The sequence below is a fragment of the Phalacrocorax carbo genome, chromosome 1, assembly GCF_963921805.1.
Source record: "Phalacrocorax carbo chromosome 1, bPhaCar2.1, whole genome shotgun sequence".
Taxonomy (NCBI): Eukaryota; Metazoa; Chordata; class Aves; order Suliformes; family Phalacrocoracidae; genus Phalacrocorax; species Phalacrocorax carbo.
In genome coordinates this window covers 130,301,216-130,373,304 of record NC_087513.1, presented here as the reverse complement: position 1 = coordinate 130,373,304, position 72,089 = coordinate 130,301,216, and the positions used below count along the sequence as shown (strand labels likewise).

Sequence of the window (72,089 nt, the reverse complement as noted above, 5' to 3'; positions counted from 1 at the left end):
GAAATATAGTACATGCCCTTAATTTAGTCTCTATAAAGCTCTCATGTTACTGCTTAATGTAATCAATTACTGAGTAATCTAAACTGCGCCCACAAAATGAGCATAAATAGGCATCAAAGCTAGGACAATGCAAGCGGTGTTGTTAATTCCCAACCATCTATTGTAATCCTGTATTCATTGGAGAGATTTCTCTCCTGGTAAAATTTAAAAGCTTTTTACACAAATGACTGCTTTCCTTTGATGAGGAACAACAGGGAACGTCTTTTTAGCAGTAAAATTATACAAAACATACTATGCATATATGTACACAAGCAGAACAGAACAAACCATATTTATATAGATTCTGGATTCACTTTCTTTAGTGAATAAATATTGTGGGGTTTAGGTAAAGCCCATATACAAAAGTACATGACACAGTTTCCTGGTTTCAGCTGGGATAGAGTTAATTTTCTTCCTAGTATCTGGTCTAGTGCTGTGCTTTGGATTTGGGATAAGAATAACATTGATAACACACTGATGCTTTAGTTGTTGCTAAGTAGTGCTTACACTAAGTCAAGGACTTTTTCAGCTTCCCTTTGCTCTGCTGGGTGCACAGGGAGTTGGGAGGGGAGGGGGCACAGCCAGGACAGCTGACCCCAACTGACTAAAGGGATATTCCATACCATATGACATCATGCTCAGTAAATTAACTGTGGGGAGTTGGCAGGGGGGCAGCCATCACTGCTCGGGGTGAGCAATTGCATTGTGCATCACTTGTTTTGTATATTCCTTTATCGTCATCATCATCATTATTATTATTATTTTCTCTTCCTCTGCTGTCCTATTAAACTGTCTTTATCTCAACCCACAGGTTTTCCTTTTGTTTTTCCCATTCTCTCCCCCATCCCACAGGGTGGGGGGAGGGTGAGCGAGCAGCTGTGTGGTGCTTAGTTGCTAACTGGGGTTAAACCACGACATATATCCACATTATACACATTCCTTCAGTACAGAAAACCCCCTTAAGAATTATTTAGAACTGCACTTTGAATTAATTACAAAATAAGCCACATCCACTCTTGCAGATGAAAAACAGCAAAGGGGAAATGAATTGCATTATTCCAGGGCAAGGTACGGCAAGCAGTCTGGGAGCCCTCCATTTGCTCTGGGGAAAGGAGGGAACCGGTGATGTTGGGAAGACTACACGACCACACTCGGGCTCCCTTGCTCCCTATTCCTTCACTCTCTCCAGTCTTCTCCTTCCCGTGCTGCCGCAGAGCTTTCCAAATGAAGAAGCTGTTTCCATGACACCAAACCCTTAATTTGAAGCATACATATAAACAGCCTAGGATTGTGATCACAATGCACCATTTCTTTTTTTTTTTTTTTTTTTTTGGTTCTGCTTTGGACGGAGACAGGCAATCCTTTTGAAACCCAACATAAAAATTACTGGTTATAATCTGCAAGCAGTTTCACCTTTACTGTTATACAAATAATCTTGATTTTGTTCTCTATTAAATTTCTTGTCATGTTTAATAAACCTAAGAAGCAGACTAGTTCATTTATCAGACTGCATTGTGTTTGTGCTTTGTACTTGTAGCCAGATCCATCTCCCTGGTGCTTTTTTCCTTTTGGTGGGGTCTTAGCTCATCACATTCTTTCTCCTTGCTGTTTACTTTTCCTTGAAAGCTCTTTTGTGGTCGCTCTTTTCTTTTCTCCAGAAAGCTGTTTTATAGTCTTCTGTCATGGCAAACATACAGTAAGGAACTACAAATGTAAATATTATCTTCTTTTATTTATCTAAATATTTATCTATTTATCTAAAAGATAAATAACATAATATTATTCTTGCATATAAAAGCTGTAGGGAAATACCTGCCACATTAAGAAAGACATAATCTTGAACCGAGTAATGAACAGCACTACCGTCAATGGAACATGCTCAAAAAGGCCACTTCACTTTTTAATTCCGTAATTGTGTCTACTTAATCACACATATTTGCTTTGTTTCTCAAAGAAAGAATTCAGTCAAAATATCCTCCGGTTGAAATACTGTAATTGTTTGACTCTCCACAGAATGGAAGTAGAAAGTAAAGATGGCAGGAGGATGAAGGTTGTGTGCATCCAGAGCATCCCCTCTCTCACCCAACTACTGCTACAAGTGAACCGCAGTGGCAGAAGCACCATGCAATAGCAGTTAAGTATTATTCATACCTTCAGCTTCATTAACAAGCCCAAGACACCTACAGCACATACACCCACACACATGCTAAGTCAACAGCAAGGGAAAGTATGCATTTGCTGAACACGTCATTTCCCATTGCTCAGAGCCTGCGAGGTAGCCGCCCATGGGGTGCAGTGCCCTCAGCTCGCTTCTCAAATACAGCAGCTCGAGTCCCACTGCTGTGGGGTAGGAATTATGCTGTAGTCGCAATTCGCATGGCATTCCTAAGTATGCAGTGGGGACGCAGGGAAAATGACAAGGTGGTACATTTCCATCTGGCATGCTCACTATGGAGTAGCAGCACCTTTGGGCCAGATGTTTCACTCTCCTGGAAGACATGAAGCAACAAAGAGCAAAAACATTGGGAGCAGCATTTTAATATGGAGGCCTGGAGACTGCTCCCAAAATCAGCATGTGAAAGACAGGGCTAAATACATCAAGTGACTCAGTGTAAGAGGAAAATCGGCACTGTCCCTTTTCCTGTCCCCAGATTATCATAGAATGATAGAATCATTTAGGTGGAAAAAGAACTTTAAGATCATCGAGTCCAACAGTAAACCTAACATCCCAAAATTCCTATGTGCAAAAGAAAGGAGCAAACTGCATGGCTTTATGGGACGAGACAACCACTGCCGTATTTTCAAGCAGAGTGTTGTATTAGGGTACAGGATGCAGGAGGAATGTAGAATTGGAGCAATAAATTATTTTATTGATACTTTTTCCCTGCCCATGGGGGCTTCTTTACAATACAAACCTTTCCCCCAAAATCAGCCTGTTCCAAAGGCCAAGGAAGGCAGCAAGACTCCCTGCACTGATGACACCAGGCATCCCACCAGTGGGGCATTCCTGCATGATACGGGCAGGTTACTGTACCACCACCAAGGGCACATGCACAGAGCCTCACAGGAAGCTACAAGATGAGTAAAGCCTGAAATCCCCTAAACAGCAGAAAACACTCTGTATGTAGAAATACAAAACACGAGCAACCAGCAAAGCCTAGCGGATGGCACCCAAAGCTGAAGGGGACAAGTCTGCTGGGTGACCACCAGAGTACCTTCATGCCTGTGCTACTCCCTTCTTCCATGTGGCTACTTCAGCCAGGCACGATCTCCCCTCCAACCTAGTCACCAACAAGTGACAACAGCGGACAGTGTTCTCCAGTCCCAGCACTGCCACGGTGAGCCTGGCACTTGCCACCAAGGGGCATCTCTAATTTGCTAACTGCTTTCCTAACACAGCACCTGCTTCCCTCTCAAAGTGAGGTCCCTTCAACCCCAGGAAAAAAAGGCTCACCAGGGTAGAGATGGTCTTGGAATGGCAGCAGTGGACTGTCAGCCCCATCTCACCATCCCCTCACACAAGGGGCTGTATGGTCCCCAGAGGCTGTTGTAGAAGATGGTTGGTTATGTACAATCTGGTGAGTCTTCATCAGCAGTCATCCTCTCCAGGAAGTTCATGCCAAGCTAAAGGCTGGTGGAGCCACTGAGCCAGTAAACATCAGTTTCTAAACCTGGCCAGCTTTGGGACACAATCACAAGTATTTCTGGGCATTGCTACTCTATATATATTGACAACTGCTAAATTATTTAGCCACCTCTTTGTGGGAAGGCTAAAAGGAGACGAAGTAGGTTGCAGTATTTAGGTGCTCGTGTGAGGCCACAGAAGAGCCAGGCTCAAGCCTGCTCCACTACAGGTTTCCTCTGCAAATCTCAAGCAAGTTTTTCCATCATCTGTCAGAGACGGACAACAGGAGGGCCACCCATCAGGGATGGGATGAACACATATGTGGGAGCACACATGAGCCTGAAGCAGCAGCTACTAAGTGACATTAAAACCTTAAGAGAAGCAGAGTATTTGGGGTTTGCAGCATCCCCTGCCTTACAAAAGAGCTACCTTACTATCGGGAAAACCTCAAGCAACAAGAATATCAAGCCTGGAGGTGCAAGTGCAACCCATGCCCTGCTGGGGAGTCTGGGCCCTGGGGCACGTGCTTCAGGCTTCTTCAGCACTTGTGAAGAACAGGGCAGTCGCCAAGGATAGTTTGGTATGGGACAAGGAAAGGAGGCAATGATGCACTTGAAACTCAGCCGTAGGAAAGACACAGGGTGACTAAGGAAGGACAGAGTTACTTGCTGGATTGCACAGACAGGACAACACCAGAGATAAGTGATTTGAACTGCAGAAAAGGCCTTTTCAATTGTGGGGTAGGGCTTATACCATTAGGATGCTGCCATTCTGTGTGTTATTCTGAGGGCTATTCGCGCATCTCTATCTTTTAGTTGAATGATATTTTTTCCCTTTAATAAACTTGCTTATTAAGTCTCACTATCACACCAAAGGAGTAATTTGGATTTAATTTCTCTCTCTCTGTGTGCTTTCTGTAGGCATCGCTCCTTTTACTTTTTCCCCCCTATCTGCCAGTCTTTTGAATTCTTTGTCTTTTGTGTGAGTCTTGTAGGGCAAGGATCATACCTGCTTCTATTTTTGGAAACCACCCACAGGGAATAAATTATGGTAATTAAGTCCAGCAGAATTAGATTGCAGTGACTGCCAGACATGGAATAGTCACTGTCAGATATCCTCAGAACATAATAATCTGTTTTTTGCCCTCAAGAAAGAAACAAGGAAGATGCACCAAGTCAGTATTATCAAAGTGCCTCTGTCTCTAATCTCTGGAAAAGTACATGGTGAATGCTGCCTACAACCAGAGCATCACGGAGAGAGTGCCAGGCATTTGAGCTTTACCACAGAAAGGATATAATAACATTAGTGACTGCTGAATTTAAAATTGAATTCTACTAAAGTTCCCATTTGAAGCTACACTTATTTCTTTGCTGAAGGCTTCAGGCGTGGGGGGTAAAAGAACGGAAAAAAGCTTTGAATGCAATTTTCATTTTACACATTTCTGATATCTGAAATGTTTCAAAAAGATTAATGCTCTTCATTTGGCCTCAGACCAAGGGGTGGCTTATCTAATATTATGTTTATGAAAAATTTGAAAAGATGAAAACACTATTTCCCATATATTCCAACTAAAATCTGCCCATTTATGTAACAGGAGAAAAAGTTGAGTGTCCTAACATCAAAATAAGTGTGTGGTGTAGGCCTCCCAGAGGAAGAAAACTAGATTCCCATGTGAAGGTGCTCAGTTCAGTAATTTTAAGGTGAAGGATGCTGAAGCTGAAGTAGGCGTACATTTGACTCAGACACTTCAGGCTGCATTGGTGTGATGCTCTAGAGGTATGGCAGTTCAAGAAGACTTTAAGTTAAGGTGCAGACTGAATTGCCCTAACTTGCTCTTGCCTGCTTTAAGCGCTTTTCCTCTACTGGTGCCTCTAAATGTTCAAAGATGGCCTGTGAGGAGGTAGAAAAAGGGTGATTGTGCCCTTTTCTTGCTGCTTCTTGGTGTGTTAAAGACAGCTTCAAGAGTTGGGAGTTTGGCTTGTTTGTTTTCTGCTGGGTTTTTGTATCAAGAATCCAGGTTTTGTTTCTTGTATGAGTGGCAGTCATTTGTAACCAGGGATGTAAGAGTCCCCTCAACTCCCCAGGAGCCTGGCTTTCAGAGCACACTGTCACCCAGCACCCAGAGCAGGTCTAGGCATCTGCATATATGAAAATTAGATTATTCTGATTATGTTTTGCCTTTTTGTCTAACTGATGCAACCACAATAAGGTAGATTAACATATCCATACTTATCTTGCTGTAAAAAAGTATCAGTGTAAATTGCAGAGCTTCACAGACTTTTACAATAGTGGGTCTGTTTCTGTGGCCTCTTGTCCCAGGTGGATGCTTCTGAGTTAAGGAACTGGTATCCCTCGAAGGGCTTTTCTTTCCAGTAACAAGCCACTCTGCCATTGTAAGAGGAAACTGGAATACTGCAAATACTTTTCTCCGTGCTGAGAATCACAACACACAGGTGACATGATTGATGAAGCATCAGGAGAACAGAAGGGAATAGACATTTTGGGCACATACCAGATCTTCCTTTAGGCTGTTGCACTGTGAGCCTGTCTAGGGTGGCTTTTCTTCCTTCCCAGCAGCAGATGATCCCAGAGCAGCAGAGCTCCTCTGCGATGCAGTGCTCTGAATGAACCCAGGGTGGAGCGGTAACCACCTGGAGCCCTCCCAGCTGAAAGAACCTGCCAATATCTGCCTAAAACCTGAACACTTTTAAATAAACATCAGAATCGATAGGGAGATGCATCCCTTATTATTCAGGATTTACATTCTCTTGCATTCATGCTGCAAATATTTTATTGTGATCAACCTCTTTGAGAAGGACTCAGATTTCCATAATGGCTGAAATAAAAAGAGAGGATTTTGGGCAACACCTAACTCTGTTGAAATCAGAGGCCTGAGGCCCACAGTCTCCAAAAGGTGAGAATCTTCCCCTGTGAATCTGTGACTGATTGCAGATATTGATGTCTCTTCAACCACACATAATAACCTTCAGTAAGGAAGCATTTCAGGACATTAACTGCAGTACTTAGTCTCCTGTATCACCTCCTTTAAAGGACATACACTGAGAAGGAAGCAATAAAGAGGTTCAGACAAATTGGCCCTTTCCCCCATACCTTTTCTTCCTTCCTCAGGCTGCCCCTATGGAAGAGAGAAATTTTGCATTGACGGCTGACAACCCTCTGATGGTTGAGCCTTTGGTCATCTACTCCTTACCCTCTCTTAAGGAGAAGCTAGTTTTTTGGCACCTGTGTAAGATGATGTAGATGTTTGTTTCAAGATTTCTTGGATGAAATAATAGCCCCTGATGTTTTCTTTCCTTATTCCAACATGCTTTCAGAATAGCTTTGTGTACACCTGGTGAAGCGACATGTACAGCCAAGCAGTTTGGATAGCTTTGGCCAGCAGCCCTCTCTTCATCACTACTTAGCATGAGGAAGTCTCCATGATATCTACAAGATATCTATCACAAAGATTTTTACCTTATTTGTTACTGTCAGGATTGGTGAGTAGTTTGGAGGAAAGCAGCCAAGGCTGCATAATCCGATAAAAACTCCCCCATTTAACAACAACTCTTTACCAATCACAGATTCCTGTATCACTCAGTTCATACCATCTTAATCTATCTTCTGGTTCCATACCACCCCAGCTAAAAAAGCCCATATAGGATATGAACAATGTATATAGGCAACCAACACATCTTACTGTAACGCCACCGTTTGCACGTGTTTGGAGATACGAAGCTGCAAGAAACACAACATACAATGATAAGAAAGCAGCACTGTTCCCGCACTTGCACACAAACACCCTCCCTTCAGAAGCAGGAATCCCTGAGATGCCCTGAGACGTGTGAGGAACCCACAGCTCAGGCTCTGTAAGAAAACAGTGGGGAAAATCTGTTTCTCCGAGAAGCTGATACAGTGTCACTCCCATACGGAGCTATTGAGTGGCAGTTACGTATCTGGTGAGCAGCACCAACTGCATTTTTACACTATGAAACCATATGTCTTTTTAACTAAAAAAACAGGTTGCCTGCTTGAGGCTATTTATATCCATGTTTCCTATGCAAATTTTAATAGCCAAACAGCAAACCACTATAGATAAAGAGATTTATAATAGAAATGCTAACAGACCTCTCACTATAACACCCTAAACTGTGGCATTATAGCAACCTGCGTAGATGTTTTTACACCTGCAGAATTTCAGTCCTAGCCCAGCTCTTGGGACTGCTGTATTCTACTTTTCAAACAAATGTAACAATTATCTGGATACTGAAGGAAAAACCTGGACAAGTTATATGAATGTTTTAATTAAAGCACGTCTTGACAAAAGATCAAGAAGAGAATAGTGAGGTAACATCCATTAAAAAAATGTGGAGACAGCTCTGATATATTTTCCAGTCATAGAAAAGGTAATTGGATGAAGTGAAGGGGAAACAAATTCAATGTGGTAAATGTAATAGATATTTATTGCTACAAAGGATTAGCTGAAATTACCTTCAAGCATGAGCTTGATGTTAGATATGATAATTTGATAAGTAGAAACTGCCTTTCCCTTTCATATTATATCAACTTCTTTTATTATTATGTACCATAAAGGGGAAAAAAAAAAACCCACATTATGGATTTGCTGGCCTGTGAGATAACCTTGAAATTGTGCCACTGAATTTCTACATCTTTTTTTAGATCTCCAGGATGGGACCAAAATAGTGTTGAAAGTACGTGGAAGATTGAAGTGAGGAAGAATGTGGGTAAATACAGACTGTGACCTTTTCTTTGCACAAAGAAAGCCCCTGTGACCTCCGCTCATTGGGAGTCAAGGCACAAATGAAAATGCCTAAAGGGAGGAGAAAAAAATCATACCCAGAAAGACAGCAAAACTTTGTCAGCCATGAGCATTCTTTATCAAATGAGAACGTGTTACTTTACCTCTATATACATATTATGTGTATATAAATACGGGTGACATTCATTTCACATCCATGCTTGTTCCTCGCCACAGGTTGTAATGAAGTACATTGCATTTGCCGTTGTAAATAATGACTCATGTGCTATCTATAGTAAACTGGGCTGAGAGGGGTGGCACAATAACTTCAAATACGGAACAAATGTGTGGTTTTTATAATTTCTGTCTTCTTGTAACTATCCTCTTCTGCTCTCCTTCAGGCAAAAAAAATCGTAAGTAGCAGTTTTTCCTGAACAAGGAGTGTTATAAACAAGTGTTATAAACAAGGAGTGTTATAACGAGTCAAGAACCTATATTTTATCTGCAAAACAGGCCTGCTGACTTCTATAGCGTTACATAGTAATTGGATTATTTCTAGACTGCAAGTTGTGCAGAGGTGGGACCTGTGTCTGTCAGACTGTTCCCAGCCCAGAGGGCTTGCTACTACAATCTTAATAATAAATTATATACATAGTCCAAAGGGTGGGACCTTTTGCTTAAGCTGAAAAAACCCCACTGAACAAGCGTATGACACCATCAGACACTCTCACTCCAATTTGTTCTAACTCAGTATTGACATTTTCTCCATTATCCATCACATCCATGAGATTTTAATATAATTATTTCAGAACATTGCTAAGCTCTTGTCTGCTCTTGGAAATATACCAAAATAGCTACAATTATTCTGAGATGGTTTATTTCAATATAAATCCCAAAGCGGGCACTCTTATTCCAAAATAAGAGTTCCTATTTCCAATTTAATTTAATCTAGTTCTAAAATATTCTCCTGAGAGCTTATTCTGGAATAGTTATTTTGGTACATTTCCAAACGTAGGCAATCCCAAAGTCAGGGATTGGAGACTGCAGTTTGTTGAAGAGAAAACCCGGTTTCCACTTCCAAACAAGTTCAAACCAAATTAGCTTAAGAAATCCATCAATTTCAGAAATGCAAGCCCTTATACAAAAACCAGAGAGATCCTATTTTAATAATAGCAGCTGCTTAACTGTGCACATGTTGATATCAATTAATGTTTCACATGACAAGTCCTCATCAAAGGAGCCACTCACAAACCTCCACGACCCCCTTTTTTTCACCTAAACATCTACTGTCAAAGCAAAACCAGAAGAGCAAAAAATGAGAGTTGTAAACTAAACCAAGAAAATAATCTAGCTTGGGCAGCCTTCTGACCCTGAAAAAGAGAAATGCCAAAATCTCCACCAGCTCAGCCAAAAACTTCACATCAGCTGTTAATTTTACACAAAAGGGATTCAAATGCTGAACTGCTAAGCAGGATACATAATCTACAACAGACAAACTTTAAGAGAAGTAGACTGAAGCTAGTACGCCTATGTGGAAAAAAAAAGATATTTGTTGCTTTTGAAAACCAACTATACCTTTTACTACGGCAAAGCCTAAACTTTCTAATTTCTAGAATACAAAAAGGAACTTGGAGAAGATTTCGGTTGTTTATATTAGCAGAAAACTTTTGTGCTAACTTAACTTCTCATACAACCATCTAAAGTCTGTGGAAAGTCATAAGGTATTAAGCTAAATATTTGGTACTATTGCTCTAGGATTGCCACTATATTGCATACTTACAGGCATTTAAACAAGCAAGCAAAACAAAAAAAAATCATCAGAGCTTCCTAATTCACTAAATGTAGACATTTAATCCAACCAAGTTGTTTCTATTACATCTGTCTCACAGAGGTTACTAAGAGCCATGGTCTATCTTTTATAAATTTTGAAGACTGGCAACAACATACCGTTTTTGCTCATTTTCTACTCATCAGCCTAGTAAGAGAATTTAAGGCTTTCTTATTCTCTTTAGAGCCCTTTTTGCAGCCTGACCATGCCTAAAACATGCACAGTAGCATTAACCAACACTGCCAGCACCACCCCACAGAGCCAGAACACATCAGATCTATCTTGCACCCCATGGTCACCTTTGAAATTTGTCCCGGGCACCACTGACATCTGGAACCCCTGGGTTTGTGCCTGTGTTCTTCTCTGGGACTTCCCGAAGCCTACCCTAACCCAGTGGCCCTGCGGGGGCCTGCAAAGGCAGCAGTGCTGTCCTTGTGAGCCAGCCTTCTCGGCAGCCCAGCTTCGCCCTGGGTCATGCGTCACAGACAGCCAAGGCCTCAGAGTCGGGGAAGGAGTCTCCTGCTTTGAATGACGTCCCCTTGGCAAACCAAACATGTGGAAAGGAAAGGAGTATAAAGAGTAGCTTCAGGTCCCTTCCCAACCCCCAAAAACACATCAATGACACCTGCAGCTGCAGTGCTTCAGATCCACAAAGGTAACATGTCATGGTCTTGGTTCTCCCTCTTCCACAGGCAAGATTTGTTCCTTTTTCCTCCAGCTGCAAAGGAAGAGCAATGGTCATCCCCTTCCCTGTGATGCTGAGCTGTGTTTCACAGCCAGAAGAGAGCCCTCAGCATGTCCTGAGCTATACACGCCAGCTCTGTTTGAGACAGAGACCACAGAGTGAGAAATGGCAACAAAGGGTGTGGGTTGCCCCACGAGTCCCATGCGACCCCCTCTGATCAATCCCTTCCTTGGGATGTCACCACCCCTCCTTGGGATAACTTTAACCTGGAGTTACCACTACCTCGCTCTATGCTCCTTGCCTAAATGTCTCCGTAACATCACCACCACACCAAAGCTGTATGGGGTACAAAGAGTTGCAAAGTGAGCAAATATCTCCATCTAGCGTCCCTGAGTACTAAAGAGCATATTCTGCTCTTTTCCATCTTTTTTATTCCTTTCCAGCCAGCCTGATTCTTAGTGAGATGGAAGTTGGTGGATTTTTCTTCTCACCAAACGAGAGACTAAAAATTACCACTCCCCATCAGATGGGCATTGTGCAAGCTCTAAGCATGCAAACAGCTCAGCCAGTGCACTGCTAGTTACATTTCTGCAAGTCTAGTCTGAGCTTCCTCTTGAACAACAGCTGATTATTATTCCATCTCACATGGTCGATCTCTGTAAAGTTTCTTTCTTGGCTCCGTTCTGCTAATCTGACTACAAGGAATTAGCAAATTAGTTCTAGAGGTTAAATCAAAGGGGGTTTTATGTGGTCTTTGCCCTCTGTTTTGCATACAGTGCTTCCAGCTCACAACTGTCTCCTCAGTTTTTCTAGAAAAGCTCTCTGGCTACAGTAGCATGTTATTTGAGGGTGAAATGCATTAGCCTCTGTTTGCTCCAAATTTAATTCATCTATTTAAATAATTTAATACAGCAGCCATCAGTATGAAAGCTGGACAAATTGAATCCAAAGGATTTGAAGACTCATAGATTAAATAAACTACCTTCAAATACTGGCTCTCAAATTATCACTGTCCCTGGATTAATTCTACCTTAATTAGACCAAATAATCTTCTCAAACTGATTAAGTTAGTGAAATAAAGATGAAACAAACATAAAGCAAAAGGAATATAAACTGCCAGAAAGCATAAGCCATAATACAGAGCCTTAAACAATACACAGAAACTCATTCAGTTTAGGTTCTTATTAGAGTTCTATAAAATCACGAGTGGCATGAAGGAGATGAATAAGGAGTTTTGTTTCTCAAAATACAAGAACTAGGGGGGCATCACATGAAATCTTCAGTAAGGGCTTTAAAACAAACAAAAGCGAGGACTTTCTGACCGAGCAAATCACGAAATTGCCAAATTCATTGCCACAAAAAGCTGCAGATGCTGAAAGCATAAGTAGGATTTGACAAATTAACAGAAGAAAAGTCCACAAAGAGTTATTAAACACAAAGATCAGAAAATCTTTAAGCCATAAACTGCTGAGGGGTGGGAGAGCATATTGGGGAAATATCACTCAATACTTTCCCTGTTGTTACACCCTTTCCTTAATTATCAGCTACTGTCAGAAACAGGATACCAAGCTCAACGGGCCTTTGGTCTAGCATAATGGGACTATTCTTATAAACTGACAAGTCAGGAGTTGGATATACTTTAAAATGTTGACACTGGCTTCAGAGTCTTATACCAGAAGGTGACTAAAGAGCATCCAAGCTAAACTCAGCTAATGGAGTTTGGGATAACAATTAGTCTCTTAGGCTTATCTAACTTGCAAAAGTTGTTCATGTTGCAGCTCCAGTTAATTGTCAAATCCATTAAGCATCACTGTTGTAAATGCTAAGGCAGACATTTTTCTATGGCCATGGCTCATGATGACAGCTAGTCAGCATGAGACAACAGAAAAGACAACACTACTCTAGAAAAGGTCCCAGGCAAGCAGCTTCAGCAGCAGCAAGGAGGTTTAGGAAAAAAAAAAGTAATATCTTCAAAAAAGACCCCATAATTTGGGGACAGGATCCAAATGTTTTACAAAATCTGTCCCACCCAGGTAGCTAAAAAACACAGTCAACACTTCCTTGAAGCTTCTGGATAGTGCTTTGGAAGAAAGGATAGAAGAGCACATTGTCCTTGTCCCAGCTGGACTGTAATGAACAGCAACACTTAGAGTTCGGGGTCAGAAAGATGTTTGCCCAAGCCAGCCCTCAGAAATGAGAGGCAGAGCAGGTCACCACTCCAGAAGACAGTGTAGCCCCAGTACTAAATTCAGAGAGAGGAGGTAAGGAAATGGTCCGTTTTTATACCCTTGCAGTAAGTGGTGCAGACCCATACCCCGTCACTTAACAGGCACCACCACCTGGCAGACTGATCTTCCCCTCTTTGATCCCAATGCCAAAATTTCAGAGCAGTAGAACATAAGGCAGTTCAGTTTTAAGCCAGCTAGCCTAGATAACACTAGCAGGAGAGGTGCCGGGACTCCGAGAGCTGTCATAAACACCTGCTCTGCTTTTGCAGTCTGTACTGAATTCCTTCTTACCACGTACCTTGCCAGCTGTACCTGAGCTTGCTGAAGCACAGACTTAAAACCAGTTCCAGTGTGGACACATGAGTTGCAACCAGTTAACCTATTTCAGTCAAGGAGAAAAAGATGTTCAAGCCAGAGGTGCCTCTGAGAGGAAGCAATCTCTGCAGTGCTCCCTCAAACCACAAAATGGCCTGAGAACAAACGCAGTGGTTGATAATCAATATCGACATACCCCAGGTCTCCTATTAGAGCTGCATCATCACATCAGCTGTATTTTTCAGAAAAACTAGCACTTCAATTTTAGCAGCTAGAAAAATTTGCATATAATAGGAAAAAGCCCTAGGTCAATGCAACCTGCAGATCTGATTCAGCTCTCATTGTCTTCAACAGAAAGATCCCTAAATGCCCTTCCAGGACTGGAGTGCAGCCTTTCGAGTCTCCTGGAAACATAAAACCCAAAGGGACCGTTCATTTATTGAAGCTGCTCTCAGAGGCCAGGTGAGGACAGCCCCAGGCCTCCACAAAGCACGTGGAGAAAGAGTGATTACCAGGAACACCAGAGTGAGCTCACTGTCTTTTTTACCACATCAAGAGCCTTCAAAAGCCAGGCAGGCAGGTGTTCCTAAAGGTGCCATTGAGGCGCGCAACCTGATGGCTAGTATAGGGTAAGCACCTCACCACTCTGACTCATTTCACAGCAGCAGCAAAACAAGCTCTTTTTCCTAGTTTTCCCCTATTCTTCCTCCCTCAGTTCCTTCTGCAAGGTCCGCCCCCATCTCCTACCATGATCTCGCCATGGCAGGAACAGCCAAATACCTTAGGCCAGAGTCAGCAAAATGTAATGCCTACCCTGCTGAGTGTCCTGAGCCTGGTCTCTCTCTGCATCTTCCTTGGGGTAACAATTCTCAGCCATACTCACACACCTCCTCCACCAGACCAAGCACCACTCTTACTGGTACTGACCTCTACTCTTGAAACAGCCTTCAAAACCCTTGTCAAGGCTTCCCTCCACCAGTCACCGTCCTGACCCATATTCACAGAGCCTTAAAATGACAAAGCCTGGATCCCTGCCAGCTCAAATAATGCAGATCCAAATGACATTAAATCCCTCTCTTTTTTTCTCGCTGCATTTTCCATCCAGAGTGTTAAGACCCACAAAAGAAAACTCTGTCTCCCTGCATTTTTCTGTAATTTGCAATGCCACCCACCAAATAGTACAGTAGAAATAGTTCACCATATAGGCTTGGGATATGCATAAGCTGTGCTGTAAAGGTGCTAATAGATATATTTGAATTCAAAAGAGATCTGAGAGGCAGAAAATAATACCTTATTAGTATGCTACGTGTGTGAGCAAAGCAGCAGCCTGTTCTCTAAAATATGTGAACAAATAGTAGAATCAAAACATTCAGCCTCTCCTATAAGAACTCATTAAAATCAGTAATCTTTATCACTTTTCTCATTAGAATTATTAAATCCATTTATTTTCATATCACACCATTTTGGACCATTGTAAAAATATTACACATAGTAAGTCTGCATTTCTATATGTTCACAACCACTCATCTATTTCTGGGTGCAGCCTTAGGTATCAGCATCCCACTATTTCCGTACAACTTGCAGTTTGCCTAACATTTAGAGAAATGTGTTGACCCTGGATCAGCCTAGGAACTGGGCCCTCAAAACGAGCTGTTAGTTCATCTTCTGAATATGGGCTGAAATAACACAGCACAGGTTCATCTTCAGCTTGGTTACCTTTATTTCTGAGAACAGACATTTTCCTCAAATAAGCTTAATTTATGTGAACTCCTGTTTGTGTTTTCCACACGCTTGTGGTTTGCAGGTTGATTTCTCCCATTCCCTTTGCTCATTATATGAGCAACAGCTTAACAGGACATATCCAATTGTATGTATGACTGAGCCTCCATTTTGAGGGGGAAGGGACAGAAGTTCTCCACAGAGCTATGGGAGAACAACAACAGTGGAGCACACGACTTATGGTAAGGCAGGATCATAAGTAAAAAAATGAGACAAAACAAGAATACCCAAGCAACTAATCCAAATTTTATTATGGCTACTTAATGCGCTTTTGTTGGTCTACTCAGTATATCCATCACATTCATTACATTTATATCTCAGCTAGAGAATATGGAAATGATTCTCCAAGATACAATTTGAAAAAAAAGTGATAATTTCTTTTTAAATTTTAGTGCCTGAGGGGGAGAATAAATACTAGGCTATTTAAACTTAGTGAGAGTGTTTTCATTGACACAGGGAGGCATAGGATTCTAACCTGTTCTCTTTTCAAACTGAATTTCACCATTAGAAATGGATAAATGCATTGTGCCACCCACTGTCACAGCACGCTGTGGGGACCAGGGGCATGACTGAATTACAAAAAGCATTAGGCAGGTGCTGCCTCTAGATATTTTCCACCCCCATTCCATTCTCTAATGTACAAATGTGCCTGTTTGGTATGTGAAGCATGCCAATAGAGATCGTTTCCACAAGCAAGGAGTTACTCTTGCAGTAATTCTTCATGGTTAATCAGCTCTCAAGCAGCAAACCCAGACAAGATGAAGGTTGCTCCCATGGGCTTCTACAACATTTGTTGTACTTTCATTTGTACCTAAATAAGTAAAACAAAACAAAGAAAACTCCCTCAGGTATATTCCACTCTCTTGGCCAAATCCAACTCCATTTGGGCTGTTCATCATGTGATCCCTCAGGATCTTTAACAACATGAGTCAGGCTAAGAAATCTCTGCCGACCAGGATGGCTGGAAGACGCCTTCATGAGCACAGCATGCATGGCACGAGGCTGCCATGCAGCTCCAGGGCCTGCAGGAGGGCATGACTGACTGAGTGCCACTTCAGCCACATTTTGGACAGAGGGCAAACACACCACTAACACCACAATCTGACGCCGCTTTGCAGACCCGATCTTTCAGCCTAACATTGTCTTGAACAGCAAAGAGTTTCTGTCTATGTTGTATCCAGCACACTAGCTGCCTCAGGGATGCCAAAGCAAAAAGATAACAGAAAGGAAAAACATCTGTAACAAACACTTTCACTTCTGCAATCACAAAAGCTCTAGAGAATTCAGAGGTCTAAAGGTGAAGCTTCCAGTTTATCCTCATTTCCTGGGAGCAAGGTGGTGCTCCAGCAAAGCATACAGCACGCTTTACATGAAAGGCAGTCACACGCTAGCTGGATAATATGAAGCACACGAATCTGTGCAGTTCTCCAGGGAACAAACATCCATTCGCTTCTCGATATCCTTTTTGTAAGGATGACTCATTCATTAGTTAATGCTGAATCTGTCTTTCCTGATAGAAAAAAACACGACTCCATTTTTAAAATTGTGATTTAAAAAGCCACTGCTCTTTTGCGGGACATTTAAACCTTGCCTAATATTGTGCAAATCTCTAACATTTATATAATACTTGGTTCATCACTTCTTGAATTATTCACACAATAAAAAAATTTATTCTTTCTGTACTGGGTCCTCTGCATCACTGTTGGAGAGTATTCCACAAAGTATTAGTGTATATATATTCAAAACTCACTTGTGTAAAACCTGTAATGCAAAACATAAAACTCTCAAAACTTGTTCTTGTACATATATGTTTTCAAAGTTGAACTTTGAAAATCCCAGTAGAAATACAAAACACTGAGGACTTGCTTGGCATTTTTGCATTAGTACAGCTTCCAGGAAGATACAATATTTTCTGTTAATATTTTTCAGCTGAATCTTTATAGGCAACATTATTATTTTGTTGACATTGTGTATTGGTTATCACCTGTTCACAAAAGTTTCAATTTTGGATTTGTGATTTTTAATGTTCAACCTAGAAATTGTAGGGTTCCACCTGGCACAGGTCTCATGAAATAATTTGGCATTTTAGGGTTCTTCTTCGGTCCCTGGGTTTACAGCACAGGCAGCTTCACCATAGAGTTTAGGATCTCCTAAAAAAAAATCTCTCGAGTGAAAACTATTGCTGCTGGGGGAGCTTAGTGGGTAACAGACACACTAGGTGCTGTTAAACACTCAGTTCAGAGCATGCATTGGGCATAACTGGAACTGGAAATAATTAGATGAATATTTCAGTTCTGAACTGTGCCTGTTCCTCTAATGTTCTCTGTTGCAACTGTATTTGCTGCTAAGCGATATCAGTTTTAATACCCAGTTCCTAATTAGTGTTATCAAGCACCTCTCTCTCAATTCCATTATGCAGAACTGGATGAAATGTTAGGTCAAGTGTAACCCCCAGGTGAACTTATATTACAGTTTCCCTCCTGGTTTCTATATGCGTTCTTGATGTTCCACCTCAAGCAATAGCAAATACCTTACAAGCACTGAAATTTTTCAGCTGGGTCCCCAGGGCACCCCTAAACACAGCAGACATCACAAAACAACTGTCACCTCCCTGACTTGAGGAGGTATTTAGCTATGACAGTGCAGCTGATAAAAGTGAGTAGTCAGCCTATTAGCCAATAAATGCCACCTGGGTTAGCTGGGAAGGAAAGTTAGGTTTAAAAAAAAAAAAAGAAAAGCAAAAAGTACAAATCATCCTTTACTTAGCGTGCTTCCCATTCTTTCCTGCGTCTTTCCTGGCAAACACTTTGAAATTTAAAAAAAAAAAGAAAAAGAAAAAGAAAGTTCTCATTTCTGCTTCAACTTACATAAGAAGAAACTGGTAGTTCATGTTCACTGCAAATTATGAGCATGAAATATGTGACAACTTTACATATTTACGAGGCTTGGAGGAGGCATTCGGATCATCAGGAGCCTTAACCACATGGTTTTTAATATGCGTTTCTAACTCTCATGGATATGATGAAAAGTGTTTTACTGCTGGCTGAGCACTAATGGATTTGGAGCTGTTAGCTGCAGTCCACAGGCAGCCTGAAATGGTGAGCTAATGTGCATTTAATTTTCGTCGTTTGGTTTTAGCAAAACCAGGTTTAGTTATAACACTGTAGTGTCGGCACCAGCAATCTGGGGGTTGAACACTGGGAGAAAGGAGTGCAAGTGGTCAGTGAAACCCTCTGAGAAGGGGAAATTTAAAGAGAAGCAGCTGGAAAACAGAGGAGAAACAGGCAGGGAAAAGAAACAGAAAAAAGTTAGAGAAACAACAGCAATAAAAGGCAGTGGCAGAATAAGCCCCAAAAGGGAGTGTCTTAAATAAACATCCACAAGCCTTTTTGCTGGGGAGCTCTCTGAAAACATCCTATTAATATCAGTGAACTGAGATGCCAGTGTTCCTCATTTAGATCTCAGCCCTCAAATAAGGATTTAGGTACTGGATCATCTCCTGGAACAAGAGCAATTCTGAAATTATTCAGTTAGCCCTGGAAACACTTAGGACTGCATGGCCATTATATTTCAAAACAAAAGAGGAGGAAACAATTTTCAGGGAGGAAACTTAACATCAGCTACTTTGAAATTTTACTGCGGACTTTCACCTCTAAGTTTTGCGTGTAATAACAGGCTGGCAGGATGTCAGCACAGGAGCTAAAGGATGACAACCCTGAGTGTGTACCAAAAAACAGGACCATCTAAGGCTGACAGCAGAGTTGCTACCGGCCAGAAGAGAGTCCAAGGAAGCAAAAGGCTAAAAAGGTAAAAGGAGTAAGACTAGAGGATCCAAGCACTTCTGCAAACCAGGAACACAATCCCCTTCCTCAGCTCCAGCTGTGCACCTCAGGTGCATCCCAGCTCATAAGGGCCTGAAACCCAGACCCACATTCCCAGGGAAAGGAAGGATCCAGCAGAACACAAGCAGAAAAAGTGCCTCCCCATCTACCGCAGGGTAAAGGAAAAGCGAGTGTGTACTGTGTCCTAAGCTGAAGGCACAAACCAGCAACCAGGCTAACACCAGTTTGGCTGACTGGCACTAGCACAGGGCAGCATCCTGGCAGGTAGACCATGAATCAACCATAGCCTGAACAGCTCTTGGCATTGAAAAAATGGACCAAGCACAAAAAATAACTATAGTTTGTTTTCATCCTTATAAATTTTGTTACTAACGATTTCACATCAGTTCGAAAGGGCCTTCCATAGCTCTTAGCCTGCCAGAGCCTGAAGCAGGGTCAGCTATTAGCAGATGGTAGATATATTCCCCTAATCTTTAAGACTAACTATGTAATATCATTTTGTCACCACCAGCAACAAGGACTCTCCCAACAGGCAACCTCAGAGAGCCTGGGGGGTACTTTTAGACTTAAATAAAAATATCCCATTTTTACCACTGGTGAGAAACTGTTTTTCCTGTGGGAAAGTAGGCTGAAGAGAGAGGAAAATCCACCATCTCTGAGGGATTTGCAACAAGCACCAGTTTAAACTGAAATGTCAAAAGTACAAGTTTTTACCTGGAGTGTAGATTCAGAACCTGCTGGTAAATTAATATTTAACAGGAATCTGGGGACATTATAAGTATGCTGCACACCACAGGCTTTTTTGTAGTAAACAAGAGTCTAAATATCAGCTAAGGTTTAATTATGTGTTCATACACCTACTTGTAATGGGACATTTTTGCAATGCACCTGCATACCAAAGTACCATAGCAGTTTATGCCAGGTATATGCAGGGCCCACAAAATAGGTGTGCTGCCCTCCGTCACGCTCGAGTGGCTTCTCAGCTAGGTGAACAGCCCTACCTAAAGATGCATGCTGCTAGGGCAAAGCTGTCTCCATGCCAAATCAGCTCGTTTGGCTTGGGTACCGTGACGGTGTTTTGCAGTCAAAATAGCAGACAAATCCACCAGGATTAGTGGCTGGAGAGCAGGAGCTGAACTGAGAAACATGTTCCTCCTGCCAAATAAATGTAGCAAATGAGTCCTGGGGAATGGAAGTTGAGGGTGCTGTGCAAAAGAAATGTATATCACTGTCTCCTAAAATGAGGGCCCCAAAGGACAGGCTGTACCAATTAAATTAAATCAACCTCATAGCCGATATCACACAATTGCACAATCGTCTGTAGACAGTGTTATTTAAATTAAGAGCATTTTTTTCTCAGTTTAGATTAAGCCAGTTCATAGTAAATTTTTTAAAAGTTATTATAAACCATTGCTGAAGTGAAATCAGAGCCTTGACAGTACATCATTAGCTGAGTTCATGCAAGTCTTGAAAAAGCAGCTTCTCAGCAAGAAACATAAAGTTATGAGCAAGGGTTTTGTTTCTTGTGAGATTTATTATTACCACTATTATTTCTAAAATTCACTTCTAAAACATTGTAAGGCTTCACGTTAGTGTGGTTGGCTTTTTTTTTTTTTTGCTTGAGTGATGCAAAGTAGTTTGTCTGAATATTGAAAAGGTTTTTGCTGATAAAAGATAGAGAACTTACTTGCTCTTAAGCTTGGACTACTAAATGGTCACTGAAGATCTACCAGCTTCCAAGCACAGGTTTTTTAAATTAACTTATGAATTCGTATGACCAATCTTTAGATAGAATTTTTAAAACTTCTAGGAGATTTTTTTTTTGTTATTATAGGAGAAAGAAACTGTTCAACAGTGAAGCCAGAGAACGGGTTTGGTAGGTGAGACCGTCCATCAAAAGCAAGAACATTCAGAATTAGTGTTAAAGTGTTCAGTCAGGATAACACAGATTTACTGCAAAAAGTGAAAGTATACACACATCTGAGCTAAATTGCCTAGTGGGAATACCTATTGGAGTTTTCTTTCCCTGTAGTGGCGTTTTATTGTCACCTCATCTAAGGCAAGGTCCACTCTCAGAATATTTGCCAGCATAATCATCTCCTATGTATATATGGGAAAGGAGGGAGCAAGGAGGGGAAAGGAGGAGGAAACAAGGGAGAGGAGAAATGAGATCATATGGCACTTTTAGACTTGACAGCATAAATGTATTTCTGTTGGAAAAACACTTTTTCTAACCTTGTTTGTTTTATTCATATACCTGGTATAAATAACAATGGCAAATGTAACTTTTTGCTGCTAAAAAGCATATAAAGACTGCAGCTATATTACACAACTGTAAGCAGTGAAATTACTACTGCTCAGCTAGAGGTTATGTGAGATGTAGTGAATGCTTTTGCACATATCCTCAGTCCAGTTTAGTACAAAGTGCAGTGGCTTGGATTATTCCAACTCAGACAGTTTGAGATAGGATTGATATTGAGGTAGAAATCACCACCCACACACCCTGAACAGCTTCAATAAACAACTTTCAGTCTGAGAGCAAGCTAAGCAGTCACAGCTTCCACGCTGAAAACCTTTTGAAGCCTCTCAACTCAGGATTTTGCATTTGTGTGATGATACCATAAGAGGGCTGGGCAGTAAAACCATTGCACAACACTATATGTCTTCTAGCCTATGGCTATGACCTGAGCTCCGCGACCTAGGGCTCCACTTGCATGATTTTGTCAGGATTTATGGTCATTTCTCCATCCCTCTTATGAACAGGCAGAAATATCAGCCCCCAAACCACAGATCAGCAAAAATTCGGTCCTGCGCTTCTGACCCTACCAGACCTCAGCTCCCTGGCCATAGGACTTCTTTGAAGCCACACTGGTACCACTTCTGTTAGCAGCTCCAGTCTCTTAAACTGTCCTCTGGGGAGTCTTCCTCACCTAGAAAAGCTGATAATTTCAGCTGAGCATTCAGTAGCTTTCTATAAGCAAGCCACTGAGTGGGCAGGGAAGAGTGGAAGAAAGGATGTGTTATTGAGAAGACACAATGTTCTTCTCTGGCAAGTGGAAAGACTGGCACATCGTAACATTCAGGAATAATAAATGCACCTCTAGCACTTTCACTAGCTACCTGATCAATAGGTTTAACATACTGATATATTTTAAAAGTAACCACCAATCCAGATACACAGCTTGCGTAGGTCAGGACAAGGGCAATGGAGGAGAACTCTTTAAAACTATTTGATAAGAAATTTGATTGAAAACAGGAAGACTTGAAAAGCTGGTTACTATTTCTGACTTTTGCCACAGAAAAGCAAAATCTCAAATAAAAAAGAATGTATTTTCATAAAAATCACTGGCAAAGTAGAACTAGTGACTGTCATTTGAGCGACTCACGTTGCCTCTGCTGCAAGCCAAGCTCTATGGTCCAACTGCATGACCCAGCATGCCTGAAGACATCATTCCCCCTCACTTGTGAAAACCATTGCTTCTGCGTAACCTGGCTTACAGGGCAAAATGGGGGCATGAGGAAAATAAATGACAGCTTTCCTAAGGATTTGGCACAGCACTTCCAAAATCAAAGGCACAGGTTTTGGCTGGACTACCTCTCTCTTCAGTGAAAAGAAGTACCTATTTCTGCCAAAATGCCACTGAAATCTGAGTTATTATTTTATTATATCTTAATGGTTGAAAAGGTTGCCTCCTCAAATTTTGTGAATTACCTTCCTTGAACCATAGGAAACAATGATAGACTAATCTTTCTTCTTACATTAAAAAGGAGAAAATGTGGTGCTATATAACTTGACTAATTTTGCTAGACTTTCAAATCTAATAGTAGCATTCTTCATAATTGATTTAGTCTTCCTCAATTCCACTTAAATTAGCTTTCTGCTTTAATTAAATCGCAACATATTTTATGCCAGGAGAAAATTGGTTATTTTGAACTGCTGGTATAATTACAAAATATCACCACAATGCACAAGAGAATCCTGAGGTCTATAGTTATAAATAAGCTTAAGAGTTAATTTTATGCTTCTGTTTTCCCTACAATATTTACAGCATATTTGCATTGCTGATATGTTTTACACTGCTATGTTTTATAGTGTTTTGCAGACAGTGCTGCAATTCTCAGCATGCAATAATAGGAATTAAATATTTATGGTTGTGTATAACTTCAATTCTCTCTGTAGTCTTCAGAGTTCCTCTCAGAAGTCAGCATTTGTCAGCTCAGAGCCTGCACTGGCACCAGCAATGACTGTAGTGGCACCGCCTCATGCTGCAGCAAGGACTCTCTCTAGCCCCAGTTCATCCATAATTTCAGTCCGTTTCATCCCATCTTCTTCACAGCAAAAATATCGAAGTCAAAAATGTCACCCTACTTTTCAAGCCTGAAGAAGACAAGAGCTAAAATTTTGCTTTGATTTCTGTGGACCTCATGCACACCTTGGAGTGGGAGGTTTGATTCCACGTGGGACATTTGTAACTCATGCCTCTGATCAGGCCAAGACTTCAGACTTCTCTTCACCTGACGTTAGGTCACATAAAACACACAAGGAAGAGACATACAAGTGTTCTCCATGGCATTTGAGTCTCACTAGAGGCTGCAGTGAGGGGCTGAAGGAGCAGGTTTTTACGGGCAGCCGCTCTTTTTCCATCCAGAGCCACAACAGGACAGGACCAGATTAGCAGAGCCAAAGCTGCAGTAGACACACACAACAGCTGAGACAAGCCTTCGCCTACCACTGTCTTGCTCCCTCCTGGGCCTGGGAGCTGTAAAACCAGTCCTGGCAATGTTCCTGAACTTTAAGATCCTTTTCTAGTTAGTAGACAGAAAACCACTGAGAAATTTAGATGACATGGGACAAGAAAATGGAGAGGTAACTTCAAGGAGAGACATAATCTAGCTATGGGTCACTTCAAGTCCAGTCCCCAGCGATCACAGTTATTATGGAGGACCACTGCTCCTTTCCAGTCACCACAAGCCATGAAGCACTCCAGCAAGATACAGTGAACTCCAGGTGCACAGTAAAGAAAACCAAAACCCATAAAGGACCATGTGCCTCAAGAAGTGCTGAGAAAGATCAGGATCATCATCAGTGTGATTGGCACTGGCATTTGGGCTCACCGGCCTTGCCCTGTTAGTGGCAGGCCATCCCACATGTTTATTCTAGAAATTTAAAAATTAAGTAAGAATAAAAAATCAAGTAAGTGCTGTTAACTAATCTGTTAAAAATGTCTAGACCTTTTATTTCTTTCTCTGTTCCTTTATCTGACCATCTGTGCTGCTTTAAAAACAGGAACTCAAGTCGCTGTTATCTCCACCATACATGACTAAATGGACCTCCGTAAATCTGCAGGCCCCTCCCCACAACTTTTGCCCTCTGCTATGTAAGTGATGTTATTTTACGAAGTTATTTTAATGATAATATGATACTCTTACATTAGGCTTAATTTCCTTTCAACAGGGCCTCAAAAGAGGGAGCTCATTTACAGTGTTCAAAAGCACTTGTATTTCCATATTGCCTGAACTTTTCTAATAAGAATTCTTGCAAGACAGAGCGCAACATGAACTATCTTCACTTGTGAGCCTATAAACATTTGCATCTATTCCCTTATTGCTTTTTTTCCTTGTTGGATTTGTTGTTTTCTTCTCAACATAATCTGTTAGGGAACTGGTAAATCATTTACATCAGTACACATGCCATTTTCAACCTTGCACGTAACCATCTAAAGAAAAAAAAGAGGTCAAGAAAGCAAAATATTCCTGCACTGTATGTACCCTTCTATATTGTTCCTAAATATAATTTCCACTTTTATCTGGCAGAAGCTAGGAAGGGACAGCAATGATTTCTCTTTAAAATTACAAAAGCTTAACAAATTCTGAAACAAGATTTATGCCTCTAAATGCCTTTTTACTCAAAATACCCTGTGTGTCTGAGTAAGAGTAGAGTTACATGCCTTCTCGTTTGGACATCAGACTATTCCCTGAGTGCCCTTTCTGAAAGAACATCCAGTCTGTAACTCAGATACCCATTAAACAGAAGTGAGGAAATCCTGTTTATAACTGTGTGCATAGACATAGAAAATTGTCCCTCATGCATAATTGCATATGAAAATTTCCAATTTTTATACATGTGTGCTTGTATACATATATGTTTATATTTATATATAAACATAATAATATAAAGATAGTATTAATGACTCTCAGCTAGAATACTGCTACTGCTGGTAAATCATATAAGAAATCTCTCAAGGGATGGTGTCACTGCAGTGTAATTGGACAAGTGGAGTGGACAATTGCTATGGACAACTTGCTCTTCATGTGGACATTTATTGACAACGTAGCCCTTGGTAGGTCTCCACGGCAGATCTCTACCTATAGCTGCACCAACTCTTTACATGAAAACAGGTAAAGCCTTCAATCATGTGAGGACTCAGAGCACTAAATCATCTGAAAATATTTTATGAAAATATTAAATATTTTAATGAAGTATAACTGTGTGGTAACTGAACTGGTTCAGAAGGTGCTTGATGTAGTTATGTATGCATGACAGCTTTCTACTATGTCTATCTGGAGATCTCTCTCAATCCAAAATTAACTTGAGTTTTAATAAATATTGCTAAATGGAAACAGCTAATTAAAAGCAAAGGAAAACAGTAGTAATTTCTTAGCTTTTAGGTTCTACTACTATGGCCACAAACAAGTAGCAGAATTCAGTCTTCAGACTTAGATGTCACCCAGGACATGCTGATGTAACAGCTGAAGACAAAAGAAGTAAGGTGAAGAAAATAAATAAGCAAGTCATAATACATTACTGCTATACATATACACAACATACAAGAAAAAGAAATCACATTATCAAGAAGAACACATGGAGGAGACCTAGTGCTTTTCCTGAAAAATTGTCTAAACTCCCTGTAAATCTTATTTGGGAGCACATGAGGTTTTAAGGCCAATGTTTCTCACATATTGATAATGTGGGGCCATAGATTTTCTTCATTAAGTCAGAGCTATAATCCATAAGACTGACAACAAAACAATTCATGGTACTTTGTCCAATTTTCAGCTGATTATCATCCACTCCAAGCAAAGCTGCAGTAAGCAAAAAATTAACTGACTCATTAAAAAACAGACCAAACTGCTTTTCTATCAAAAACTAAAATGTCCTTCTTTGGGAACACACTGGCAAATTTAATCAAGAAACTTATTTGTCCGTGATTTACTCGGCATATGACTTATTTTGTATATTATTATTATTTACTTGAAGTAAGTCAATTTAAGCATTGCAATAATCAAGTCTTTACTTATTGAGCTCTATTGGGCTTGTACCCAAAAAATTCTAATATAGTTCGAGAGTCACAACTATTTTTAAAGACTTGTGCAAGTCTGTTCTGTACTTCCTATAGAAAGGACAACTTTGCTATAATCCTTATTAACATGAAGGAACTATTCAGGTTTAAAAAATTGTGCTGATTTATTTATACAGGTGATTCTACAACAATTGTTATGGCTTCAGTAATAAACAACTGTGCATGAAGCAAGGAGAGAAGGACCACTGCACGCTGGAATAGACACTGTAAGGACTTCTACCTCCAGTGACACTGTTGAGCTGGGTCAGGTCAGCTCCACTGCAGACCATGCACTTGACTGCGAGGGTGGTGACCAGACCAGTCGCTCATCCACAGTGTGGCCTATAATGTTTAATGTCTGGCCTTCTCTGCCTCACAGCTCCAATTGCTCCTCCAACCAGGCCAAGATCAGCATTCCTCACATAGCTGGAAGTGACCTTCCCTCCTGTGGGCAGAAGAGGTCGCCAGGATGGCCTGCGACACACAAGAGGTTCAAGTGCTCATCTCAGCTTAGGGCTTTTTCTGCAGCAGGTCCAGAGAGACTTTTGGTTTGAGGGTAGCAAACCTGCTACTTTGGCAGGCTTGCAGTGAGGAAGACCCTAAGCCACAAATCTCTAGCATCTGGGAGAGTATTCAGGGAAGTATCACTGTGTACTTTCTCTGACCTTCCTCTCTCACTCAAGTATCTGCTCCTGGACAAAAGGCAGGATACCTGTTTAGCTGGTCCCTGGTCTGACACAGTATGTCTTTTCTTACGTTAGGTAGGAGTACTGGCTACAATTTGATATCCTGAATTCAGAAAAAGAATGAGGCAACATCAGTTTTCCTAGGTCCCTTTTTTCCTTGAAGGAGAGCAAATAACTCACTATTTTTAAGAAGTCAATAAAGTCTGTCATGTCCCTGCAAGTAAATTAATTACATTTAGACTTTCCACTATACAAGTTTGAATATCTGATTGATTTTATGCTGAAGAATTTAGTTTAGGCAAGCAGTACCACTAAAGTCTCATGCATCAAAACAAGACAGACTTTCATTTGAGATCTCCTGAAAAACAGAGTGAAACTATATGTCTAAACTCTTCAAGTACACTTGGATTGCTCAATCTTGTCAGAAGACCTCCGAGAGCTACTTAGATCACCCAGGGAAGTGCAGCACAGAGTGAGGCTACGCTTCCATCTGTGTGGCCTCCTCTTTGCTATACAATTCTACAAGAATGATAAAAATTATCTCAGGAATGAAAGTACAGATTAAAAACTGGGGCGAAGATGTTCTCAGAACAAGAGCATTAATAGCAGAGCAGCAACTAGCAAAGTTTACAAACGGTACCATCAGAAAAAAGCAGTGCAGAGACTTTTCAGCTAGAAAATTTATTGGGGAAATAAGGTGTTCAGACCTCTGGCACGTCTGAATACCAGCCCTAGCCGTGCCAGTCACTCTAGAAGGCCACGAAGAACTACAGCTTCCATCCCAGTACCCAACCACAGGTGTCACTTATCCTGGAGAAGGAGTGCCCGAGAGATTTCTGCCCACTGAACACTAAATCTAAACAGCACATTTGCAAACTACAAAGAAGAAACTGGACTGGACCCAGCTTGTAGTAAACACATGCTTAAATCCCTGTGAAGACAAGCGCAGGTAATCCATTGGGAAGGGACAGACCTACGCAGGGAACGTCTTCATTGCTTGTGGGAGAATAGCTTTGAAACTTGGATTTGAACTATCATTCTGTTAGATGTCAGTGTGATTTAAAAGCAAAAAATTCAAAAAGGAAATCGCCTTATTATTACAAATTCTAATTAGATGGGAAATTGATAGACAACTTAATAATTTGTAGAGCTCAAATTGTGTTTTTTAGCATTCTCACAGTGACAGTCCAGCTACTTCCTTAGCTGACTGGTCTACAGTTAAATCTCACAATATGAATTAATTCTGAATTTTCAGATTAACTTTATCTTTTCTTACCAATGTTCTATCATTTGACTGGACTTTCTGACCCTGCTTATTAAGGAGAGAGTTTCACCTGAGTTTTAAATTATGACAGCATTCTTCCCTGGGACTATGTGCTGATAAACAATGATATGCAACTTCTGTAACCCTTTTTTTTAGATACTAACCAAAGCAATAACAATTTTATCTGAAGAGCACAAATATGTTTGAGGTAACCAACAAAGCCAGAACAACATTTTAACTTAAATATCTTACAGAGTAAACAGAATAAGAACGGGTTGACTGAAAAACACAGCAGTCAGTAAAGCAACCGTCATAATTTTAAATCACTCAGGAAAATCTGTTTTATCTGTGGCTGCTTTTAAGAGTGGAAATTAATTTAGCCAAATTTCAGAGGGGAATAAATGACCTTTTGCCAGAGCCAACATAGTAAAATCATAATTACTTTCTGACTCCTAGCATGATGGCAAAAACCAGAATCACACATGGCATGTGAGTGCAGGGTCCCATCAAACAGAGATCAAGGAAAGGAACTTGAATACAACCAGTGCTAGTCTCTTTCAGAGGTATATATAACTACTCTGATTTGGGCAAAAATAGAAAGCAGAGTAGGATGAATGTGCTAGCTCAAATCCACGATAAGGCGTGCTGCTGCATTTTGAATGAATTGCAAGTGGCAGGTCAGTTTTACCAAACAAGAAGGGAGTCACAAGCATTACATCTCAGGAAAGCATGGGTTATTATTGCCAGATCAATACATGATAAATAACAGTGTATCCCACACAGACAGCGTATCTTAAATCAGCCCTGCCAAACTACGCCTGTTGAAGCAGAGCTAAAATAGGCATTGAAATTTTTCATGCAGCTTGTACTTCAGGGTGAATCCATTCAACCCGAGGAGACATAAAGCAGGAGCGGATCACTTCAGAGAAACTGCTCTTATCTAGCAGCAGCATTCCTGCTTCCCCAGGGCTGAGGGCATTTTTAATGCATCTAACCAGCAGTGTCACTCAGCCGTCCCTTCCCACAGAACTGAATCCTAATTTGATGAGTACACGGAGCATAACATACAGAAGCGAATCACGACAGCTTTATACCCTGTGCCCTGCTCATCTCCCCAGACAACTCCACATTTGCTTTCAATGACTAGTTTCCAAACTTTTCTGACAAATGAGTCACTACCCATCCACCCATGTTTCTTTCAGCAGAAAAAAAAGAGCCTTGTGCAATTTCCATCTTGCCGAGGGATAGCAATACAGCTGTGAAAATGGCTCTTGCCATCAGGTCACTGCTCAAGGAGAACACAGGACCAGGGTACGGATCCATGCACCAGGCTCTCCCAGATCGCAGTGTCTGCAGACCACCACCCAGAAACCCACACCTCAAGTAGAGGGACAGGGCTGGCTCCCCAGGACCCACCGTGTCAGGTTTTTCGGTGCTGAGAAAGGTTCACCCATTGCAACTGGGTGGCCACAGGGAGCCAGAGCTGCAGGAGAGCTGGCCTCAGCGCTGTGGCCCCCATTTCTGTGCACAAAATACTCTCAGAAAATGGCTGAGAGCTCCAGTTAACGTAATACCACTACTAACAATTACCTCATACATCAGGAAAGGCAACTTCTAGGTATTTTTCCTGAACATTTGAAGGAACAACCTCCTAAATACCACCTTTTCTTTGAACCTCTGAGCTTATCCAGGTAGCATCTCACCCCATGCCTACCTCACCCTTCCTGACTCCAGTTTTCCTACTTGCATTCCCTCCCCTATTTGTTTTCTCTATTATCAATGTGTTTCTGCTTAGTCTTGTTTTAAAATTGTTTTAAAATTAAGTTTTCATGTCAGTTCATTAAAGTATCTCGATCTAAACTTGTCCTGTTGAAAAATAAGTAAATGGCATTGAGCATGTTTGCAATCTCTTGTGCAAAGTATGATCTGAACTGAAATGCACCTCTAAGGATTTCAAAGCTGCTGCAGCTCCTTGTCATATTATACTGATAGCAGCCCTATCAGCTAATTAAAGATTTTACCCTCTTTGAAAATGTATGCCCTTTTTTTGTTCTATTTTCTTGGACACAAAGTTCTGGTTTTTTTAGTAGCACCTAATTTTTTTTCTGGAGGACTTCTCTTTCAGACAGTCATTCTGGAAACAGCAGCAATAATTTCTGACCTATTATGGGCAAATCAGCAGTATTAAATGATCTTCAAAGCACTTCTATGGATGGTGCAAAATGTATATAAGCTGCTACAGCCAGTTATTGACAAAATTATCTACCTTCTGGTGCCATTACACAGAACAGCCTAATATGCATAATTACAGTAATTACGCAGAGTACAGCACAAACAAAAACAAAATTATATGCTGCTTCACACTGGCACTCTTTCAACCAAATTCATTTTCACATACAGTATTGCAAATATGGACAACATTATTAAAGCAGAATTTGAACAGAATTATGAGTAACGACTCCACATTAAATTGGTGTTTTCCATCTTCAGCAAGTTATAGGTAGCAGCTGTGACGTCATTTTGATGGTGCACTGAACCACTGAAGTCTAACAACCTGTAAGACTAACTCTGCTTTCCTTTCAACAGTGTCACTGAAAGTTAATTATTAGAGCATCTGTAATCACTTGCTGCCTTCAAGATAACAGTCCCTGCTTTACATAGCACAAGGAGCTGGTAGAAATTACCAGACAAGATTTCTTGTCTTTTGGAACCAAACAGGTCCAAAATCACGTCTTCAGGTAATTCTGAAAAGAAACATCCTTTCTGTTTTAGAATTTAAAATATACTTTTTAATTTCCCACACAAAGCGGCAAAAGTCTAGGTCAAATATTTTGAGCGCTATTATTTCATTTCCATTATTTTTAAGCAAAACAAAACCTTAGAGCCCAGACTCTGAGACTTCCCACACCTCAGTAACAACCAGCATGAGCACAGCTGTTTCCAGAACGTACATCCCTCTCTACCCTCTGATAAAATTTCAAGCTACTGTTATTTTAAGCATGCAGTTATAGAAAAGGAGAACCCCTGCTGGGACACAAGACTGCTACAACTTTGGGGCTGCCGCTTTGGCCAGTGGTTTGCTAGGAGCCATACTGGACTTCTTCCTCCTGCCAGCCCCAGCAGCTGCGCAAGGCTCCAGGGCAAGGCCAAGAGGGAGCCGAGGTTTGCTGGCAAGTATTTTAGAGGACACTGCTGAAGGTACCTGCAAAAGACTCATCAGGCACCAGCGATAAGACAGTGTCATGGCTGATAGAGTATCCAGAACCCAGCCAGGCAAGCAGTAAGTGATTATAGCTCTGATGTGTCATGGTAAGTGGTGAGTTATTCCCAGCACAGAACACCTGCACTTGGAAACTCAGTAGCTGGAAGAGAAAGAATAAAGGATGGCCCAGTTTAAAGCCTCCAAGGGAAGAAGCTTGATAGCAGCAGCAATTATGGAAGTCTTTTTCACCAACTATTTGGATACCAGCTCTTTCAGAAGTGGTTTCATCTCTTCAGGCTTTTGATACTTAGGAGCGGGAAGGGGGAGAAAGAAGGATCGTTGCAAGCAAGCTGCTGAGGAAAGCAAAACTCTGAATATTTTGTTAAAGGGCTAAATTAGAAGAACACTTTTCCACATTGACTCATATTAATGATGAGTGGATATCAGCTCAGAGTGGATATCCTAGCAGACATTAAACCCACGACCACCAGGAACTGTAGAGCAAGCGGGAGTCAGCAAAGATTGCAAATGTGAGAGGAAACTTGTGAAGCCCTTCCATGGGTCAGCAGGGACTGGGTGATGTTTGGGCTTGCCCAGACTTATCAAGCATGGGAGCGGAGACCTTGACACCAACAGCCAGGCTTCTTCAGCCACTGATCTGTCCTGAAGGTCCCCAGGACTGAAGAACCACATGAGCACAAAAGCACTATTTCCAGACATCCCCAGTCAGCTTTAAGAGTGAAAGCTAAAATGCTAACATTTCTTAAGGAAACAAGGATCTTGCTGTCTGCATCTATGCCTGTCTGTCTTTTGTTTGGGTGCCCCTTCCCTAACCTTTTGTGAGCCAGCTGGCCAATTTTCATCTAATAAGACAAGGAAGAAGTCGTCTTAAAGTCATTAAGTTCCTACACATTTCCGAAAAATAGGGTGTGGGTGGAGAAAAAAGACCTCATTAAAGCTGCCTGTGAGGGAAAGGCTGTTGAACAAACTCCCACCTCCTTAGAAACCAGATTGCAGGCAAGAAAGAGACAGCAAGCGGTTATGAATATCTCAAGTGTGGGAAAAGCTTCACTGAGCACTCACACCTTAGTAGGCTGCAGAGGACCCAGACACAAAGCCCAGAGCCACAGGAATCCAGGCTTTCCTTTTTCATATGTTTTGACATTTGGTCTTACCATTTGGGGTAATTCAATCTTTTTTAATTTCAGAAGCTGAAATGAGAAAGGGACCAGATACGTTTGTGTTTGGGGTCTAAGTGTGCACATCTGTGAGCTCACATAAGCTTCATGCGGGAAAGAAACACGCCTCAAACAACACACAGAATTGCTCATGTGTTTTCAACTGTCCTGAGACTGGGGAATTGCCATCTGTATTTCTGATAGTTGACGACCACTGATAAAACTGATGGAGCCCTGTTTGTTGAGTGGACTGTTTTACACAGGCAGGCCAACACTTACAGGAAAGGAGAGGAAGCATTTGGTTACCACAAAACAACTTAAAACTAAGATGAAAGCTTTATAATCAGAGTTGTGGTTGTGATTCATGTATTAGATTAATATTCTGCTTCTGTGTAGAGATGTTATCCAGCTGAATAGATCAACTTTGACTCTGATAAAATTATCTATTTCATCAAATTTAGAATCAAATAGCAGCCAATTTCTTATTAACTTCTTCACCGTGAATGTGGTTTTGATTTTTTTTCTTTAATATGTTAGCATGTTGCATTCTCTGTGGTCTCTGACTGGATCTCCACCAAGTGCAGGGACTCAGGCCTTCACTTTTCTTGGCAGAAAATCTCCTACAATCCCCCTAAAGTTCAAGCCTCAATTCTCAAACTCCTACAGCCCTCTGACTATATGAAGGTCTTCAAGTTGTCACTTAGGAGCTATGGCAACCAGCTGAAGACAATGACCCAAAACAACTTTTCAAACACCTACTTTTTTTACCTGACATTTCATTTAATCTTAAATTCTACAGAAACAAAATATAAAAACATAAAATTATTAAGTAGGGCAGATATTTTAATTTAATTTCTTTAATCATGGGATTTTTTAAAAAGTGTCTATTTCAAAAGAAAAATTTCCACTGCAAATACTTGGAAAATAAAATGCATTACATAGAACATTTTTGGCTTCTGTCTCAGAGTCACGATATTTAATTTCCATACCTGATTTATTTTATGGGAGCGTTCTGCCCATTTTACCTTATCCCATGATGTTGTTAGAATGGATTAGTTTTATGCTTAGACCAAATCACCTCCCTAATACGTTCACTTATCCTTTTGGCCACTCCAGAGAACAGTGCCAAAACTGCTGAGTCACCACATCCAAGACAGCACAACGCCTATCACCTCCCAAAAAACAACACAGCCACAACCGTACAGCACTGTACCTGAGCTAGGTGAGGTGAAACATGGTGCTCACACTACTGTAACAGCTCTCTCTCTGCAGCAAATGTGGCAACCACTGGCTCAGGCATTTCTGCATTTGCAGGATGGAACAGGCAGGTATTCCCCTTGGGGGGAGCAGAACCCACCCTGTGGTGGGGTTAGATGGAAATTAGTTATCTACTGACCCCAGTAAGCACTTCAGTACCGACAGCCTCAAAAATTAAAAAGTTACAGTCTCACACACTCACCGTCTCGTGCTACATGCCTGTCTGTAGGCACCTGAATTTTCAGCCTTAAAGCTCCTCTGGTGCTTAAAGTTCAGTCCTTGAGCATGCCCACACAGTGCTGAACAGATGGAGACTACCTCAAACCTGGGCTCCCACCAGGATTTACAAACCTCAGCATTTGTCCGTTCACATGCCTTACTCCTCCTGCCATTCGCAGGCAGCGCTACCAGGGCCACTTGAGGATAAATCAGCCCACAGGGGTTAGGGACACAACAAAAGTTGAATATACCCAGGGCAAAGGATGCTCGCACAAGCACTCCAGTGGGAAGCCACCATCCTGCTTTAGGTCCAGGGCAGGACAGATTAGCCTGAGCTGCTTCTCCCTGCACCAAATGGACAGTGACAGTCGGGTGATGCACCACCAAGAGACAGTCACTGGATTTCACATTGGCCAAGAAGGAATTTTTCTAATGAGCACTGATTAAGAGAGGCCGGAAAGGTTTTACTGCCTCCCTTGTGACATCCACAGAAAAAGTCTTACGAGGAGTGGCTGAAGGAACTGGGTTTGTTCAGTCTGGAGAGAAGGAGATTCAGGGAAAACCTTATCGCTCTCTACAACTACCTGGAAGGAGGTTGTAGTGAGGTGGGTGTTGGTCTTTTCTCCCAAATAACAAGTGATAGGACAAGGAGAAACAGCTTCAAGCTGCGTCAGGGGAGGTTTAGATTGGATATTAGGAAAAATTTCTTCACCAAAAGGGTTGTCAAGCATTGGAAAAGGCTGCCCAGGGAAGTAATGGAGTCACCATCCCTGGAGGTATTTAACAGACATGTAGATGCGGCATTTAGGGATATGGTTTAGTGGTGGACTTCACAGTGTTAGGTTTACAGATGGACACAATGATCTTAAAGGTCTTTTCCAACCTAAGTGATTCTATGATCTTAAAAGATATGGAAAGCTGGCATTAGTATTTACACAACTCTCTCACAAATGAATGCTCTGAGTGCAAGTCACTTATGATCAAAGGCCAATCTTTCATAGTTTGCATGGGTGGCAATAAAATCTGTATAATAATCTGGTTGATAAATCTGGAATCACAGCCAGTCCCCAGGAGGCAAGTTGTCTGAAAGCTGCACGGGACTTTGGTTTTTCAGGAAAAGGGCAAAAATCTAAGTATCTTGAGGAACCCAATTTGATTCAATAGAGAGAAACCCTTTTTGGAACCATCTTCAACTATTCCTACAGGGCATCTGGGCTCTGTTCTCTGCTCATGTTTCCATGAGAAAGTCCTAACCACTGAGTAAAAACATATTCCAAGTTCACAAAACCATAGATTGGTTGAGGTTGGAAGGCAGATCATCCAGTCCAACCCTGTGCTCAGAGCAGGGTCAGCAAGAGACAGTTGCTCAGAGCTGTATACAGTCAGGTTATTAATATCTCCAAGGATTGAGACTCCACAACCTCTCTGGTCAACCTCTGCCAATGTTGGATCACCCTCAGAGCAAAAAATTAAATAAATAAATTTTTTTTTTCTGTTTACATGGAATTTCCTGTAATTCAGTTTGTGTCTCCCATCCTGTCACTGGGCACCAATGAGAAGAGTTTGGCTCCTTCTTTTTTACACCCGCCGTCAGGTTTTTAGACACATTGATGAGGTCCACCTGAGCCTTCTCTTCTCTAGGGTGAGCACACTCTGCTTTCTCAGCTTCTCTTCATTATGTCACATGCTCCAGCCCCTTAATCGTCTTCACAGCCCTTCGCTGGACTCTCTCCAGTCTGTCCATGTCTCTATTGTACTGGGGAGCCCAGAGCTGGACCCACCACTTCTGGTGTGTATCACCAGTGCTGAGCAGAGGGGAAGGATCACCCCCCTCAACTTGCACATAATACTTTGGCTAATGCAGCCCAGGACACCATTGGCCTTTTCTGCAAAGGCACATTGCTTACTCATGTTCAACTTGGTGTCCACCACGACCACTAGGTCCGTTACTGCAAACCTCCTTTCCAGCCAGGATGCACTGGTGCCTGAGGTTATTTCTTCCCAGGTGCAAAACTTGGCCTTTCCCTTTGCTGAATTTCATGAGGTTCCTGTCAGCAAATTTCTCCAACTGTTGAGGTCCCTCCAGACAGCAGCGCAACCATGTGGTATATCAACCACTGCTCTAATTCTGTAGTGTCTGCAAACTGCCTACACTTGCATACAGATACCTACTTCTTGAAGCAGTTCCAATTTTATTAGTCAATCACCTGAAAGCACTGAAAAAGTCTCTCACTGGGCAGAATATCAGTATTTGCCTGTCTTCTAGCAGAAAGGCTAAGTTTTGCCTAGGGCACTTTCTCCTGTAAAGTTCAACATTAAAAGAAGCAGTGCTACTATAAAAGGTGTATCAACTAATTTAATAAAAGATGCCATCTCTCCCTAAAATGTCACATCTCTTATTAGACCAAAATGGTTGCTGCGAGTAGTACTGCTATTGCTACTATAAAATTTCAATCTTCTTGTTTGGGTTTTAAGAGTAGGTTTTACAGATTTTTTACCAGTAGCTAAAAACCCCTGCCTCTTACTTCTGTGTACTTGAATAGATTGCCTCATATACTCTGTTAAATTATTATTAATCACATTTATTACCTGAAGATTTAAACCTTAATTTGAGAGATCCATACAGAGAATAAGAAGTTACACAGTGTTGGAGGGGCACACTGCTGAGCTGTCTACTTCTTCCATCGAGGCACTGAAGGAAAGATCTCCACCAACACAGCTCCACCAGTTCTCACCAGGTAACAATCTCCCTTTAACACCTGAAAAGCATTTTGTATTTAACAATGCCAGATAATTAAATAATCAAAGAAGTATATGCCTATAGAGATTGTTCAGTCCCAGGCACAAGTGTGAGAATGGGGGCTTTTTTCCTCTAATTAGTATTGAAGCTAATTTCCTCCTTAACTCTTTATCTTATTGCTCATTTGAATTTCTCAGAAGCATTCATTCTGACTCTAAGAAAAGCTGCGTTTCAAATACCTGTACCTTTGCTGATGTTTGGATTAGATCTCCTTGCAGAGCAAAGCATTCCCCAGGATGGCTCTGCTTAGCAGAACGCAGGGCTCCGTATTTGTGTGAATCAATCCAGACCAATCCAGGGTCACTTTTAGCAAAGGAAAGCCTGCCTGTTAAGACCAGATAAGAGTGAGGTCATTGATTTATTTTTTTCCTCATTATCTGGCAAGGTTTCAGTTGAAGCCTAAACTCATTATCTCTGTGGAAATACAAACATAAGTTGGTCCCTTGAAGCACGTTAATTTAGTTTGAAAGCAGTTAGGGAGTTACCTTCTGAATTCAATTAGCTAATAACTCCTGATGGGTAAAGGTCACAGAAGATCAAGGCACCATGCTGGTTTAAGTTAAATGCAATTCCAGGTAATATCAAAGCAGCACTTTTCGTCTTCCTACTGAATCATGGCTACAGCATCTAGCCACCATCTCCAAATTCTCCATCAATAAGAGACAAATTTGTGCCAGAAGGGAACATTGTCAGGGGTGAGGAGAGCAGCAGTACCCTTGAGCCACAGCTCCTTCAAAGTCTTCCCTTTGTAGAGGAAGGAAATAAGACCGTGCCCTTTCCAACTACGCTAAATAAAGCCCCTTTAATCACGTACGTTAATCAGAATAATGTGTACATTAAAATCCAAATCCCTCTCTGCAGAAAGGTTGCAGCCAAATGTAGAATCCATTTTCTGCTCCCAGATGTAGAGACGTTTCTTACAAGGACTCATGCCGTAGGAGAGCCTGTGTTTCTGCAGAAGATATGACACTTCTGGGTTGCTCATGGGCCACCGGCTGCAGAGGCTGTTTCAGGCTAGGCTGGGAAAACATTTCCAGCTTAATGGCCAAGTTAGAAAATAACACTATGATAGAAACACCAACAGGCTTGATCACAGTATAATAACTGTTGGTATCACTATAATGGAGGGGAAGTAAACAGTGCAAGGGCGGCACATTTTAATTGTTCTCTCAAGGAAGCACCGGGCTCCAAACTACCCTGGGCAATCATGAGCTACAAGCAGCTCCCTCTTAGAGAAACGATTTTACAATGCGAAAGCAAATTTCTTGCCAGTATTACCTCAGGTCATTAGCTGGATTGTAATTCCTGTGTTTTTCCAAACTGATTTCCACCTTAATTTGATTTTGAGCACCTGATTACATTTACCCTCCCTGAAGAAACAGACATTCAATTTAACTCCAGGTCAACATCATCCTCATACCAAAATACAGTTCTCATGGTTGCACTTTTAGCAACAAGATTACTCAATCTTGTCACTGTTTTAAAGTGGCATTCTCTAACCAATGACAATATATTAGCTTGCTCCTGCACATCCATGTTATACACGAGCTCAGAAAGCAGAACAATAAACCGTACAATGCAAAAGGTAGAGCACTGACTCTTCAGAGAACTACAAATCATTGAATTACAGGATGAGGAAAGCCGTGTATCATGCATTACTCAACACACTTTACCTTTCCCAAGTGACTCTTTGCATCCCACCAAGATGCACCACAGGATAACATGCAAGGTTCAGCACTGGTATTCATATTACTCCCTCATCTCACAAGGAATGGAATTCAATACCCAAAAGCATGGGTCTCTCTTTGGCTCACTACAGTAGTCCTCAGGGCTCTCCCCTCCTCAGGTGGCTGGATCAATGTGACCTTCTGGATACTTCCTATTCCAAGACTCCAAGTGGGCATCCAGGCTAGGTCTAAATTTTTCAGGTAGAGATCAAGCTTCAGGACCCTGTGGGTCTCTGGCATATTTTACGTGCCTTTCTCCCACACTGATTCCTCATAAAAACATTACGCACAAGAATTAGATCAGATAGATCAAAGGTCCATTTAGTCCAGTATCCCGCTGCTGACAGGAGCCAGCTGCAGATACCAAGGGAAAAAATTTTAAAAGGGGGTAACCATACAAGCATTTTCTCTACTCTCTCTTCCCCACATCCAGCAGCCTGCCACGCAGGCAGCTCCTCAGGCAGGAGTGTAATCTTGCTGCCTAATAGCCCCTGATGGATTTTTTTTTCCCCATTAATTTGTCTGATCAGTTTTGAGCCCATCTAACCTCTTGACACGCAGCACATACTGTGAGACTGGTTCCAGTTTAATCACACACTGCAAGGACCAAGTTGTTTGCTGTTGTTTGCTTAAGGCACTATCAGGTAATTCCACCCGATGTCCCTTGTTCTTGCTCTGGGACAAACACAAATAATCATTTGCTACTTATTTTCTCCATGCCACTCATGATTTTAAACACCACTATCAAACGCCTTCCTACCTTCTCTTTTCCTGTCTAAAGAGTCTATTTAATCAATCTCAATTCAGAAGCCTTTCTCTATTTCTGAAAACACTTGTCAGGATTCTCTGTCCCTTTTGAGTTCCGCTATACCTTTTCTTAGATGGGGAGACCAGAATGGCGTGCAGTAATCAAGAGGTTAATGCACAGCAAAATGATTATTTTGTTTTCTGTGTCTTCCCTAGCAATTTCTGACAATCTATTTGCTTTTTTTGAGCATTGCTCTGTCCTCAGCCGTCATTTCTTAGAATTACTGACAGCCACTCTGAGGACTCTTCCCTGGGTGGTAAGAGGTAGTTTAAAGCCCATCTTCTGCATCATACAGTCAGGTTCATTTTTTCCCATATGCACTATTTTGTGCTTATTGGCACCGAACGTGGGCTGCCACTTTACTGCAATGTAAATCTCAGTATTGTGAGATTCCTCCATGGTTTTAAAAGTAGATTTTTATTTTTCTTATCCTGAATAACTCAGTTTAAGAAACACCTAACACGTCACTATTTAGCACATTTTCCAGGCCACATATGAATATGCCAGTTCTCACTGCAGATCTCTGTGGGATTCCACTTGTTATCTCCCACTGACATACCTGACTGTCTATTCCTAGCCCTCACATCATTTTCAGAGGGGATGTTTCATTTCATCCTGCTACAGTTTTTCTTCTTTAGGATCTTCTGGCTGAGGAGCTTATCAAAAGCTTTTGGAAAATCTGAGCACACCGTACCAACCAAATCACCCTAATCCACATGCACATTGGTGCTTCAGACGAACAACAGCAGATTTCTCTCCAACATGATATGTCTCAACAAAAGCCACATTGACATCTTTCCAGAGTCCTTTTTTAAGAAGTGGTGTCATGTTGCCATTTGCAGTTTCTGTAATCCTTTAGTACAGGGGATGTGGGGGGAGGTTGCATGAGTGTTCCTGCTCTGTTACCGAAAGTTGGCTGAATCAGAGTACGCTGCAGTTGCAATGACCAAAATTCCCTGCAGCACTAACCGTGCAAACAAGGCCCCACTTGCTCTTCTGAATGATGCCAAACACCGTTTCTTCTCCTGGGGATTCCCTGTTCAGTGGCTTCAACAAGCAATCACTCATGCTGCTTACAGCAGCAGCCTCCCTCCCCATCACAACACTTTCCCAGCCTATCCAGAGGCAGCCAAAGTCACCCACTAACACTCCTATTTTTTTATTTCAGTTGCTCAGTTCTGTGGACCATTTCCACTCCTTTAATGCCCTAAACACACCCTGCATAATAACTTTCCTCTCAGCAGCCAGATCCCTCCTGCAACAAAGCTCCACTTCCCTTGCAAACTCAGGCCCTTCCAGAACTCACCTGGAGGGCCAGGGATCTGCTTTCATCGGGGCAAGGCCCCTGCCTTTCTCCCCCATGTTCAGCCACACCTGATGAACATTACACAATAGAGCTGTCTTTTAAGAAGAATTAATAAAAACCCAATTTACAATTCATATGGGTTGCCCAGTGATGAAAATTTTGAATGCACACAGCCATACTGGCCCTTCCCTTTATGATTCTAGGTTCACCATCTTAGTATTATGGCAATTTATCTAAAGCCTGAGACATTAAATTAATGCCTGTGACAGAGTTCCTCTAATAACACCCAGCTATTTGTCAACAGATCTGGTAGTTATTCCAAAGCATTGTAATTATTCCAAATAAAATTTAACCGTGCAAACATACTTTGATTCCTTCTACCTTTACTTATTTTTATGTTAATGGGCTTATTCTTATCTTATGCTTATCTCTTTTCAGATTTTTCGTAGAATCACAGAACCGTTTGGGTTGGAAGAGACCTTAGAGATCATCTAGTTTCAACCTCCCTGCCATGGGCAGGGACAACTTCCACTAGACCAGGTTGCTCAAAGCCCCATCCAGCTTGGCCTTGAATACTTCCAGGGATGGGGAATCCGCTATTTCTCTGGGCAATCTGTTCCAGTGCCTCACCACCCTCATAGTGAAGAATTTCTTCCTTATATGTAATCTAAATCTACCCTCTTTCAGTTTAAAGACATTACCCCTTGTCCTGTCACTACATGTCCCTGTAAAAAGTCCCTCTCCAGCTTTCTTGTAGGCCCCCTTCACATACTGGAAGGCTGCTATAAGATCTGCCCAGAGCCTTCTCTTCTCCAGGCTGAAAAACCCCAACCGTCTCATTTTGTCTTCATAGGAGAGATGCTCCAGCCCTCAGATCATCTTCATGGCCCTCTCTGGACTCTCTTCAAAAGGTCCATGTCCAGAGCTGAGTGCAGCACTCCAGGTGGGGTCTCATGAGAGCAGAGTAGAGGGGGAGAATCACCTCCCTCGACCTGCTGGCCACGCTTCTTTTGATGCAGCCCAGGATATGGCTGGCTTTCCGGGCTGCAAGCACACATTGCCAGGTCACGCTGAGCTTCTCATCAACCAATAGCCCCAAGTCCTTCTCCTCAGGACTGCTCTCAATCCATTCTCTGTCCAGCCTGTATTTGTGCTTGGGATTGCCCCAACCCATGTGCAGGACCTTGCACTTGGCCTTGTTGAACTTCATGAGGTTCACACAGGGCGACCTCTCAAGCCTGTTAAGGTCCCTCTGGATGGCATCCCTTCCCTCCAGTGTGTCAACCACAGCACACAGCTTGGTGTCATCAGCAAACTTGCTGAGGGTGCACTCAATCCCACTGTCCATGTCTCCAACAAAGATGTTAAACAGCACTGGTCCCAATACCAACCCCTGAGGAACACTACTTGCCACTGGTCTCCATTTGGACATCAAGCCTTTGACTGCAACTGTTTGAGTGCAGCCATCCAGCCAATTCCTTATCAACTGAGTGGCCCATCCATCAAACCCAGATCTCTCCAATTTAGAGACAAGGATGTCGTGTGGGACAGTATCAAATGCTTTGCACCAGTCCAGGTAGGTGATGTCAGTTGCTCTTCCTTTATCCACCAACATTGTAACCGCCTCGTAGAAGGCCACCAAATATGTCAGGCGTGATTTGCCCTTAGTGAAGCCATGCTGGCTGTCACCAATCACCTCCTTATTTTCCATGTGCCTTCGCGGAGGATCTGCTCCATGATCTGGCCGCGCACAGAGGTGAGCCTGACTGGCCAGTAGTTCCCTGGGTCTTCCTTTTTCCCCTTTTAAAGATGGTGGTTATTTTTCCCCTTTTCCAGTCAATGGGAGTTTCACTGGACTGCCACGACTTCTCAAATATGATGGATAGTGGCTTAGCAACTTCATCCACCAGCTCCCTCAGGACCCTCAGATGCATCTCATCAGGTCCCATGGACTTGTGCACCTTCAGGTTCCTGAGATGGTCTCGAACCCGATCTTCTACTGTGGGTGGTTTTTCATTCTTCCAGTCCCTGCCTTTGCCTTCTGTGACTTGGGCAGCGTGGTTTGAGCACTTGCTGGTGAAGACTGAGGCAAAAAAGTCAGTGAGTACCTCAGCTGTCTCCATATCCTGGATAACCAGGTCTCCCATTTCCTTCCAGAGAGGGGCCACATTTTCCCTAGTCTTCCTTTTATCACTGAGATACCTAAAAAAGCTGTTCTTGTTGCCCTTGACATCCCTGGGCAGATTTAATTCTACCAGGGTTTTAGCCTTCCTAACCTGATTCCTGGCTGCTCAGACAATTTCTCTGTATTCCTCCCAGGCTACTTGGCCCTGCTTCCACCCTCTGTAGGCTTCCTTTTGTGTTTGGGTTTGTCCAGGAGCATCTTGTTCATCCACGGAGGCCTCCTGGCATTTTGCCTGACTTCCTCTTTGTTGGGATTCATCGCTCCTGAGCCTGGAGGTGGTGATCCTTGAATATTAACCAGCTTTCTTGGGTCCCTCTTCCCTCTGGGCCTTTATCCCATGGTACTCTACCAAACAGATCCCTGAAGAGGCCAAAGTCTGCTCTCCTGAATTCCAGGGTAGTGAGCTTGCTGTGCGCCCTCCTCGGTTCCCTAAGGATCTTGAACTCCAACATTTCATGGTCACTGCAGTCAAGGCTGCCCTTCAGCCTCACACTCAATGCCTTGAAAAATACAAATGTGCAAGTTTCAGTGGCAACTTTTCAGAATATGTCTGTGTTCTTAGAGCTTTATAAGCACATTCAGTAAAAAATCCACCAGGATCTTAGGCACTGCTTTGCATGTATGAGGTGTTATCCGTAAAAGAATTCAATCATAAAATTCATTACAAAACGTGAGAAATGGCCCAGAACCTCTGGTCTAGTGTATGCAGAAGTTTATGAAGTGGTATAAAGGGAAAATTGTTTCCAGAAGGCATCAGACAGATAAGATAGCAAAGATAAAGACTTCCAGACATGAAATCGGAAAACAGACCACACAGTAATGCCCAAAAATATGTCATTATAATTCAAGATACTGATGCCCTAGTTAACAGGTAGATCTGTATCCACTCATGTGAAGCAAGACTGGGGATTAAAATATTCCTGTCTCTGAAAACAGAGATTATGAAGTATGTCAATATTAATGCAGTATTCTCCACAGAAGAGGTAAAATCTTCCAGTGGAAGAAAAATAATTCAAGTTTTCTCACTGATACATGTATGTGTCTGTGTGTATACATAAAGATGGGCACATGAGCTCACAGATCATTGTGAAAACACATGCTTTGAGCTTTGCAGTATTCTTTACATTGAAATGTGAAACAGGTAAAGTGGTACTACCTGCCCCTTGTGAAACACCATCAAATGTTTCATTTCAGATGGAACACCTTTTGGGCAGGACCATTTCTGTCACTGGGGTTACAGTATGTACTACTAGAAAGTAACCACAAAATTTAGTGTACAAAGAAAAAATCTCCTTCCACAGTGCTCCAGAAGCCAGGAGGACACATGTATAATGCATATTTCAGTACTTATCACTCATAAAGAAAGGAAAATCCAACAGCATTAGATCCCAAACCTAACCACATTAGGACAATCACTGCACAGAAGCACAGTTTGAATGAATAGTTTCCAACTAATTAAAACCTAATGGCCATAGCAATGTTTCCAGCTCCGCATGCTTCACTAATGTTTCATTTTTTCCATTAACATTCATTTCATATAATGTTTCAGCAATATTTTTGTCTCTTGATAGATTGCTGATGGCCAGGCTCAGTTCAGCTTCCTCAACTCTTTATTCCATGTTAATTCCCTCAGGTGCCTGAGTCAACCTTTCAGAGGCAACATTCCTCCAAACCCAGGTCTGGCCCAGCTGTTTTGAGGTTTTTAACCAGGGCAGCAGGGTCTATTGGGCAGAGCAGGAACAGATTGACACCAAACTCCTCCCAGTGATGCCTGTAATACCCTTTTCTCCAACCGGCCTCCAAAAATGGCAGAGCCCTGACCCTAGTCCATTGCCCAGCAGCAGTTGCCTGCTGAGGAAGGGAGGGTGGAAGGAGCTGCTGGCCTCGTCCCCACCCAGCCCAAGGCAGGACAAGCCTGCAGGCACAGCAGAAGCTAAGCCACTGCACAGACTCGCATGCACTCTGCCTTTACAGCCACCTTGCATAAGAGCCAAGACCAAATCTGATCCATGGCAACAGGAGGAGACTCCCCCAGGCTCTTCTGCCTTCAGCTGCCCAAAGGCTGGGTGCAGTTCTTCAGGAGCATCACAATATTTGCTTATTTTTCCAAAATGCCTCCTTCAAAATCTTCACAATTACATGAAAACTCACCTTTAATTTAAAACAATCAACAGTTTTGGGCTTGCATGGAAGCCCAGACACGTGAACCACACACAGACACACAAGGAACCAGATAGGTCTAAAGATCTCCAGATCTATTACTGTTACCACTTTTCATCTCCCAACCTTTTAGCATCTGGATTTGGCAACACTGCACAAAAGCTCAAGGCACGTGGCTCATCATTTCCTTTCTTCCAAGGTCAGGGCAGTTATGTGCCACTGGGCGTGAGGAAAGGGGACAGTTTCAGTCCAGTGACTTCCCCCACTGGTCTGCCGAAAAGCAGAGAACTGCTGCCCAGCGAAGCTCATGCTCTTCAGTTGTGGGAGCACCGCCATCACTGACAGAAGGCTTCACACCAGAGGCGTTCAGGCTAAAAGCAAAATCTTTACAGCTTCCAAACAATAGCCAGCCCCTGCAGCTACAGAGGGGGCAGACTCTTGTTTTCTTTGAGTGGGTCCAGAAGGATTTAGCACATTTAGGCTACATGCTCTGTCATCTGGAGCCTTCTGCTCGCTCTTTATTTGTAATCTTTCAGAAAACACCCACCTAGCATGGAAATAGGTCTAGGTAGCATGTCCCCTTGGTGAGGAAGGACATACCCTGGGCTGCTGGTCTTTTCCCTCCCTCCAGCAATAATAACCCCGCAGCGGTTCTCCTGCCATTACCAGAAGCCCCAAGGAGCACCAAGATGGGAGCATGGATGCGCTGAAGCAGCATGGGATTATAATGAGCTACCGACCCTTAACAAATAATTTGGTAAATATAAACAGCGGTTGCCCACGGTGACCTATTCAAACATGCCTGGGCACGAGGTGCAGCGAGCAGGTGATTTGCAAGGCATGTGCTGCTGCTTGGGGAGGAGAAGAGCACAAGGCCCATGGCACAGCCAAGCCTATTCAGTATCAATGCCAACTTGCCACAGCTGTTTCTGGCTGTATCCATGGTTTTCCAGTAAGTAAACTGACCTTACTCATAAAAATGAGATCACTGAAGAGATGATGTCAGGCATTTTTAATGAGGCGTTTTTAAAATGAATTATTCCTTGCTAAACATTAAGAGGCTCCAGTCTGTTGGTAACGTGGCTGCAGACTCACCAGGATGAAAAGCATCACGTCAGCCCTCTCCAAAATGGCAGCAAATGTTGCAAATGACCTTGAAGACTGTTTTCCTACAGGATGATCAGGAGATACGAAACCTGACTTTTCCCTTTTTTTCTAAAGTGCTGCTTGTTTCATTTCCATTAAAAATACCATCTGGCAGAAGTCTTATCTCAGAAATCAACACCCAGGTCTAAGAGAGGAACTCTGCCCCACAAACTATTCTGTGTTATCAGGTTTCTCAACTGGGAACTTCAGCTCATGCAGCCAACTATTCATAACAATTATTTCGAACCGCAGTCCTGAGGAATAATTCCATATAACAGCTAACTGTGCAGCAGGTCAACACACTCCCATTTATCTCAGCGATACTTACCATCTTCAAAATCTTGGAAAGTTTTAAAATCTTTTTAAAAATTGGAGGAATTCTTTAGCAGTGCCCCCCACCCAGTGAATGGCAGAGATGACGCAAATCTTGATGAGATGGCTGCAGCTCCGGAGCAGCTCGGACACACCCATCCCCATGCCCAGGGACAGACTTTGCTGCCTCGAACCGCACAGGGAGCAGCCCTCAGCAGGAACAGAAGCTGTACACTGCCTCGGCAGTACAATGCAGAATGTCTTTTTTATTTTCAAATTACCTGATGGCATGAACCAACCCATTGTCTTTTTTTCCACTTTAGACTCCATACTGAAGAAATCTGTCACAGTATTTTGGTTTTTACTCCTTTACTGTCATTTAAGTGTGTAAGTTGCATACCATGCTTTATTTTAGGCCTCAGGAATAGCAGATACAAGAAAATCAGCTGCACACAACTGTAGCAAGTATTAGTCTCTTCCAAACATTTTCCTCCAGTTTTTGATTCTGTAATGGTGAATGAGATCGTAGGGTATAAACATATACATGCTTTCCACATAGGTAATACATTTTAAGTGCAGTATCTTGAATACATATAGCATCTTGAATGCACTATGCTTTCACTCAGGAGTTTGTAAACTTGAAAACTTTTCTAAACTTGTAAACTTGTCAACTTGTCAGGCCACACCTGGAGCACTGTGTCCAGTTCTGGTCCCCGCTATACAAAAAGGATGTGGACAGGCTGGAAGGGGTCCAGAAAAGGGCCACCAAGATGATCAGAGGACTGGGAAGCTGCCATACGAGGATAGGCTGGGAGAGCTGGGTTTGTTCAGCCTTGAGAAAAGGAGGCTCAGAGGGGATCTCATCACCATGTACCAGTACTTCAGGGGTAGCTACAAAGGAGATGGAGACTCCCTTTTTACAAGGAGTCACATGGAGAGGACAAGGGGGAACGGACATAAATTGCTCTTGGGGAGATTCCAATTGTGCAGCAGAGGGAAATTTTTCACAGTGAGGACAGTCACCATTGGAATAATCTCCCCAGGGAAGTGGTTGTCTCGGCCACGTTGGCCACTTTCAAGATTCGGCTGGACAGGGTGCTGGGCCATCTTGTCTAGACTGTGCCCTTCCTAGAGAGGTTGGACTAGATGATCCCTGAGGTCCCTTCCAACCTGAGATTCTGTGATTCTGTGGTTCTGTGATTGTAAGAATAATGCCTTTCTGAAAAAAAAGTAAGCAATAATAAATAAAAGTCCTAGATGGAAACGATAGGCTTTTTTCCTGTAATTATTGGAAATAACAGCACTCAGTTTCAAGTTTAGATGTGGTAGATCAAATATTGGCTCTTGCACAGAGGCATGGCTTCCCAAGGCCCCTTGGAAAGCTGACAATCCAAAACAGAGAAGGAGCTTTGACACAAGCAGGGGTTATGATAGTATTGACCTAAATATGTACAGTTCACTACCAACACAACTTAGATTGTGGAGAAAATATGAGCTAACTGAAGGAGATTCAAGACATATACCTACCACGTGGGGAACACAAATATTAGATCTGTTTCACTTCCAATGACTAAGAAATTTTGCTTTGCAGGGAAACCTCTAGGTCTTCGCACTAGACTAAGCAGACAAGCTGAATTATTGAATTATGAATTGAATCTCTGAAATGTATGCAAAATTGAATTGGAACAGATGAGGATGTTACCACAAAAAATTATAAAGTCTTCGTTTATTTACAGCAATCCTAAATGGAGCACAGAGATTTCTGAAGCAGCAAGAAGGAACAAGGGCCCATGCACTCCACTCCGCTTAGTTAAAGTAGCGATGATAGCTTACTGGACTGCTATTTAAACCCCCAGAAAAATGTGTGTAGCTAGCAAAAAATGAAGCAGAAACAAAAATCCAGTATTGATTTCAGTACTCCATACTGACCAGGTTAAAGCTTAGCTTCTGTTACAAATTTCCACCTCTTTCACCACGAGTTTTATGGCTGGTTTTTTTCTTATTTTGTCCTCCTTTCTAAAGACCACTTTAGTATCCCCAGCATCTTCCCTCTCAGAGGCATAATCGAGAAAACTTCTTCCTGAAAAATGATAGGAGGTTGATTACCTTTATTGTTGTAACAAGTTCAAAGGAACTGGGCTTGTTTATGAGTATTGAATATAGATTTTGTCTTGCATTTCCTACACCCACAGACTTCATATTTTAGGGAAAAAAAAAATAAAAAAGATCTTCTGATATCAGATCCTCAGATCTTGGGAAATTTTAGTCACTTGGGAATGCACAACTTGAAGTTTTTTAATCACTATGACGGCATCTTACTGCCACCTAGTGAGCAATGTAAAAGCGACTAACATGTTAAGGTACATTAATATTTCTGGTGAAAAGCCGGTTTTGTCTTTCACAAGTACCAGTAGAACAGAAAGGCAAATATAGATATGGAACAGTGCTAGAAAACAGATAATACGAAACGCTGTTCAAGAGAAGACAGGAGAGGAGCAGGCATAAGAGAGGAGCTGGGAACTTTTTAAGACCACATTATCCTGGGATCATGGGAGTGCAGCCTCCTCTCCTCCACAGATCAGACAGTAGGGTCTACTTTTTCGGTGACAGCTAAACATTTCATTTTCCTCCACTTAGCCCAAACGCAAGGCAGCTAGCATACCCATAAACTTAAGCAAGGCTTTAGTGACTATGTACAGAAGTGGCATACCCAGGCATCATCAACAACCACCAGCAACATCTCTATTCTGGTGTGAGACGATATGAATTTGGGTTGCTGCAGGGTCTCTTTCCACCCAGGAGGCTGCGAGGGCAGGCTCCTGCAAGGGCAGGACACAGCTTTGCTTTTTGTCTGAGCTGAGGTCATAAATTTTCCACCTTTTCCCAAAGGCCAATTGAGCTGGAGAAGTAGATCAGAGTGCGCTAGCCTCGGTTCAGACCTGAGAAGGTAGAACCAAGGATAGGATCCCGCGGGCAGGAGCCTGCGAACCCCTGGGAGTTCACTGACAGAGACCACTACACTCGACACAGTGGGGTTACCGCTCTGTGGGCAAGGGCCTCTCTTGGTCAGCAACACCAGATGAAGCTAGCTAGGTTTTTTGGCTAGCAAGCTCCTAGCTGTGACAGTCTCAGGGGACATCAGCAGCACACTGCCAAGGGCAGGTCCAGACATCCAGTGTTGGTTTTCAGGTGCAATACCTCAACTATCCTTTATAGTCCACTGACTTGTAGAGGACAGCATACATCTAACAGGTGATGTCCACCGTTGGCTTTCTCTGTCCTCACTCGTCAGTGCAACTGTCCAAACACTGTGCTAATGCTCAGAGACATTTTGGGCACTTTCTTTGAAAGTTTTCTTGTCAATGGAAGTAAAAATGGGATAGAGTGTAAACGCACTTGTAACCCACCCACCCCCAGGTGACGGCCAAAGGAAAACTGACTGGGCCTGGCAAGGACTACCTTTTTATTAGGTGAGGACGGTGGTTTCACAGTATTTGTTTATATTCACAATCTTGTAGATTCTGTCGGCACTTACAGAGGCAGAGGAACACTTGGAACAGGTGGTGCTTTAGGAACTGTACTCCCCTATCGCCCAGCGACTAGCAGTATTGATCGCCCTTTTTTGCCAGACTCAAACACACGAATAACAAGCTCGATCCTGTTCCTCAGGATTTCTGACACTGACCCCGCAAGAAGCAAAACTGGCTGGAGGAGAAAGGGAAAGAAATGAAGCAGACCTTCCCTATGGCAGGTGTGCTTGCAGACGAAAAATATAAATTAATCTCCAAACACTAGCGTACTTGCCAAAGGTAGGTTACAGGGATAAATACACCTATTACACCTCTACACTACCGAGTGGCAGATTTTACGAAGTTTCTGTTTATATTTACCCAGCCGTACTGCTTCGGCTATATTAGCAGCAGCTGGAAGTCAGGATGCAGTTCCCATCAAAGCAAATGGCACCACCCGGCACTTCTCAGCCTGATACACTTTGTCACCAAGGACCCTTTGCAGTCAGCGCACACAAAGCTGATCCCACCAGCCTAGCTTTAGCAAGAGCCAAAAAGGAAAAGACTTCTCTAATCGGTAATTTTAACTATGGTTATTCTGATCCAATACCACTTACAAAACAGATGTTTTCTACCTTCCTTTCTCCAGCAAAGTTTTCTGCACTATAGAATTTCTGTCATGCATGACAAGCAATGCAATATATTTGTTAAAACGTCCCTGTAAACCATCAGGAGGATAAAACCAACTGCTAGTTTCAACAGTGCAATATTGAACATCTGCTCCATCTGTTCCAGGAAATGGCGGCAGGCATCTTGCTACAATGTACTATGCTAATTTTTCCAATATATTTTTATATTAGGTCATTTAAATGATAGTGAGGTATTTTATTACTACAAGCAAGAACAGACAGAACCTCCATAACCATTTCTAAACTGCTTTAGTAGCTTAAATCGCTCCCTGTTTCCATAAGTTTAGTGCTACTGTGGCAATGACACCCTGCCACAATCAAGCCCTTTGCCAAAACCAAACCATCCTTGCAGGCCTGAATATGGCATGACGTGCAGGAACACAGCCTGCAATGCGGTGGGGGAAAGGAAGGATTAAAGAGTTTTCCCTTTGCCTGTGGTTAAACTTACCAGCTTCAGAAGAGCTGTATGACTGAATGAACGTAGCACAGTGTTTCTTTTACCATGTATTAACAGCATCACTTAAGTTCATCAATTCAAACACAAAAATCAGCATTCAGTTCAAGTATTTCAACACTGGGCAAAGAAAGAAGGCTGCCCGTGTTCTCCAGTTGGACACTGAAGAGTGATATATATTTGGATTTCATCTACAAAATTTTTCATTTTTTAATCACTTGCAGAAGTCTTGATAGTACAGCAGCAGCCAGAAAGTCTTTCTTGTTGCTCTTTTGAACTCTATTCCACATCTAGATATACTTAACTACATATGAACCTCAAATTAATGCTATAAAACTAACATTATATCCAGCAGATAAAACCCATTTTTGTCCTTCAGCTTCTTCTCCACTCACAAGAGGCCTGATTCTTTTCTGGTTTTACTGCATTGATTTTACTGGGTTTCTCTCTCATTTACAGGTATTTGAGAATATCTTTTGCCTGAGGGATGTTAAGATTATGCAAAGTGCATATCTCTCAGCTGCTCATTTTTTTCAACTTTACTATATGCCTACTTTTCAAATCACTGCTATTTCCTATGGCTTAAAATACCAACAAAAGGAGAAGAGCAGGGACAACTGAAATAACTTTCTCTGTGAACCCTGTGTTTCTCTGTGAACAGAGGCCATGACTTTCACTGTCCTTACAAGTGGTGAGATTGAGGAAAGCTTGATATTAAGTTCAGTACTACTAAAGCTGGAGCATGTAAGACAGTAACTTATCAACACATTTTAGCAAGCTTAAATGTAAGGCACAGCTGAATCTGAAATCAATGGGCGTACAGAGATTGTTGAAATGCTTTTTTCCACCAGAGCTAGAGTGCTTAACATGAGCAAACGGGTTTTGTTCACCCTCCCTTTAATGACATGCCCTTGATAGGGGAGAGAAGTCAAACAAGATCAGATTTTATGCTGCTTCCAACATTTTAGGAGGCACAATCAGAGACTGGCCACCATCAACTCACTGTGAAGAAACAGCACAAGGAAATCTCACATGTGCCATTAAGTCCATCTCTTCTGTAGGCAGACATTTAATACATTTTTTTATAATTTCACAGGTGCCGATCAAGCCTGATAGCTATGTAGGTATTTTGCTTCCATATCTATTCTGATGGCTGTTCCTGAGCCTTCTGACCCTCCCTAATCTTCAAACCCTTCAAGCAGGCAAATATGCCCGAGTAAGATTATTGCTGTGACAGTATCGGTATGAATGGCATTTTACAAGCATGATCCCTAACTTGTACAACCAATAGTGGAACGTAAAGGCAAACATAGCAAGAGTTGGGAAGGAAAAGAGCTCCCTCTGGTGAGGAGTCAGAGCTTCGGGAGAAAGGAACACGAAAACCACAGGTTAAGAAGTGCAAGCATGCCTGCAAAGTCATGTTTCTCCCACTTCTGTGAATTTAATTTTATGAAGTAACATTTTAAAGGGTGGATTCTGTTGTAGGAAGGCCAGAAGAATAATAAGGTTTGTTCAAGACACAACAGCAAATGATAGGTGCCTTGCTAATTGCTTTCTTCTTTTTCGGAGCCTGTATTCTTTGAAAACAGCCCTCAGCATTTTCTTTTGGTTCTGCTCTTCATGTGCCTGTTCTGTATCATTTTTAAGACAGAAATTGTACATCCATTCTGGTGTGGGAACCGTACCCTTCTGAAGGTACCGTTATCACAAATCACCTGCAGAGACAGGACACAATGCAGATGTTCTGGCAAGATGTTCTTGCCAGCGAGACCTCAACTCTGGACATGAGGAGAGAAGACTTCAGGTTGCTCAGGGAACTACTTAGTACGGTCCCCTGGGAAAAAGCTTTTGAAGGTGCTGGGGTCCATCAGTGCTGGTCGCTTTTTAAGTGCCACCATCTAAAAGCACAGGAGCAGGCAATTCCAAAATGTAGGAAGTCAAGCAGGTGAGGCAAAAGCCAGCTTGGCTGAGCAGGCATATTCTGCTAGAAATAAGGAGTAAGAAGAAAGTATATGGTCAGTGAAAGCGAGGTCAGGGAACATGGGAGGACTGTAGGGATGCTGTTTGTCACTGCAGGGAGGAAATACATGCGGCCAAAGCTCAATTAGAGTTGAAGCTGGCCAATACCATGAAGGACAATAAAAAAAGCTTTTTTAAATACATCAATGGCAAAAGGCAGGCCAGAAATAATGTTGGCCCATTGCATGATGAGAATGGTCACCTCACAAACAGCGACATAGATGAAGCAGAGATGTTTAATGCTTTCTTCACCTTGGTCTTCAACACCAATGATGGGCTCTGGGACCCGCAGAGCTCTGGGCTAGAGAACCATGACTGTGGGAATGATAAATTCCCAATGAACCCCAAACTTGTGTGGGACCTGTTGCTCAAGCTGGATCCCTATAAGTCAATGGGGCCTGATGGGATTCATCCGAGGGTACTTGGGAATCTGGAGAGGTGCCAGTTGACTGGAAGCTGGCAAATGTTGTCCCAGTCTTCAAGAAAGGCAACAGGGATGACCCTGGTAACTACAGGCCTGTCAATCTCACTTCTGTGCCTGGCAAAATTATGGAGAAGATTTTTCTGGGAGTTATTGAAAAACACCTGAAAGACAATGCAGTCATTGGTCCCAGCCAGCACGGGTTCATGAGGGGAAAGTCCTGCTTAACAAACTTGGTTTCCTTCTATGACAAGGTTACCCACCTAGGTGACCAAGAGAAGCCACTTGATGCAATCTTTTTGGGTTTCAGTAAAGCTTTCGATACTGTCTCTCACAGTATCTTCCTGGACAAACTGTCCATCATACAGCTGGGTAAATATGTAATGCAGTGGTTGAGCAACTGGCTGACAGGTCGGGCTCAAAGGGTCACAGTAAATGGGGTTACATCGGGCTGGCGGCCAGTCACTGGCGGGGTTCCACAGGGATCCATCTTAGGGCCAGTGCTCTTTAATGTCTTCATAAATGACTTGGATGCAGGACTGGAAGGAATACTAATTAAGTTTGCAGATGACACAAAATTGGGAGGAGCTGTTGACACTCTTGAGAGAAGAGAGGCCCTGCAGAGACATCTAAACAAATTAGAGACCTGGACAATTACCAACCATGTGAAGTTTAACAAGGGCAAGTGCCGGATTTTGCACCTGGGGCACGGCAACCCTGGATGCACATACAGACTGGGGAACGAGAGGCTGGAGAGCAGCTCTGCAGAGAGGGACCTGGGGGTTCTGGTCAACGGCAAGTTGAACATGAGCCAACACTGTGCTCTGGCAGCCAAGGGCCAACATGTCCTGGGGTGCATCAAGCCCTGCATTGCAGCCAGTCGAGGGAGGTGATTGTCCTGCTCTGCTCTGTGCTGGTGTGGCCTCACCTCGAGTGCTGTGTGCAGTTTTGGGCACCTCAGTACATTAAGGATACAAAGCTGCTAGAGAGTGTCCAGAGGAGGGCCACGACCTTGGTGAAGGGTTTAGAGGGGAAGCCATATGAGGAGCAGCTCAGGTCACCTGGTTTATTCAGGCTGGAGAAGAGGAGACTGAGGGAAGACCTCATCGTGGTCTACAGCTTCCTCACAAGGGGAGGAGGAGGGGCAGACACTGATCTCTCCTCTCTGGTGACCAATGAAAGAACCCAAGGGAATGGCAGGAAGATGTGCCAGGGGAGGTTTAGGTTGGATATTAGGAAAAGGTTCTTCACCCAGAGGGTGGTGGAGCACTGGAACAGGCTCCCCAGGGAGGTATTCACAGTACCGAGCCTGACGATATTCACAAAGCACTTGGACAACGCCCTCAGAGACATGGTGTGAATTTTGGGGTTGTCCTGTGCAGGGACAGGAGTTGGACTCAATGAGCTTTGCAGGTCCCTTCCAACTCATGATTCTATGATCTTCTTCAGACTTCATCAGTCTGGGGTAACCTTTTTACTGAACTACCGTTTTTCCCAGAGGATGGCATCCACAGTGCTTCAAGCAGAAAAGGTCAATGGTGCCCCCACTTTCGATAAGGGATAGCTCCAGCTCCTCACATCTTAAGTATCCTGGTTACAGTTTAACTGATACACTTGACAGATGACCTCCACTGTCCCAGTCAAACAGTTATGCCTAGCATAACCTAGTTTGACCAGACACTGGACTGCAAAGCCTTACCTACTGCTTGTTGCAGCCTACTTACTGTCTTCAAAATCGTGCTTGCCTATAAGGAAGACAGGGACAGGCTTTTTAGCAGGGCCTGTTGCGATGGGATGATGGTTTTAAACTAAAAAAAGGTAGATTTAGACTAGATAAAAGAAACTTTTTATGATGGACGTGGTGAAACACTGGCACAGGTTGCCCAGAGAGGTGGCAGATGCCCCATCCCTGGAAACATTCAAGGTCAGGCTGAATGGGGATCTGAGCAACCTGAAGTAGTTGAAGATGTCCCTGCTCACTGCAGGGGGGTTGGACTAGATGACCTCTAAAGGTCCCTTCCAACCCAAATGGTTCTACAATTCTGTGAATTCAGAGGCTTTTAGTGTATTTCAGACCTAAAGCAGTACGCTTTTTCACATTTTGTGTATTCGTTAGCCCAGAACATACAAGCTGCACTTGGCATAGCTTGGTGCGACCGCGAGTGATGAAATGCCCACAGAACCCACGCTGACACAGATAAGCGAGATACCAGCCGGGAAATCCCACATATTGGTGGAGAGTTTCCTTGTGCAATCGCACGTGCTGGCCAGCACGCACGCCCTCTCTCCACACACACCTGTATTTTTTACTTTTCTCCAGACACGTACATAATTAACCATTTACCCCGGGGCCTGAGCGTGAGACGGCAGCCCCGCCGTGTCCCCGGCGGCGGGCGGCCCCAGCCCCACCGAACGGCCGGGCCTGGGGGTGCCGGTTCCGGGAGGGGGGCAGCGCGGCGGGCCTCCGCAGGCCCCGGGCCTCCGCGTCGCCTCAGGCGGCCGCCGCAGGGCGGCGGGGCGGGCGGCGGCCCCGGGGCAGGGGTGGGGGGGGCCCGGCCCCGCGGCCGGCAGCCCGTGCCGGAGGCCCGGCCAAGCTCCGCCCCGCCGCCTTCGCCGCCGCCGCCGCCTCTCCGCTGCGGGGACGTGCACTCACTCGGCGGGCCATGGAGGCGGCGCGGCGGCGGCTGCGGGCGGGCGGCGGGGCGAGGGCCCGGCGCTCCGCGCTGCTGCTGCTGGCGGCGGTGGCGGTGCTGGGAGGCGAGGCGGCGGAGGCGGAGGATCCGCGCCCGGGGCGGCAGCGGGGGGACGAGCAGTGCCATTACTACGCGGGAGGGCAGGTCTACCCCGGGGAGGCGGCTCGTCTGCCCGTCTCCGACCACTCGCTGCACCTCAGCCAGGCCAAGAGTAGGTGCCGGGCGGGCGGGGGCTGCCGGGCGGGCGGGGGGCGGCGGCGGCCTCCCCGGGGCGCCGGGGCCCGCCGGAGCGGGGCAGCGCGGCGTGGCGCGGCGGGCTCGCGGCCCTTCCTCTGTGCCGGGGTCCCTGGGGTTCCTGCCGGAGGCTCCCGGAGAGCGGCCCCGGGCCCCGCAGGGACCCCCGCGGGGTGACGGCCGCCCGTTGGCCGCGGCTGTGGCGGCGGGAGCGGCAGCCGCCGCCCGCCCCGCGGGTCCCGACGACCTTCCCCATCCCACGTCGGCGCGTGGCCCTGGGAGCGGGCGCGCGGCCTGCCGCCGCCGAGGCAGGGCCCGCCGCCCCGTCCAGACCTGCGTTTGTATCGTGCTAAGCAGGCATCGCGTTTAACGTTCCAGGGGCATTTAGCAAGGTCTGAAGGTCTGCGGTCCCAGAAATAGCAAACGGGTTATGGGGAGCGCTTCGAACAATGTACAGAAGCGCTCTGGGCTCACGCCGCGATTAGAAATACCGAGCAGTCGCCGCTCATAACGTTTGCCCGTTATTCCTGTGCTGGGTTTGCCGCTCGGTTTTGCGCCTGCTCCCTCTTGTGATTCGAAGGCTTGATGTCAGCCCTCTTTAATGCAGCCCTCTTTCTTTAATGGCAGTCCTGATGCAAACACCTTTAACGGAGTCGCAGTGACGTGTGGAGGGGCGCCTGCTCGCATGCCCGGGTGCTCTCCGAAAGGCCCCTTCTGCAGAAGAGAGAGTAGAGAGATGTCACGTAGAAATAATCCTGGCTGTGAGAATTTACAGCTTTAAATCCTCTTCTTCTACCAAGCCAGGGTATAACTTCTGTTACAAACGTTTGCAAACAGACGCTGTGAGAAAAATGGAAAACCGGTCAATTTTGCTTGGTTTTTCCCCCCTATGTAAGGTATTACAGCATTTTAGATGAGTATTTTTAAACCAAAAATATCACCTTCATTTAAAAATGGGACAAGGTACCACATATCTCATTTAATTTCTTTTCCTTCTCCCTAGTAATCTGAAGGTCAGACGAAGAGAATGTTTTGCCGCAAAGAGATTAGATTAGGGGTGTCACTGTTTTGTGAGGAGCAACATATTTGAAGCGTTTTTTGGAGAGCTCGAAATAACTTGGATATTAATCCTCACTTTCACTTGAAAGTAGTCCCATACCTGCAAAGAGTCAATAAAGAAATGTTAGAAGTCCGGGGCTTGATATCTGATCAGAAACAATTCTGCAGAAGGCTTGAGAGGAAGAAGAGCATTTCTTGAAGCAACGTAAACTGAAATTATCAGTCAAACCTGCTGACTCTCTGCACTCTTGTTGCTGCGCCCCTGGTGGGTTACATCAAGTGAAACTACGGCAGACTGCCTTCTCGTTCACGGGCACGATGTCTCTGATGATTTGGGGTATTCTTTGCAGTCCTTGTTGTACGTCCTCACTGACTGTATTCTATAGCTGTGGGTTGTCCTAAGAAAAGGAGAGCCCAACAGTGCAGTCGTCATCCAGATAGTAATTAAGATTCCCTATATTTTTCTCAGCAGCATTTCCCTAATTTCCTGGAGCTGTATGTCAGTGTCCTTGACATCTCTAGCATATCCTACCCTCTGTCTCAGAACTCACATTACTGTGAAAATCGTACCTGGCAGAATAATTTTTAGTATTTTAAATTCAAGGTTAATCTCTTCTGATAGGAATAGAAAATACATTTCATGCATTTTAATTGTTGGTGGTGGTTTTTTAAACACAACTATCTTCCAGTTACAATTTGCTTAGGAGTGGTAATTTAATTAATACACTGCATTTTTCAGCATTTGTCTCTAAACATATTGAGGCATGTATTTTTTGTGGACTTGAATTTCAAGTAGTTTTTTTTATGACTAAAAAGTAGCAATGTGAATTGGAACCATCTTATGCTTCTGATTCACAGCAGCTATTCATAACAAAGTAGAGAGGGTTCCTGAAATCTTAAACAGCTTCTCCTTCAGCCGAACAGCTGTACTGCCATGAGCTGGTAGCGCACACGTGGTTTGTTCGGTATGCCCAGATAAGGTTTGTGTGGCCTTGATTATCAGTGATTCAGAGGGCCCGTGTATAAGCACAAGTTGGTCAAACTATTTACTTTCCACGTGTACTGAAACCTGTGTTTCTTCATCGTCCTGTAACCTCTGCCAGCTGTGAGCTTTTTACAGTGGTAAGAAAGTTTCATTTTCTAACTGTGTGCAGTAGGTTGTTCATCAGGCAAAAGGAAGAACAGTTGTCCTTGCACACAAGCTAGCTAATGAACAGCTGTGTTTGAACACCTGCTTCGTATTCTGACTTTTAATTGAATGTTTTTTGTATTTCAGTCTCCAAGCCAGCACCTTACTGGGAAGGAACAGCAGTCATTAATGGAGAGTTTAAAGAGCTGAAATTAACAGATTATGAAGGAAAATATCTTGTCTTCTTCTTCTATCCTCTTGACTTGTAAGTAAGACCACTGGAGACATACCAAGACTGAGTACAGCTACACTAGACTCATAATTAATGAATTTCTCTTTTTTTTGAGGTCTTGTAGTTTTGGTAAGGGTTTGGGGGAGAAGAAAGGCGTGACAGAAGAAAACATATTCTTTGCATTTGTGTGTTCATCATGCACTGATAAAATTGTAAGACAATCTTTGTCCCAGTAAGCGTGTCCACAGATTTGTGCCTCCCCACAAAAAAAAAACTTTCAGCCTTTAGTCCCAGTCAGGCAACCTTTATAATCTGCATGATGTATGATGCTGTAAATCACTGCTGCAAGTAGAAGACAGCATCCCATCTATATTTTCTAGAGTGTGTGTAGTGTACTTAAGAGATGGCGTTTTCCCTTTAAGCGCATTGTGTAACATCCTAAGAACACTTAACATGCCCCTCCTTTGTTTGAAATGCAGTAACTTCACTGGTTCAGTGAAAAAATCTCTGCTCGCTACCAGACAATACCATTCTTCTCCACAAAATGAAGAAAAGAGGACAGAGATATATAACTCCGCTAGTATCATAAAGGAAATAACGTAGCTCTTGGCCCTTAGCCGCAAGGCCCTAGAAATTGTGATCTTTACCACTTCATTTGTTCTGTAGTGGAAAAAGTTCAAGCCAAATTGCAGATGTGCAGAGTAACAACAAATTATAGTATGCTCCTCTGAAAAAAACAAATGGCATTTGGTACTTAAATACAGCCACTTAACATTCATAAAGTCTAAAAGAAAGTACTTGCAAAAACACTTGTATCCAGATTGTATGGAACCTAACTGTAGGTTTATAATCTTCTTCAGTAATAATCTCTTTGTAAGTAAGCTAGAGTCTGAGCCTGGAAGATTTGTCCGTTTCTGTTAAATACCTGAAGAAGCAATAAAAATAAGTAAAAGCTGAAATCATTTAAGATAAATCCACAATTTTAACTTAAACAGAGAACTTACTGGATGTTTCATGAAATTTTGACTTTATCTTCTCTTAAATTATCTAGTACATTTGTATGTCCAACTGAGATAATCGCCTTCAGTGACAGAATTGAAGAATTCAGAGCAATAAATACCGAAGTAGTAGCATGCTCTGTGGACTCCAAGTTCACTCATTTAGCATGGTATGTATCTTAGCCTTGTCTTTTGCTACAAATTATTCATGGGTCCCTCTTAGCTGAACAACTGTATCCCCAGACTTCTAGCCTATGTAGGCATACCATAATGTGTAAAGCATGATACTGTTGATACAAATGTTTAAAATCTTTTTCAGTGGTAAAAATTTTTAACCCTAATTCGTGAAAGTACCTTTATCTTTGAAGCTTGTTTAATAGGTACTGCTTGAAATATATCATGTCTCAGTCCAAAAACCTATTTCAAATACAAAAGAAAAGAAGAGATAGGGCTGCAAGTGTCTGTAAACCCGTTATGCTCTCCCAGTTCATGAGCACACGGCTATAAAGTGACGACGACTGATAAGAAAGAGGTCACTATTAATAGATGTGGCCAAAACCGGCAAAAGATCTGCTGAACATTTTGCTCGAACCATAAAATAGTATTCCTCTCCCTTGTGTGCAGAACAAGAAAAACACCACTTGCACTAAATCCTTCTGTCTGCACTGTTCCGGTGTGTGACTTTTATCTTTGTGTAGGGAATATAAATCTTTATGAGACATACATCTGTATCTCATTTCTTTCAAAGGATTAATACTCCTCGAAAACAAGGGGGACTTGGACCTATGAAGATTCCGCTTCTTTCAGATTTGACACACCAAATTTCAAAGGATTATGGTGTATATCTGGAAGATCAAGGGCATACACTTAGGTATTTCGCTTGGTTACAGTGCATTTTGTTCTGCTGGAGTAGTACTACTTTCCATCTAAAGAAGCATTTGAAATTTTGCTTTGAGAGCAGTTTTTACTTGGGGATTCATACTGAGAGACAAAATGTATGTTGAAAAACAGGAAAAATAGCCATAATGAGTCAGAAGAGGGACTGAGGTGAATATCCTGTTTAACAGCAGTCACCAGCAGATACCTGGGGCAGGGCAAACACACAGACTGCCCCAGAACTGCAGTTACTCATGGACCTCCCTAGTCCAGGTGGAGCCAAGGCTAAGGGTAACTAATGGCCTCAAGAGATACAACTTTCATAAACTTGATTAGTTGCTTTTGGGATCCCTGTAACGTTGTAGCATCTGCAGCATCCCCTGGCAGGGCGTGCCAATGCTTACGTTCAAGTTCTGCAAAGAACCATCCTTTTTTGGGTTTAACTTGCCATCAGCTCATGTCATCTGATACTCCAGGTAAAGAATAGCAGGTTAGTAGTATTCTAAGGTGGTGGGTATTGTATGGGGTTTGCAGAGATCAAGTTCTTCCCATCCAACAGACATAAAATAGCATGTAAATACAACACTGTCATTAGTTCTGCTTCCTAACACACACCAAAAAAATGTTTTCACAGAGGCCTTTTCATCATTGATGATAAGAGAATCCTTCGACAGATCACGATGAATGACCTTCCTGTTGGGAGATCAGTGGATGAAACGCTTCGTTTAGTACAAGCGTTCCAGTACACGGACAAACATGGAGAAGGTGCTCTTTTAAATACTTCCATGTTGAAGACTGTTTTGCTTAGACTGGAAGCTGTATTTGTAGCTTTTTGGCAGAAAGGTGGTAGCGTTAGAGACTAGCCTCATGCAGTGAATGAAGTGGTTTGATTGTACTGCTACAAGATTCTGTGGTCCTGCTACCTCCACAGGTTGCCTCTAGCACAGTAATTCACATTTTGCTTCACATCCACGAGAATAGAGAGTGTAAAGCATTCCTTAGTCTGAATTAAGGCATTATGTACCATCTGTCACAAGCACAAATCTGTACAGATGATGAGGCCGTGAAGAATCACACCCAATATTTCAGTACATTTTAACATACTAACATAACTGAGATGCAGGCCATCCTTGTCCCGTGACATTCATTGAGGATCTGTCACAAGTTAATTGCGATGAGAGTCTTCATGTCAAGATACATGGTGATACTTGTGAAAGTTAAACCACCGTTATTTATGTTTTCTTTACAAATGCTGTGTGATCATCTTCCCCTGAAAGGAAGCTTTGACTGGCTTCAGATCATTACTTTGTCTCAAGAATTCATATCCCCCCAGTTCAAGCACAGGGTGAACTTTTCACATTTCTGTAACTAATGTGTTTAAACAATCATAATCATTTTTTTAAAGATCTGTTTAAATACTAATACATGTGTTCAGCCCCTTGCCTTTCAACTCTGTTTCACCTGGCACTTGAAAGTACCTTTATCTGAAGGTACTGATCGTTATACTTCGCTGTGCAGATTTAAAAAGATGGGTGCTGATACTTGGGCTACCTGCATCTGACTAAGGAAACTTAACCTCTCTTATTTAGTTACAAAGCTGTCTTACAGAATATTGATCTGCAATGTGCTTCCAGAGTACCACATTTTTTTTCCAGCTGCACGTGACTCTCACCAGCTTTTGCGTGAATGCTGAGGAGAGCCTCCCTAGGCGCCTTATTGGATTCTTTGCACAGAACAGGAAACAAAATTTCTCCACAACTGCTGATGGCATTTGTGGCATTTTATCTGACAGCGTGCCTTAAAGCAGTGTAACATGGCATCTCTCATTGGGCTAAAGCCTCAGAGGGAGAGCTCTGAACAGATAAGAGCTTTGCTCCAGAATATGCAGCTGCACAGGTGGTCACAGGGCGCTCAGCCGCACTGCATGCAAACCGCATGCTGTAATCCGTGTACTCCTGAGCACGGCTTCAGATGAAATCAGTCTCGTGGGGAGTCTTTGAGCTGATTTCTTTGCTAAAAAATTTTCCCTAGCATTGGTTTAAAGAAAGAAAGGTAGGTCTCTGTGTAGTCACCTGAATTTTATCATGAAACTTCTGTTTCTACTAGAATAGGTATAATTTGCTGATGCTACTTTGCCAGTACTTTGTCTACAAGGCCATGAGAATTAAACCAAGGCCTAGACATCCAGCCAGAGGTACGCAGTTTCCAGTTAACAGAAGTGGTAGATGGTATCAGGTATAAACTGTTACGACACCATCCCATGTGTAAAGAAAACTGTGTATTTAATAGTTGCAGATATTTACATGTGACACTTGCGTGCTGTTTTACTTCAGGTTCAGGTAGAGTATTAAGTCCACAGAAGTTAAGTGTGTGTAAAAACACTTTTACTAACTTCGTCCTTTTTGTATTTTCCAGTTTGCCCTGCTGGTTGGAAACCTGGCAGTGAAACAGTAAGTCAGTGTTTATATTTAAATGCATGTACTATTAGAAGACACTCAGTTATTGTTTCCACTAAAGCCCAATCCAAAGTCTTTGCAACTTTCAATGAGATGATATGAGTAAACTCACATTATTGTAGTTACAGCTTTTGGATTACTACTGATTTCATTAGGAGCTCATTTCCCTCAGGGCTCCTAGACACTCACACTAGACATATTCCAGTTGTTTCAAATTCCCCGTGTATGAACAAAACTCTTGAGCAGCAATGAGTTTGTGACCAAGATCTTTTTTTTCTTGTTAACACCTGGTGAGAGGAAGTTGGAAACTCTTTTGAGTCTGTCCTGTCTTCTTGGTTGTCATATAAATTCTTGGCTCTGTTGAGTCTTCCTGTGGATCCTAGGCGCTACCCAAAAAAGGAAAGATGCAAGTTCCCAGGCTGCTGTAGGATCTGACAGAGCCAGCGTGCTGCTATTGGAACTCCAGCAGAGAGCACTGCTTTGCTGTGCAATAGCTCTTCCTCCTTTGTTACTGCTGCCTACAAGCAGGAGAGCTAGGGTTCAGATAAACACCCATTGAACTTGTTTGTGTTCTGTGGGCTTGGATCAAGCCTCAGCAGAATAATTAAACTTTCACTAGAGGCCTGAGCCACCTAGTTCAGATGAGATCACTGTCATCTATTTGAGCACGTGGCTGTCTTCTGAACCATCTGGTGATGACAGAGCGTTGTTGTTTAAGAGCTGTCTCAGCAAAAAGCAGGTCCCAGCAGCCTCTAAGCAGAGTAGTGAGCATTGTAATGGATAGTAAAAACAGCAGAACATTAAACCATGTTTCTTTGCTGGATGTGAAAACTTCCCAGGAGGCTAGCAGTAACCTCTTTCAAGCTAGCAGAAGAATGTTTTAGTGGGGGCAGCTGGATATTAAAACTGTAAAATAAAAGAGGGCTGGCTGGCCTAACAGACATACTTTGGCTCTGAAAGTTCTGCCCTCCATAACCATGGATTACCTAGATAATGACATTAACATATTTTCTAAAAAAGTCTTACAATGCTGAGATTACCAGCTCCAGTACTGCCAATGTAAGGATCTAAACCAATACATAAGCAAGCACTCTCTCCTCTGTGCAAAAGATGCAGATGGTTTAAATAGTGAGTAGTTCAAAAAGACTTTCTCGAAGATGTAGCCATGCCTTCTAAATGTGTTTGATTTAATTAGATCAAACCAGAGGAAGCCATGAGAGTGTGGTGGCCAAGGGAAGAACTGTAAGTAAATTCTAAGGCTCTGGATTACAGAAGTTAATTTATTAAAATATCTTGCTTTTGGGGCAAACAGTGTAGATGTACGCGCTCCCAACTGTCAAAATTCTTCCTTTGGTAGGCTGCACTCTCTCGTCCCCCAGTTAGTTAAATCTTTCTGCTTGCTGCTGTTAGGTACCATTTGAGATAAAGGGTAATCTTGTATGAAGACAACTGATAAATTACTCTTTGGTGTTGCTTGTGGGTTGGCCATAGCATCATATTATGAAATACTGTGCTGTTCTGTCTTTATAGTTTGTTGTGTTTGCATGGTTTTGGTTTTAGACTAACATTTTCATATATTTTTTCTTGCACAGATAATTCCAGATCCAGCTGGAAAACTGAAGTATTTTGATAAACTGAACTGAGGCTCGCTTCTGTTGAACTACATAGGTTACACTCAACTTGATTTTTGCCAATAAAATTTCATTAATTTTGTTACTTCCATGAGTTTGACTAATAGGTAACTGCAGCAGACCATTACAGGTCTTGTTGCTTAAACAGGAGTCTAACCTGTGTGAAGCATGGGTACCTCGTTAGTTATGAGAAAATACTCCTGTGAGATACATCGTTTCCCTGTAGGTCTTGTTCAGATGCTTGGTTTTCCCAGAATTTACTACTTTTAGCATCTCGGGCTTAGATTTGTGACTTTTGCTACCGATAGATTACATAATTTCTGCAAAAATCTTGTCTGCTGGTCACATTCTAGGAACTACAGCTAGAAGGAGCCACTTGGTTACGGTACATTAGTCTGTGGTCCAGAGGCAAAAGCAGCTAACCCGAAAGTCAGAAATAAGTTACAGTTGCTGAATTAAATTTCCAGTCTGTCCAAAGCTGGAAAACAGTTTTTTAAACTACTAAGAACATATCCTGCGCTATATAAATCAGTACAACTGCGCTGCAAAAAAAGATACAGCGATGCCAGCTCGTGGTTCAAGACCTGAACGAGTAATTTTTTCCACGCTTGTATTTGTAGTTTATATGCTGATAAGATCGATGCCATTTCACATGGTCTGAATTTTTTCCCTGGCCCTGCACTGTTAACAGATGTACACAGTGGGTAGTGTCCTGTGCTGATCCACTCCTTAACCGTGGCTCCTAGTTGTAAGGGAACAATTGTGGTCTTCCCCAAGATTAGTATTGACATGTCCAGTGACCATCGGAAACTCTGTGGCTCACGTACATGAATTTTGTCTTTCAAGGGGAAAAAGAACATCTCCATGTGAGACACAGTTCATACTTGTGTGCCCTGGCGATGCCTTTCAGAGGAGTGTCGTCTTGTGCTCCTTCCCACTGCTCCCTCTTTTTAACATGGTGTTTAGAGTCCGTGTGACTGGAAAAACAGCACCTGAAGTCAGTGTCAGCCCTTCACCAGGGTCGTCCTTGAAAAGTCCACAGAGAAGGCTTTCCTCCCTGCTCCAGTCCAGTACCACTATGTTATTACTCTTGGTTGGCTCCCACACTCATGAGGACTTGCTTCCCTGCCCCCCACCAGGCCATACAGGTCCCTTCCCTACACGCAGACACCGCAGTACAGTTCTGCAGAACGAGACCAGCAGTTGCATTCTCGCTGTAAAGTTACCTGATCTTGTTGCCTTTGGCGAGCACTGGGCGGCTCTCCAGATCAGTCACGGCAACCAGAGAACAGAAGCAGCTGCTTGACTTTTGCTTCAGCTCCGGTACAAATAACACCTAAGCGCAGGCCTAGGGCAGAGGGAACCATGGCCAGGGCAAGCAGAACTCCGCCAAGCCCCAGCCCCCTCCCCGTCCCTGCAAGGCCTGGGGACAGGAAGAGCGCCTCAGCCCATCGGGAGGGTAACGGAGGCGAAGCGGGACCAACGCCAAACACCAGTAATGTGCTGCTCCAGCCCATGTGATCTCAAAGACCAGAGGGCAGCATGTAGTGAGGCGGTTTCTCGTGTTACTAGGCTGTGAATCAGCTGCTTCAATTTTGCTAATGATTTTGTTTACAGCCTTTATCAACCCTGAAACATGAAAAACATCATTGACACAGAGGACGCTCAAGTAACTCCAAGCAACTGCAGCGTGACGAATGCAGGCCCAGCTGTTACATGGATATTCATAAGCAGCCCAAGGCACAAAACAAACCTAACTCACGTCTGCCTTAGAAAGAGTGTTTGTGCCCTCTTCAGTGGCTTTGCCTGCCTCTCCAGCCAGGTCGCTCTCATTCACACCTAACGCCCTCCCAGCAGCAAACACCTCCTTTGCACTAAGCCAGCAAATTGAGACATTATAAAGAGAGCTGAGTTATCACCCACCCGTTGAACACGCTCCATCCAGCCCACGGCTCCACACGGAGCCAGGCAAGTAGCCAGTTACAGCAAGAAAACCACAGGTTGCATCGCTGTAGCACATACAGCAGCGAGAGCATCGAACAAAAGCAGATGGTGAAAGCAGTACAAACTCTGGGCCCTACTATCAGGGCAAGTGCTTCAGTATATTTTCTAGGCAGGTACTGTCATCTGGCTACACCTTCCACAAAAGGAGGCCCCAATTTCTCTTTCATGAAAGCTGAGTATTTGCCCTTTTATTTTCCTGTTAGCTACTGCCTAGCCCATGAAGAAATAATCTCTCCCACACCTAGTTAAAAATGCATTCAGAGAAGGACCAGCAATCAAACAAATCTGTCACCAGACGAAGGCTGGGCTGAACCTGCGGTAAAACCAATCAAGCATGCAGAAAGTTTAGGGCAATTTTCTGAACTATACCCTCACTCAGTGGCCCGTGCTGTACCAGCTCCAGCAAACTCCTTCCCAGAATGCTGTACACCACAACATGGCTGCAAAGGAAGCGTGCGTATTACAAGATGGGTTACCAGAGGCTCTTAAAGTTTGAGTAAGTAATTTTAATTTTTTTTTTTAAACACAGAAAAATAAAAACATCTAAAACAAATCTCCTTTTCAGACACTGAGCTCAGCCAGTCCCACAGAAATCTCCTTTTATATCACCATTAACTACTGAGTAGGTTAGGGGAGGCAATCCAGCTACCACAGACTTCCTCCTCCTCGCTGTATTCCAAGATGGGCTGGGAAAAGAAACATTTACTTCCCACTACAGAGCCACAGGCAATTACACAGATAGGTTCACTATAAATAAATAAGTTTTTCTACCAATACTTTTAGGCTTGTGTGGTAATGGTCAGACACTTAGAGCTGCGACGGTCAGTCATGAAGTTGCAATATAAGTGTCAATTACTATGTTAAAATATTTTACTTCTGAATATGAGATCTGAGAACAATTTTATCTCACACACAAAGGTATACAGCAACATGCATAAATAACACCCCTGAACAAAGATATATTTAGGCTATTATCAGAGAGGATGTAACAACTTGGAGCTTTCTTCTCTGAGTAAAAAATATGTGAGCACATATTCTGTCTTTATTATTTTTTTTATATATATCTTTTACATGTGTATATACACACACACATTCTGTATGACGTGCATACATTTCTATAACTACTGTAATTGTGGTACATGATCAAGTTATCATGAACTTTGAAAACATACTAATTCTTCTAAGCATTTCTATTTGTGTGATTCACTTCCTTCACTGTGTCCAGAGGTTTTGATGTCACGCCTTGCTCCCTACTCTATTACCTCTTTTTCTCCTCTCCAATCCCTCCCTGAAGGCTGGATTTAGGATTATGATAAATTCATATTTAAATACAGCTGAAAAGGCAGTAGAGGAAGAACTTGGTACCCCCTTAACTTACAAATATACAAAAGTGACCCAGGCAGGTCAGTGATAAAATCCTGCAGGTAGGCAGGAGTAATACATAGTTCTGAAATAGATCCCTCCACTTCCTGCCTTCCTACGTACTTTTTAACAGCCTACAGTGATCCATGGAGCGAGGGGAAAGAAGCTGGGATAGAATTTCAGTTCTTTATTTCTGTGGTCAGTCAAGTATATTCAGCTTCCAAAGAGTTTTGAAAGGGAGAAAAAACAGAAAATACAATGCATATCCACAGTGTCGTAACTGTTAAAGATTTTAACACCACACAGCTGAATCAGTACTGAAGCGTGGCTGAAGAGAGGAATTCCACAAGAGGAACCAAGAGCTTACTATCACTGGAGTGCATGAATCTGGTCCGGATCAAGCAACACGCCTGTGCCTCCGCTGGAAAGCTATCTAACTAACACAGAAATCCAGGCAGGCAAATCCTAGAACGGAAAGGCAAGGCTGATGTATAACACGCCAGTTATTGCAATGCTCCCTCCTCTCCCACGGATAGCAATCAGCTGTTAGGAGCCATGAACTTCCTGCTGTCCTAGCACCAAAGGAAGCTGGTCCTAATGGTGAATTTCTCAAGCTTTCTGACTCGGAAATAAGGTTTCAACATGTTGCTTCATTTTATCAACCTGTTTCATGCATCTCTGCCGATTCACATCACTTCTACTTGCTGTTTCCTGATTTCAAAAGATTTTACACCTGGCAGTTCCCTGCCCAGAGTCTATTCTCGTGTATTATATAAGACATCATATTTCATCCATTTAACCTACCATTGAGCCCAACTACTCCTGTTTGGGTGTCCTGATCAGACAGGGTATCAGTCTGGATTTGAAGGTATCAGAGGACCAATTCTGTGCTTGTGACCAATCATCCTCACTGCTAACAGCTACTGCCTCCCATCCACTCACCTTTCTAATTTCAGGATGTTGGGCTTCATCTGCCCAATATTAGAGATTTTTAAAACTTTCTCCAGCACATCAGAAGCACTTCAGTATCAAGTACTTTCTTCCTGTTACTTATATGCCATAGGTCTGTCTACTGTGGTGTCTCCTCTGTGGTGGGGAATTACTCTGCCAATCACAGGTAAACCTGAGAACCCTTAAAGCTGTGCAATACTTGTATTTCATTACTGTCTACCAAGGAACCAGACAATCCAGCTGAGGAGGCTGTCCTCCAGCCATGCCACCCCTCAGTGGGATAAAAATCCTCCCACCATTCAGCAGCTGACCAGGGAGCTGCTCAACACACACTATCTGGACCCCTAACTCCAGCGTCAAACATAACCGTTACCATTTTGGCAGCATTTTACCCTTCCTGCTCCCAGTCCCTCACAAACCAAAACATTCTGCTCTGCAATGCCATTTCCCAGTCCCACCCAATCTCACTAATCAGATCTCTACTCTACAGGCCACAAGAAATAATTCATTAAGGAACTCACTCACAGTAATATAAAAAATAAAATTAGAAGAGGCTGGCAAGGACTAGCTGTATGCAAACAGAATGCCAGAAGAGACCATTTGGCCACCTCATTTCATTGAAAAATCAGTTTCCTCCCAAGGGAGCTTGAAACCATCCAAAACAGAAGCTGCAAACACCTTGTAAAATTCCAGCTGATGGGAAACACCTGCTTTACCTTGTGCACACACCAGTAACTTCTGAACTTATGCTGCTGCCCAGATGCATGTGTCCTTGTTAAAAAAAAAAAAAAGACCCTAAACATAATTTACACAAGAATGTAGGTCAAATGGCTCCGTCTGTGTGTATCTACGTATTGCATACATTTTCCATACAGAACTTCTAACCCTTATCAGGGAAACACAAAGGAGAGCTACAAAGGGCAAGGCAGCAGAGGTTGTAACGAGATCCCTCAAAGCAGAAAAAGAGAAGCTAGCTAAAGCTTACAATTGTATTTTTTCAGCCTTTTTTCCTAGCATCAGCATGTAAAAGTAGATTTCAACAAATCCTGGTAGCAGAGAGTAAAATATCCAAATATAGGCGAACACATAAATAGTACTAAAAAGGTATTTTTGTTCTGGGGTTTGGGTTTGGTTTGGGCTTTTGGGGTTTTTTTTTGTATTGCAAGCCCCTCTCCATCATCCATATCTGGTGACAACTCTTTCCAAGACAACATGCTGCTGCACTGCTGAAGCAGCATTCGGTGTGTGTCAGATTTCTTTCATGACTGCAGCAAAGTGTCGCTTCCCATCTAAATACAACATGGACTCTGAAATAAGGTGGAGAAAAGAGAGAACCACATTAGTAACTTAGATTCAATACTGCACAACTACACAGAGTGATAAGTATAAGAAGCAATCCACACTGTCACCAAAGCATAAAATAGATGTGGTTTGCCATGAAGTCCTGCTGAATTTCTCAAATGCCAATAGTTCACCTACTAAAACGACCAATGTTCCAACAGAAAGAAAGCAGTCTTGTCTCCAGAGCTATGATGACAATGCATTAATTGGATACTTGCCTCCATAAGTTTTGGGGACAACCCGTGGGACCTCATTTTCTGATATAAATGTAAAATGGAAGATATTGGTTGTGTGGTGCTCCCTGGTATCTGCATCATAAACCTCACTGTGTACTCGAACCTGGATGTAGTTTTTTTCTGTGTAACAGACCTAAACAGTTAGGATAAGAATTACAGTTTGTAATTTATCACTGGCGCTAAAAAACTGTAACAGACTTCATTGCACTGTTTAACAAGAAAAGTCACACGCTCTCATAAGGCACTGTTCATGACCAGTGATTAACACTGACTACAGCAAAGGTAACTTTTTCTCCTTTTCAAAAAGGAATCAATTCCTACCTGTCCAGAAAGCAGTAATAAGGATCCAACTTCAACTGGCCTCTGAAACATGATATCATCAACGGACACAATAAAAGGTCTGGAACCCCTGAGCAAGAAAAAGAGAATTTTCTTCTCAAGAATAACAAAGGTGTTTGGAGGAAGTTTAGAATATTTCATTGACAGCATTTTAACGAAAAGTTTCAAGAAAATAAATCTCTCTCTTAAACACAGGCCACAGGAAGCGCTAAAGAATTATGTCATCACCCGAGACAAAAATAACTGGAGGAAACCTCCTACATGCATAAAAATACACACTCTCTAAGGATACGTTATTGCATCATTATTCTATCTTATGACTTACACTGGCTAGGCAATCTTCATGCCATCATTGCTTAGGTCTCAGTCTTCCAAGCACTGACATAAAACACTTTACTTTCTATCAGGCTGTGCATGTTCCATTAAACTTATGCATAGATCTTTGCTGGGTGATGACCTCAGCCACACTTTCTAAGCACAAGCAGTTACTAGGAAAAAGTTCAAAAACCATTTCTCTTGTGTACAGAATTAAAAGATGTAATGTTTATTTGATAGAACGACTGTTTTATATGGTTAGAAGGAAAAATATATCTTCAAAAGACGATCTCAATAGCTCAGTAAGATAAAATAAAACTGAAAAAGGATGTATTTTCTATTTTGGCATGGAATGCTTAAAAACCAAGCTCCAAGGAGCAAGATACAAATCTTTTCATAGTGCAAGATTCTGCTAAACACCCAGGCCTCTTCTACTCATATTGTCATTAGG

At 42.8% G+C, this 72,089-nt stretch overlaps 2 protein-coding genes across 13 annotated transcripts in view; one reads left to right on the top strand and one right to left on the bottom strand.

Annotated features, from left to right (window-relative positions):
- Positions 1–56,367: 56,367 nt before the first annotated feature.
- PRDX4 (peroxiredoxin 4) lies at positions 56,368–65,175 on the top strand. Of its 2 annotated transcripts, XM_064474200.1 has the most exons (8): positions 56,368–56,686; positions 59,045–59,162; positions 60,181–60,297; positions 60,876–60,998; positions 61,638–61,768; positions 63,419–63,453; positions 64,655–64,701; positions 65,052–65,175. In XM_064474200.1, the coding sequence occupies exons 1-8, from the start codon at positions 56,446–56,448 to the stop codon at positions 65,053–65,055; spliced, it is 816 nt and encodes a 271-aa protein (XP_064330270.1). In that variant the 5' UTR covers positions 56,368–56,445; the 3' UTR covers positions 65,056–65,175. The 2 variants fall into 2 exon arrangements, with proteins under 2 accessions (XP_064330270.1, XP_064330260.1); XM_064474190.1 differs by lacking the exon at positions 64,655–64,701 and having other exon boundaries at positions 56,371–56,686.
- A 2,771-nt stretch (positions 65,176–67,946) lies between these two features.
- Positions 67,947–72,089, bottom strand: part of ACOT9 (acyl-CoA thioesterase 9) — a 24,439-nt gene continuing 20,296 nt past the window's right edge. For all 11 annotated transcript variants that reach the window (XM_064474135.1, XM_064474136.1, XM_064474181.1 and 8 more), the window contains 3 exons: positions 71,306–71,393; positions 70,967–71,117; positions 67,947–70,714 (listed from right to left, as the gene is read on the bottom strand). In XM_064474135.1, coding sequence (XP_064330205.1) covers positions 70,656–70,714; positions 70,967–71,117; positions 71,306–71,393 — 298 coding nt within the window. In that variant the 3' untranslated portion in view covers positions 67,947–70,655. The remainder of the gene's footprint in view (positions 70,715–70,966; positions 71,118–71,305; positions 71,394–72,089) is intronic.

Bases quoted from the DNA above. Each gene is read 5' to 3' on its own strand.
- PRDX4 (XM_064474200.1), top strand. From the start codon at position 56,446: ATGGAGGCGGCGCGGCGGCGGCTGCGGGCGGGCGGCGGGGCGAGGGCC. The intron at 60,999-61,637 runs GTATTTCGCTTG...ATGTTTTCACAG, and splicing joins GATCAAGGGCATACACTTAG to AGGCCTTTTCATCATTGATG. The intron at 61,769-63,418 runs GTGCTCTTTTAA...TGTATTTTCCAG, and splicing joins CACGGACAAACATGGAGAAG to TTTGCCCTGCTGGTTGGAAA.